This window comes from Homalodisca vitripennis, chromosome 8, assembly GCF_021130785.1.
Source record: "Homalodisca vitripennis isolate AUS2020 chromosome 8, UT_GWSS_2.1, whole genome shotgun sequence".
NCBI lineage: Eukaryota > Metazoa > Arthropoda > Insecta > Hemiptera > Cicadellidae > Homalodisca > Homalodisca vitripennis.
Window position 1 is genome coordinate 109,951,834 of NC_060214.1, and position 62,431 is coordinate 110,014,264.

The 62,431-nt window shown below is 33.2% G+C and overlaps 4 protein-coding genes across 6 annotated transcripts in view; 2 read left to right on the top strand and 2 right to left on the bottom strand.

Moving 5' to 3' along the window:
• Positions 1–7,957, top strand: part of LOC124367879 (39S ribosomal protein L16, mitochondrial) — a 17,755-nt gene extending 9,798 nt beyond the window's left edge. Inside the window, exons 5-6 of the mRNA XM_046825059.1 lie at positions 3,078–3,188; positions 7,686–7,957. Of these exons, the coding sequence (XP_046681015.1) occupies positions 3,078–3,188; positions 7,686–7,901 (327 nt within the window). The 3' untranslated portion in view covers positions 7,902–7,957. The remainder of the gene's footprint in view (positions 1–3,077; positions 3,189–7,685) is intronic.
• A 2,425-nt stretch (positions 7,958–10,382) lies between these two features.
• LOC124367880 (C-factor-like) lies at positions 10,383–39,544 on the bottom strand. 3 transcript variants are annotated; one of them, XM_046825063.1, is made up of 6 exons: positions 39,366–39,544; positions 22,681–22,812; positions 18,878–18,929; positions 17,579–17,772; positions 15,049–15,210; positions 10,383–10,738 (listed from the first exon to the last, which is right to left on the bottom strand). In XM_046825063.1, exons 2-6 carry the CDS (start codon positions 22,807–22,809, stop codon positions 10,514–10,516), a joined length of 762 nt encoding a protein of 253 aa, XP_046681019.1. In that variant the 5' UTR covers positions 22,810–22,812; positions 39,366–39,544; the 3' UTR covers positions 10,383–10,513. The 3 variants fall into 3 exon arrangements, with proteins under 3 accessions (XP_046681019.1, XP_046681018.1, XP_046681017.1); XM_046825062.1 differs by lacking the exon at positions 39,366–39,544 and adding an exon at positions 39,174–39,322; XM_046825061.1 differs by lacking the exon at positions 39,366–39,544 and adding an exon at positions 26,497–26,625.
• Positions 29,257–36,469, top strand: LOC124368317. The gene is made up of 4 exons (XM_046825590.1): positions 29,257–29,716; positions 30,041–31,147; positions 32,422–32,546; positions 36,320–36,469. Exons 1-4 carry the CDS (start codon positions 29,257–29,259, stop codon positions 36,467–36,469), a joined length of 1,842 nt encoding a protein of 613 aa, XP_046681546.1.
• Positions 39,545–45,144: 5,600 nt separating the features above from the next.
• Positions 45,145–55,088, bottom strand: LOC124367881 (protein FAM136A-like). The gene is made up of 3 exons (XM_046825064.1): positions 54,935–55,088; positions 51,382–51,739; positions 45,145–45,829 (listed from the first exon to the last, which is right to left on the bottom strand). The coding sequence occupies exon 3, from the start codon at positions 45,718–45,720 to the stop codon at positions 45,238–45,240; it is 483 nt and encodes a 160-aa protein (XP_046681020.1). The 5' UTR covers positions 45,721–45,829; positions 51,382–51,739; positions 54,935–55,088; the 3' UTR covers positions 45,145–45,237.
• Positions 55,089–62,431: the final 7,343 nt, after the last annotated feature.

Here is a 62,431-nt window from a genome sequence, read left to right on the forward strand (position 1 = left end):
AGATCATCCCGTTTTTTATTTTCTGTATTTTGTATTTGAAAATGTTGGAGATGATTTGAGACAAGTCATGTATTAATGTTGAAGATGGAGCTTATATTGGTTTCTTATGCTGTAATCAGATAAATAGTAGAGACAAATCCTTTTAAATAAATGTTATGAAAAATGTATGTTTATTTTTTTACACATTAATAGATAATTCAAGATATTTTTAGTTTAAATAAATCAAAATGTGAATTTATTTATAACTATTATAATGCAGGTTAAGTGTAAGAAAGGGCCATGTGGCATTTTGCCTGTTAAAATAAAGAATTTTTCATAAATGAACTTATAAAAGATTTTAAAATATTTTTAGTTGTCTGAGTTTGTAACATCTTGAGTAGTCTTGAGAATTGTATTAAATATTACAAAATTTTAGATGTGTGTTATAAATGAACAAGCAAAATTGTCTGTATAAACGAACTTGGCAAACACCTTAGACTTTTTTAACAAGAGATTGCTATATGTAAACTAAAACAATTATGTTATGTATACTTGCATGTCCAAGCCATTTGTCAGATCACATATAAACAATTATAAAACTACTTCTGACATATTATTTGTAATTTTGACATCATGGTGTCTTTGGATATTTGTTCTTCTTAATAATTGCAGTTTCTTAATTATTTGAATTTTCAAGTATCAGATATGGAAAAAGTGATTAAGTCATAAAATTTACTTTGCGTTAAGTGTAACTAAATTGCAGTTATTTCATATAAATGAGGATATTTTCACATAATCAAAATACTTTTTAGCTAGTAAAAATTAAAATATTTTGTTGACAAACATGAAAAAAATTATTCTTTCGGCTTTGTATGATTCAATTTAATTTCTGATGACATAAACTATGTCCAATTCCTTTTGAAAGGTTAAGAGTTACCTTAAACTCTCGATGATCTAAGTAGGGAAATCCTATCTGGAGAGAGTAAACTACAATCTGATATCGCTTTGTTGTCAAAAGCCACCTGATCAAATTCGGATGGGCAAGTTATCCCCTTCGTCTAGCACAGTCCATTCACAGATCTTCGGTGTGGCCCACCAGCAGTCAGTCTGCCCAGAGGGTACAAAGTCGATGTTCTCGGAGAACGGAGGATTGGTATACTTCTGCCTCTTGGGTGGACAATAGAAACCCACCATAGTTTCACAGTCGGGTGGGTAGCGTGCGGCTTTCTGGTCGGGGAGGCAGGGCGGACGTATCAGGTGTCCGGGGAATGTAGGTGGCGGAGGATGCGGAATGGGAGGTTTCGAGGGGATAGGTGGTATCCCGCACTCTCCTGTCTGGAACCGTTGTGCTACCTTCGTGACGTTGTACCTTTCCGCTCTAAAAATTTGGGATACTAACGGAATTATTTTTTTCATTTTTGTGATCTAGGCGGGGGAATGTTACGAAAGTATTTCATTGGTCATTCATTAATTTAATTTCATTAAATTATTGAGTCAACTGGAGTATTCAAGATTTGTTTTTGAAGAGGTTTCCTAGGAGATAAATCAGATAAAATTAGTTTGTTACTAATTTTTGTGTTATTCATTTAGTTTGGTGAGCAGCTTAACTAAATGAAAAACTAAAGAGCAGTAAGTTTTGTCAACCAGTTGTGTACTGAATCCAATATGCACAATTTATGGGAACAACAAGATTTTTGTATTATATTTTGACTCTGAAGAATTAAAAGAAACAAACCAATGTTAGGTTACATTGAGTTAAACCTGACACCTGCTATTTAGTAGTGATGATTTGAGGATCACATTATCTTTGGAGTGGTAGAGTTACTCAGTTTAGAATGATGTAGTGGCATTAATTTAATATTAATGTTATGATACTATTGAATGAGTTGTTTCTTATAGTAATGGAAAAGCCCCCAATGGCTCACAAAGAGGGGCCCTGAAGGTACAGAATACAGTTAAGAAGGTTTAATGGAAGTTGTCCTTGATTGGACACTGGGTCATAAGGACATTTCTTGGAAATGAAACAACGGACGCTCTGGCCAAGATAGGCTCAGAAAGCTTTTTCATAGGGCCAGAGCCCGGTTTTGGAGTAACCTTTTTCTACAGTACAGCTCTAGTAAATGCCTAGGAAGAGGATCAGATCCGAGACCTAGAGAAAGGTCTCAAGTCTTGAGCAATAAATAATGTTTATCTCTCCATATGATGGAATGGTCCAGACTAGATCTAAGCAAGTAGGGTATACAATTAGTACTTGGGTTGCTAACAGGATGATAACATCTGCTCAAACTTATTCAAGCCAAACTGATGAATGCAGACTCTGCGGAGAGGCAGAAGAATTATCGGAGCACATATGTTTTAACTGTCCTACTGTTCGTAAAACTGTAGGAACCAGAGAATAGGAGGCCACAAGTGTAATTAGTTTTTGCAGAAGCCTCTGATTTGAGTGTTAAATATACGTAAGGGAGGCACAAGGGTTCTTGTAGGATTATTGCAGGGCCTTAAGACTTTCCCTCATTTACAAACAAAACAAAAAACTCCTAGTTAAAATAATTAATGTTACAATGTCATAAAAGCAATACTTCTCCACTTGGCTCTTCACACTCAACTAAACTCTCCTGCGGTCCCTAGTTTAAAAAAAATTCACTACTGATTGTATTCAGTTTTCAAACTAATATGGTCAGAGCTTAGTGCTTTATGCGACTTAAAAGAAAATAAGTTATAGACTTTTAAAACAAAATAGATAGTTCAATATTTATTGGTTTGTTTTGAATTCATTATAATAAATTCAATCAATTTATTCTATTAGCAAACTATCTTTTATGTTTATTTTGAGTATATTATTTCATAGTGTTGAATATGTTCTGAAGTATGTACATAGTTCACATTTTGTTGATTTAGGCAGGAGGTTAGATCAAAACTTTCAGTCATAATTTAATTTGGCACAAGAGGTGTCCTGTTCAAGCTGAATAGTGCTTTACAATCATAGCCAACTATTTATTTTTTCTTTGTTGTTAAAATGCATTTTTCATTGTTATGAAAAAGTTTCACTTACAAATTCTGTATATAATTATGATTATGAATGAAGATGGTTTTTGCAGGGCCAAGGCAAGAGGATGGGAGGGGGCAAAGGTCCCATTGACCACTATGTGACCCCTATCAAGCCCAACAGAGTGATTGTGGAGTTAGCCGGCCATTGTGAGTTCGATGAGGTATGTCTTTCACTTTCTTGTACATAATACATACTTAAGTGGTATACATGTAACATAAAAATGTGACAATTATTATCACTGAGAAGCAGGGGCGGCGGCATACAGGCTTGTCCATATAGGTTACCTAGGCGCCCGCCAGGGCACAATATTTTTTTTGGGGGGGGAGCAAAATTGAGGATATTTGAGTTTAGTATTTAAAAACTTGAATTGAATAAAATTTAGTACTTCTGTATACTATTATCTTAAAAAGATTAATTACTAAACGATGAAAGATAAAAGGAATTTAATTTAGTTTAATTTGTCTTACAAAATAGGAATTTGTGCTCTAACGCTAACACTACTTAGATTGGCACCCTTGTTGTGTGTAGTGTAGTGCAGTGCAAATTGATAACTCTGTACTTTATCCTGATATGGCATCACTGGATTTATAGAGAAAAAATATAGCTTCAGGAAATTTTCACAGAAAGCTAAAAAATCTACTTTTGAACTTTTGTATAAAAATTTCTTTATATAACGGAAAGATTTTGTTTAAATTGTCTTTGAGAACGAGAAGTATTAAATGTTTGTAACTAACTTTATGACATCATGTAATGATTTTCAAATCTAAACCCACCCTCCTTTTAGATTTAGTCTATTATTAGAACTATGTGACTGTTTCGGCGGGAAAATTCATTAGCTTTTAGCAATAGTAAGATGTGTTATCTATCACTGAGGGTATGAAAATGTTGGGCTGAAGCGACATAATTGAATTAAATCGAATAGAATACCAAAGGAGCCAAACCGAGATGAGCTGTTTTGCTATCTGTTCTGTTATTTATATTGTATAGATGTAGTAATTTAGCTAATGTTTGTAGCATTTAACGTTTAGTATGAATTAATCGTGACAGTGATATGGGACAAACATTTCCCAATTTCCATGTGTGGAAGGAGTTATATCTTGCCTGGTAATAAACTCATGTTCTTTATTATAACAAATTTTAACAAAAATTTCCATATCTGACAGACCCCATCGAAGGCATAGATAGCCGAAAAAGACATTGTAATGAGTGCCCAAAAATGATTTTCGCCTAGTGCTCTAGAAACTCTAGGGCTGGCTCTGCTGCGAGAAAAGCTATCACCTTTAATTGCATTAGGATTGTAAGCCACATGCCATGTACTGCATTAAAATGATGGATTTTGCCAAACAAGCCCACACATTGATATGGTGCTGTGCATTTTTTAACCCTTCCCACGTGGCAAACGGATATATCCATTAGGCCTAATTTTGACTGAAACGCGGTAAACGGATATATCCTTCAAAGTCTATTTTGTGTTATATAATAAATTGTAGTTGCCGTGGAATCCGCTAGAATTCAAGGGAGTGTTGAATACTTGTTCCGAAAAGCAGATGTTACAGTTTGAACCTTATTGGCGCGTCACAGTGGTGGGAGGGCGTGGCTTTGTCCCTTGTGGCGTGATTTAGCCTCAGTCTGCGGTGAACCATTACACGGTAAACGGATATATCCCGGCATATTTTGGTGTTTAACGCTGTTTTGCCATATTTCCTTATTTACTCTTCGTGTTCCTGTTGTATTTAGCATTATATTATCTTTTTATTTTGTTATTACTTTATTTGTTGTGTCGTTATAGGCCTATATTGTTCTATGCAATGGCAAACCCTGACAATTTTTTGTACAGTTTGAAAATTTGTTAAAAAATATAGGGGTCTGATTATTTTGTGGTACTGTATTATTTTTTATTCCTAATAGCCACCATTAACTAAAAAAAAAATTGGTAAAATTTTTGGAGTTGGTAAAATGTAAAAAAAACGTTTAAGTTAATTACGCGTTATGAGTCAAAATTTAAAGATAAATTCCGCGTGGGAAGGGTTAAATTACAGTGGTTCTTGTGACACCAACCAATCAGCTTTCTCTGCTGTTTAGCTTTGTTTTAACATGAGTAACAATCCAAGAATCTACCAAACCTCAATACTCAGATCAAGGTATCTTTGTATTTGATAAATCTTGTTCATTTGACTCCAGGCTGTGAAAGCAAGCAAAATCCTATGTTTATCAAGTGATTTAATTAAGGGGACCTTGTAGTCCCTATACTGTGCATGTTAAAAATGTAATGTTTAGGTACCCTTAGAACAAGAACTACTTGGTGTACACATGTAAAACTTTGTGCATTGCTTATTTGTATCTTTCTGAATAATGTTTACTTATCCATAAGTTAATATAACGTTAAAACAAAAAAATTACTTAAAAATAAAAAAACCACTAAAATTTTCTATTTTTTGCTTATAAATATTTATTTCTAATTTTTTTCTGACAGTTTTAACAATTTAATTATAGTTAACATTGTAGGACACACAGATATCCATAACATAAAAAAAATTCAGGCTGATAACCAAAGAGGTTAATGAAAAAAGTGTACCTGATTGTCAGGAAAAGTGATTTTCCGGTAGGTGCCAAAAACTGCAAACTTGTCCTTTTGTCACACTAAAAGAGTCCAGCACCATACACAACAGTTTTTTCTTCTTCCATATCTTCCCTTTTTCTTTTGGCATTTCGTTTTAGTTTTCTTTTATTTTTAAAGCATTCTAAGGCTGCTTTGTTGGCATTTAAAACCCTATTTTGATCTATTTGTTTTAGGCCGACTACACAATTTTCTCTAGCATTACCACATACTTTCTGAATAACTTGCACCTTACCCAGAGCACCACAGTTACATGCAATTATGGCATCTAACACTCCAACTTTTAATGTTTTTATTCAAACAAAGTTGTTTTTGGGAATTCTCCTCCAGATGACGTTATTTAATGACTCATTTGGATTTTGTGTGCGGCCATAAAGACATTTTTGAAGTAAATTTGTATTTGAAACGTCCTTAAAATATGTTTTATTTCCAGCATAATAGGCTCAGGCACTGCATTTTTATGGGTATATTCATCACCTGAAAACAGGCACTTTTGGTATTTGCACCATGACGATTCACCCTTTGGGCAAAGTTCGTGCTGGAGAGAGTTGTCAGTCGAAAGCAGATGAAAATATATCGCCCACACCGCCTTTCTCATTTTATCAACATTTTCAAGGTTGTCTCGGATTGCTTTACCATAATATGTTTGAATACTGTCAATAATTGCATCAGTAAGCCTACCACATCCTGAAATAGGTTTCCCATCATTTAACTTTTGGCCTAGTAGTTTTCAATCTACGTAAACGACTACCCATCCTTTTTGGACGTGTCCTTATACACTCCAATTTACTGATTTGGATACTATCACCATATAGCTTGGCCTGCTCAACAGATGAAAAAGCAGAGCTGTCACCACCACCTAGATATATATATATATATATTGTTCTGACACGATGGCTAAATGAGATTTTAGAGGTAAGGAAAATCTAGGTCGGTATGGCATTCTTTAAATATTTTTTTAAAGTATAAATACACATTAGATATCAAAGTGTTATATATCAAAATGCTCGGAAATATATGTAGAATCTAAAAAAATATAAAACTAAAATTTAATTTTTTTTTTTTAATTTTTTGACTACAAGGTTCCCTTAATACTGTACAACATTAGATTCAGGTTTTCCATATGTCAGTAACGAATACTCATATCACTAGGTCACATGGACATGATCGTTTCCTGTTTTTCTATTTGGGCTGTGATAACACAATCTGCTGGCCCCTTCCCCTCATCTCATACTTCAAGTACTAGAAAATAAATATCTTTGTCCCACCTGCCCTCCATCTCTCTCTCAATCCTCCTCAACCCTAGATCTGGTAATAAGAAATTTGTTTAATGGCAAGACACTTACACGTTTTGTAAGCATACTTTAAGGAATTCGTAATAAATGTCTTTATGAACAAATCAATCGAGTATTTTGTGTAATTGTCTTCATAAAATTTTGAAATTTATTTATATACCAATTGTCATACGACACATTACTTTTACGGGGTTGAATGTTTCAGCTGTAACATAAGTTGACAAAAACTTCAAGTTTGGTGTATGAGGAAAATTTAAAAAAGTTTATGCAAATTTGTAATTAGCAAAGGTTTCTAAAAATGTGTTTCTATTCTACTAATGATGTGTCTGAATTGGTAAATAGTTAAGTTAAAACAATGTAGTTTGGAATAATATACAGTAATATTGCGGAAATAGTGGTGAACTGCCATAATTTTTAGGATTGAAATTGGTCGTTAGTTTTCTATTTGAGCCCGCTTTCCTTATTTGAAGGTAAGTGTTGTCACAGAATATTTGTCTGGCCGAAAATTTGTTTCTCAGAGTACAGACATTGATCAAAGTACTTAATTGAGTGCTAATGGAGAGATTCATGTATTTTTATCTTAAACTTAGGATCATCCTGTGGAAATTGAGTTCATTTAACACCTTCAGTACTGATCTATACCGAGAGTTTTTCTCCTCTGGTTGGAGGCTACTGCACACTAGTGTGTCTGCAGCAGTCAACGGTTTAATATCATATTATACCTTTACTGTGTTTTCTAATGCAGGTAAAGGGGTTCCTACATCAGGTAGCTCACATTCTACCGTTCAAGGCGATGGCTGTCAGTCACGAGATGCTGGAGGAGAAGGAAGCGAGGGAGAAACTTGACGAGGATCGTAACCTCAATGAATACACCATGAAGTATCTCATCCAGAACAATATGGGATTTATCAAAAGATGGTGTAGAAAAGGAGACTATAAACATTTTGGAAAATACATTTAATTATTAGTCAGTTTGTATTTTTTATCGTTAAAATAAACATCAGTGATTTGTTACAATGAAGACTTGTAATTTTTAAATACCTATACACTGTGCTGATTTAGTGAAGGTTTTTATCAAATATAACCAAGTTTTATATTTTACCTTACAGATAAAAAATCGAATAATTTTCAATATGGATTAGTTGATTCTGATACTTAATTCTCAGTGATGTCTATTTATCGAGGATTCTTTATACCGCGGCTTTGTTCACTTGATTTCAAAACCAATGTTTTATTAAAAATTGTGAATAAAATCAATAGAAGTGTGCTTAAAATAAACTTGGTAAATCATGGTTTCACAACCAGTGATGTTGTATCTAAATCGATAGAATTTTCCAATAACCAATCGTGAATAATAGCTGATCGAATAAAACGTTATTGGCGAATTTTCTGTTTGAAAAATTGTAAATTAATAATTATCTTATTAACAAAATTGTATTTTGCTCATAATTTGTATTTTATTCATGATCAGCATGATCGTGAGTTTGCTGCATCTATTCGCAACAGCTGATTGTCAGTACACAAATTACCAATTGCTGAAATGTGTTTCTCTTGATTTCTGACTTAGGCATGTTACAACACTTAGGATGATTTGTTTACTCTAAAGTAGATTATAGTTATGTTAGGTCCAATATCCACTTTGAGATCACCAAAAGATCAGATTGCAGATATCGAATTGTCATAGTGATCATTCCTCCTTTATTTTATTAGAGCTCTTTCTTATCTTCTTTCATAACTGGAAATAAGAATAAAATCACATGAAGCTAGTTCAGGTGGGTGTGCCAGTATTACTAGTAACATGCCATTTCTTGCCAAAAACAGACTTTTTGTGTTTGCATCTGCATGGTGAAGATAAAAATACTATCTGTGCCACGGATTGCGGCTCTTTTGGACAAGCCTTATTGTGCAATTCCCTAAACACTTCGAAATAAAAAGCTTGATCAAATAATCCCTGGCCAGATGTTACAATTTTCAACATTGTCAGTTTGTACAGTTGATAGTCATCCAGAAGAGATTTGTCATCAATATATTACCATCTAAAAAACGAAAAAACCACCCTTACATTTGAGTTTTAGCATCATCTTTGTAAGTGTTTTCTACATTAAAACTGTTAAATTTCACAGTTGCATCTTATTCACTTTACGTGCAATCATAAAAAACGAAATGAGAACTAAACACCTTTGGCAAAATAAAACATTACAGGAAAAGGAAACATGCCAGGTCGACAACATGGGCTACATTAAACTGCCAATGTGTTGTGGTATACCTGCTTAGTGTGAGTCACTGCTCCGTCAGTTATTCTGGCTCTCTGGGGTACCCTTTTGTAATTCTTGAAAGGATCTAAAAGCAGTCCTTTGAATAGTCAAAGATGGTCAAGGTCCAGAAATTGAATCTTACAGGTTGTTTTAAAGATTGAGTGGTAGGGGCTTGACAGTCCTAACAAAACCTCTTTACTATAGATGTGGTTCACTGCAACTGTAACTGCCTCGCCACAACGCTCTGAAACTGAAACCTACAATGAAAAAGTAGATTCCACAGGAGTTTTAACAACGCAACATTGCAAAGGATTCTGGACTGTAACGATGAGATAACTACGACACTCTATACTACGAGTCCAGGAGGCTGTATTTTTATTCCCGCCTTTTCTCTTCTCCTATACTATTTGTTATTGATTGGGAATTTATTTCTATTCAGCACTTATTTATAGCTTATATTTATCAACCATTTCAATCTGTAATTAAAGAAATGTTTTAATATTTTCCACTCTATATCCGATACACTTATGTAACGACAAATATGGTGTTTGTTAGCCAGAACTGCCTCACAGTTCAATCTCATTACAATGGTTCCACGTCCAATGTTTTGGCACACCTCTACTTTAAAGGCATTTTTCATTTTTAAGCCTTAATAGTGAAGGACCTCCAATCAGCTTGATGAGTGACCCCTGTCATGGAAATATCTACCGAGATTGTTTCAAACATGTTACTTGCCACTATGAATATTGTATACACGGCTTTGACTAGTTTTAGACACATTGTCCATGCCCTTGCTTGAAATTACGCCATCTCAGTGGCCTAATTCCCCTGCAAGTCAATTGTAGGAAATAATACCTCTTGCATAATTTTATAAATCTGTTTCGTGGGTTTCTTGTATTGAAAGTAAAATATTATATTATTCAAAAGGACTTTGACTTTGCAGGGGAATTAAAATTCTCTAGCATTTTAACATTATTGGACTTATTTGTATCCTTATTTTTTTAGCCCTGATAAGTGATTAGATTCCTTCAGTAATAGTGGCCTGTCACGTTCTAAAATAACAATAACTAAAAACTAGTTACATGTTTTACTTCCATCCTATTTAGGCTAAAACTTTATCACATAGAGTTTTATTCTTGGTGTAGACTCTTAGGAGTGGAGAGGATTTTTTATGTAGGAAATCAGAATAACTGTACAATAGGAGAAGATTATAATTATCTTTTTATCTTTAAAACATTGTAAATATATTGTTGTTTATCATAATACTTTTAGAATTATAAATTTGTGATGTTTGTGGTTGTGTGCATTAATTGCATGATCACCACGGTAGCTCTGCTCCGTCGTGCTGTATAAAGGCACCGTTGTTCTTGTCACTGAGGCTCAGGATGACTTTGATGAGACCCTGTACACTTTGGGTAGGGGTGACGAGAGCGTTGGGCCCTCCCATGTCAGTTTGTACCCAGCCGGGGTGTAATACCAGCACCCCCACCCCTGCAGGTGCCACCTCCTTCTGTATTGTGCGGGCTGACATGTCCAGAGCTGCCTGGTTTACAAACAGAATACATACAGATCAGAGTATTATCTATTATATTACAATACATGTAGTGAAACCTAAGATAAGGTAAGTAGTTGCTGTGTTAGGATTGGCTTATCCAAAAAATGTCAGACTAACTGTTGTTAATGCAACACAAAACAATGAACTGTCCGTAATCAGTGTCCTAATTCATTAAACCAAGCTGCACCTAATAATAACTTAAACAAATCCACACAAATTTTGGTAATCCAGTCTCAATGCATAATGTATTACTGTGAAGATCCAAGTGTAACATGGTTTACAAAAAAACGGACTCGGCAGTATGTGAAGGTTCGATGTTAATGTATTAACTGACCTTGACAGATAGTTTATTGAAAATACTAACATTTTTATGATTTTTAATGGTATTAAACTGCTGTTATAAATAAGAAAATTCTTAAATACAGGGTTCCCACTCAATCTAAATACTCAAATTCACGGCTAAATTCACGGTTTTCACGGTTAAAAAAATTAAAATTCAAGGTCGGAAAGTTTTCATGAACAACGTTACCGGTACAAACAAAATCGTGTTGGAGAGGGGCGAAGTTGAGGACGTAAACACTACAGATGCGGCAGAGCGGTAAAATACAATATAAAACTTCTTCCCATTTGGGACTAACGATGTCATTGGTCGTGCAGGAATTGAAGGAAACGTCTAAAAGAACGAAATAACAATAGGCTTCGGTTACGACGCAAGCAATGAGCGGCGAGCCCCGATTTTATGTGCGATTTGCTACATAATGAATATAACAAGGCATATTATTTTTACAAAACATCATCATAAACAGTCATCAAAGCAATGACAAAGACAAATTTCAATTATAATTAGCATGCACATAGCTCATAATTTTCTTTAACTTACAAGTTTGTTGAAATCTGAAGAGAACTTTGTTGACACAGGTTAGACAAGATGCAGGGTGACAGGATTCGTTACGTTGGCTAAGGCTAACTCGTTTGAGTCCATGAAGTACACTTGCGTGATTATTAAATTATTTTCTTGTTTAACGCATTATTATTATTATTTCGATCAATTTCTTCCACAGGAAAATTTTCACATAATCACAGGTTCACATTTTAATTAGTACATAAGAAAAGGCAATTTTATTGAAATTAAAATAACATATAAACGTTAAATGTATAAAAATTATATACAACTTGTTATAAGAAAAGTTATTTGGTACCAGTTTATAAAAAAAAAATTATATTTGTACACATAAATAAAGATATTGATAAAAATGTCTAGAATAAAAAGTGAATTACGATTTGCACTTTTTGCTAAGTTCCTGTATCTTATCGTCTAACTCAGCTGCCCTTTTCCTGACGTCGGACAAAACCTGGAATTTTTGTGCTTCCAATTCTTTTTTTCTATTGCAGCTTGCTTCCTCTCTTTCTCAGAATTAATTTTGTCTTTCATTTCTTCTCGTTCGTTGTTTTGCCAAGTGCTCCGAGTAGTGGGCGTGGGAATTTTTGGCAGCATGAACTAATTCATTAGTGATTTCCATTGCCTCCAATCCTCCTGCTGCTGATACGCCGTCACAAACTTTTCTCAACGCGACTAAACTCTCCTCCTTCAAGTTTTCAACTATACACTGTTTGTTGACAGAGAAGGCCTCTTTCAACAGAAGAATTTCCGTGAGAAAGTGTCAGAATGAGTTGAATGAAAAGCTTTAAATCTTTATATCAATTCTCACAATAAGAATAAGATTGGAGTGTCGAGCTGGGGAAACAAATCTTTCATGTTGAGGACATGAACCAGCTGTTGTCCGAGGATGGGGGAGTGGAGTACACGATATACCCCTCCCCTTCCACTCTCATTGACAGTAGACAACAAAGGTTATTTTTACCATAACATCGCTGCACCACATTACAATAAATGAACCTTGTACTACGATATGTTTTTCATCTGCATGAAATGATTAATAGCGTTAACGTAGTCGTATGGAACCCGACAAAATTATACTTGGACGACTTCCTCGATTTGTAGTTTTGTAGTAATAAAGCTTAACACTACAAAGTTACTTGACGTTTGTTGTTTCCTGGTTAGAAAAATTGCAATGGTTTTTTTCTAACGTTTTTATAACATGACGTTTCATTTGCAATATTTTACTAATACATTTATAGAATTTAAACACACATTCACCATAAAAGATTTAAAACCGTGTACACTCGTAATATCCCATGCAGCTTAGGAATCATAAAAAAATATTATTGATAAGGAAAACGCATATCACTACCGTTTAATTATCTAAAGAGATGAAAAATAAAAATTGTTTTCTCAAACGACCTTACTGGTAATTAAAAACAGTTATATAGGCCTATAAAGTTATGGTCTCGCTGCGTTAATTGATATGTGTCGTGTAGGTTCTGCTCCGTCACATTATTATACTATTTATTTACGCAAGACCCTAAATTAATTCAATTTATTGTCCACCATAAATTAAAATTTTTTATAATTATTACATTGTGTTAACAGTCATTACACACACAACGATATAGATATCGTACTGAATAGCATTTTTCTCATTAATATTTAAATAAAATAAGGGATTTAATAGAATGAAATTAAGTTAAAATGTAATTTAAAATTCCTTACATTAGATTAAGGATTTGTATACTTTTTTTATTTTATGAAAACAATAATAGACTATATCTGATACAATAAAACTCCAATACGAAAAGTGTTTACATTAAACGACAATCTATCAAGTAATTAAATTGTGTTATTAATCCTCGCGTTCAATCAGAGAATGCCTTGTTTACAGCCGCGTAGCGTAGCCAAGGCCCGGAACCTGGCGACAGACAAAGACCAGGCCTCACGTTTGATTTGAGCCGGAAGCGTCATCTCCCACCGGCCCTTCCTTTTCCTCATTTGTTTATAAACCATATTATCAGTACAATCGCTCAGATAGCAGCAGCACCTGTCAAACTTCGTGGTCTATCCCCTACATTGCGTGCTACTTTTTACTTTGCAATAGCGAAGGTCAACTTTCCCATATGATCGTCTGACGACGACCCGGTGTTGATTTTATTTATTCAAAAGTTGTAGAGATTTTTCACGGTATGTAAACAAAATTCACGGCTTATTTAAGGTTTTTTCACGGGTGAACGAGAAATTCACGGCTTATTCCCGGTTTCACGGTTTTCACGGTCGGGTGGGGACCCTGTAAATAGATCCTGAAAACCCAATGTCCAAAAATATCTTGGTCGTTACTAACCACAATTTATTTTATCTAATTGGATACAGAAAGGAAGAACTTTATTTATCACAATATTATTACCAATTCATCATAAAATAATAATACTAGATTCATGATATAGCATTAAGTATAATGGTCCAAAAGTTTGACAAATTACATCATTTCATAATCCTTTTTATCTTCAATTCATTGTAAAATAAATACTAGATTCATGATATAACATTAACTATAATGGTGCAAAAGTTTGACAAATTACATCATTTCATAATCCTTTTTATCTTCAATTCATTGTAAAATAAATACTAGATTCATGATATAACATTAACTATAATGGTGCAAAAGTTTGACAAATTACATCATTTCATAATCCTTTTTATCTTCAAAGACTTAAGCATTCTTTTACACCAACTCACACAGCACCTATACATTTATATAACGGATAAGAAGATAAATAAAGATTTAACCCCCGGGCTTAGCCTGTTTGGAGGAACATTTATTTATATATATATATATATATATATATATATATATATATATATATATATATATATATAGTTTTCTTATTACTAATAAGAATATACATTATTCTTATTAGTAACATAGCTACTACAATGCAAATATTCAATAAGTTTGCAATAAATATTAAAGAGTTAACCCTAAATGAATTCATGTATCCTAATATTTCTTTTTTTATTCCTAAAAATCACAGATAATATTCTCTTTTAGAGCATGTATTCCAAGTAAGCCACCCGTTCCCTTAGACCTCTTCTAAATTTCTACTAATATCAACCGAAGCATACGTATGAATTTGTATTATTATGAAATTAACATTAATAAATATTTGTATAGAATAACAATATGAACTGCTGATAACAATCTTTCTTGTTGTTGTGACAACTCTCACAATGTTTTATGTGAACCATTTATGCACAACATATTAACAATAACCAATCAATTTCACAACTTTTGACTTCAGAGAACTTTGACTTTGACTTCAGAGATATCAACGGATAAAATTATTTAAAATATCCAAATATAATAATAGATGGAGCACATATTTTCTGATAGTTGCATTATCCTCACCTTGCTCTCTCTGTAGCCCCAGTAACCTCCACCCCACTGACCCTCATTAGACTTGACGGAACCCAGAACCGAGGACATGTAGACAAGAGCAGCTTTGTTCACGCTGATACCTTGCACAGAACTCTGGGCTGCTGCAGCCTTCTTCACCAGTGGAAGCAACTCCTGTGAACATCATATATGGATAAATCATATTGTAAATTATAAGATCATATCGTAATTACTCGCTATTTCTTTTGTAACTACCAAGGCACTGTTTTCATAAAAGTTCTTATGATCATATTTTCACAATTGATTGATTTTTATTGACAATTTGAGGTGTCACAAGGCTTTAGTTGCCATTTGAAAATTTTGACTTTGGGTACGGGGGGCATGGGGGTGAGCACCCCCATTTTGACAATTTGTTTGTTCGTTCCCCCAATTAGTACTACACACTCCCATTTACAGATTTTTGATACTTTGGCTATTAGTCTTTTAATATGAGTTTGAAGTTTTCAAACTAACACCTGTATGTAGTCAGTTATAGCATAAATAACATGTATTTCTTTTATAAAAAAGGAGACGTATTTTGGCTTTTTCAAAAACCAAAATTGGAGGATTAAAAAATTCCATTCAATTGTCATAAGATATATAAAATTAAAGAGCGTTCACATGGAACAGAATGCCACAAATTTAATTTGAGCTCTTTAGCTTTAATAGTTTTTTAGCTACAGTATTTTAGAAAATACTGAGACATGACCAAAAACTGCCTTTTTGTGAACTTTTAAAAGCCAGTCACTCAAAAACCAAAAGGCAGAACAATTTAAAATTTTTCAATGTAGTAGTCTTGGTAGGTACAAGTTCCATACAAAATATCATCAAAATCCGAGAGGTCAAGGTCCAGACCATTAGTTGATTTGATATGGAATGACCCTATTATATTCTAGCCATTAAGTCTCCTGCTTCACTACAACAAACTTAACCCTTTGAGTGCCGGAGCATCACTATTTGCGACTTCTGCAGTTACGCTTATATTTTATATAGTATTTATCTAAATTGGCTCAATGACTATACAAACGCATTCCAAAGGCTTCAAACGTAACTTTTGATGAAGTTTTTTTGAATTTTGGGTAGATTCTGATTTTTACGGCGGTTATAAAGAGAGCGCGTCCTAGCCGAATTTAGAATTGAGAGCGACACGGTCGAGCCGTCACACGTTTTGTTTGCGCTGGTGTTTATTTCACAAATTATTGTAAATATTGAAAGTTTTTTAAGTGTAAATGGGTTTGTAGTGTTAGTATCTTCATATTATTTTGTTTGTTTATGTTGTTCTAGTCTGTGTATAAGTAGAACAATGACTTGGCCGTGAGTTACGGTCAAATAACAGCAAGTACTTACTAAATAAGCAGCTAGTACTTTACTAAATACATTTGTATAGTTTTTATGTTTTTTTGTGTTTGTTCAGTGATATTTATAAACAATGAGTCGTAAAAACATTGCTGACAATGAAGACCTAGTATTGCAGGCATTAGATTCAAGTATTAGCAGTGTAGACAAGGCATAGAGTGTCAGGTTAGGTTAGAAACTTTCTAGTTTTGTAGCGGTTCATATTTTCACATTTATTTTCCAAACTTTAATTATAAGTATAAAAAAAGTTTTTGTCTTTTTGTAAAGAATTAAATGGAGTATAAGATAGCATAACTGAAAATGAAAAAATAAAATATTTCAATAACACTACGTTGTGTCAAAATAAAAAACAAAATGTTTTTTGCTCATAAAGTTTTTGTTAATATTTTTTTTATTGGTATAAAAACGTTAAATTACTAATGAATGTATTATATTTATAAAAAAAAATATATTTATCTATAAAACAAACAAAAAACCCAGGACATTATACCAATAAATAATTTTTTTATTAATTTTTTAACCAGACCCTTGCAAAATCAGGCATTTTGGCTCGGCATTTCATGCATACCATATAGCAAAACGCTGCGGCACTCAAAGGGTTAAAGATGATAGTGGTTGTATTTCCTAACAATAACAATAAGACGCAACATATTACAAATATAATTTAAGATTAGATGTTAATAAACTGAACATAAGCTGATGTCAGAATTCGGTGCTACTGCCTTTTATTCTACATATGACAAAGACGTGGTGTACGAATTCTCTGTTTTTGAATTGACAGTAGTTACAAGACGCTCAATATAACAACTATGTGCTGCTCTCCTATTGGATATTCTTAACTGACTTCCTTGTATCGCTGAATTATGATGCTTGTATAGAAGAGTACTTATAGTGGTTGGAATTGACTCACTTACTAATCAAGAAATATTAGAAACTATTTGAACTGAACAGCATTGAAGTTTGCACTAGCACTTCCCCAGGGTTGTTCATTAAGAGATGATTTTGCAAATTCAAGGCACCTCTTCACTCAATGGTTTCTAAAGTTTCTGGTCCAAAAGTTTTTGGTCCTACATCCTGCACTATCTCTGTCTTAAACTCATGTCTGATGTATTGTAGGCACGTATAATAATATAATTGTTAAAAATACCTTGGTGAGCATAACTGGGGCCACAGCGTTAGAGACAAACTGTGCTGTCATGCTGTCTGGAGTGATTGTCTCTAGTTTGGACTCTCTGTCCAACAGGATACCAGCATTGTTAAGGAGCACGTTGAGCCCTTTGTCCCCTACAATCTTGCTCACCTTCTCCCCAAACTCCTTGAAGGTGTCAAACTTTGTTACATCTGCACAAGAAACAATGTTTGGTATTAACTGTTAGAAAAAAAACTATTAAATCTGATAATTCTGCTCTACGTGAGGAAGTTAAAGTGAATAAATAGATCATATACTATGGTTACCAACATCCTTTACTACATTCATATATCCTCCATTTCTGTTTGGTGTAATGGCATTTTTTTCTGTTTAGTTGTATTTTTAACTACTTTTAAAAAAACACTCTTTGACTTTGTATATTCCAACCAGAAACTAAACATGATACTGGACTTCCTTAAAACTAGATAAGGGAGGTCGACCCTACAGCAGATAATAACTGTAAAACAGGTTTGAGTTTGTAAGGAAAGTAATTGTCTATTTAAGTTATTTACCTTCTGAATGTGTATGTTCATGTATTGCCTCATTTAATTTTTAAATTGCTGACATAATTTCAATAAGGTGACATTTTGTACTGGGTGAGATAGAAAGCTCTAGTTTCCACTGTTATTAAGACCTTTTAAATGAGGTGTCACTTGAGGGGTCTTTACATTTAAAAGTTTTGAGCCGCCTCCCCAAAATCCCATTTTGGAAAAATGGGTAAAGTTGCAACAGTGACTAAAAACTTCATTTTTATTTCCTAGAAGGATGCCCCGAGTTCCATCCCTCCATCTTTATCCATCAAAAAACTTAACAGAGTGTATCCTTACTTTTAACTTCCCCTGTAGTAGGGATAGGATTATTGAAAATGGGGTTATTAAAGTTCCAGTTTATAAGAGGTAAATTATAAGAAGAATGCATTGTTTTTCACACTTAAGTCGTTTTAAAACAAAGTTACAAAACTAAAACTTTGTATGGAGTTTTTTTGATCATAACTACACCATAAAAACGATACTGTCTCACTACAAAATGTCTTTTAAGATAAGTATAACAAAAGTAAATTTGTAATGGCAATTTACTAATCCAAAAATTGATTATATGACAAAGGCTTGGTACCATCAACTTCAGATGATTGTGTCTCTCGTGTATATATATATGCATTATTAACAATAATGTAGCTATATTCATGTGCATACAAATATATTCTGTAACAACATTTAGACTACCAAAGTACAAAGCACCATGTAAAACAGATCTTACCTAAAGGCAGAATGTGGAGACTTTTATCTTTGGCAGCCAAGTTATGCAGTTCCTGTAATAATAGAGAACGTTTCAGTTGGTTTTCAAAAATACATAATTATTTTATTATTTTAATAATAAATAATAATACATTTTCAGACAATTTTTAACGGCCCCTGAATGGGATTATACGATTTACTCTAATGTGAGTTAGACCAAGATACCCGAAACCTACTATGTACTACAAAATTTAGTATTGTTTTGGGTTGAGTTGATGAAAATGGGGATTCCCCATGTTTACAACTATCATTATATGAGTGCTTGGAGACAGGAGCTTATAGTGTAAAGTCTTGCAGTATTATGAGGATGTCAATATTAGAGGTGCTTCTTTCCAATGTCTCTACAATGTTCAGGTGGTGCGTAGCTGTGCACGCGATGGAGCCGGCCAAAGTCGTACTATCACACATAAAAACATTGGTCTGTCTTTCCGCAAGTGGACAAGAGTAAGAGGTAATGAGATATTAGTCTATGTTTGCAGAACTGCACATAGTTCTACCAGCATCATCCCTACTAGACTCCATGTACTTGCAGAAGAAATTATGGTTTTATGGGATAGAAATTATTCCAGCCTCCATAACTGACCTAAAGGAAGTTTGGATACTCTCGAGTGTGTTCAGTGATGCCCCTATTGTGGTCCCAAGGATTATAGGTCTATATAATAAGATTGGTTGGAATGTGGAGATGGTGAATTTTCCCCACAACAATTACTGATAAATAATTTAATGTGTCTTGAAAAGGAAATTTTTCCAAAAAACGTCTTGCTACCCAGACAAAGCGGTTCTGCTATATCCTTGTTTGAGCCCACGGATAACAGAGCCTGTTAATGGATAAATGTCTGACACACTATACAATGTCCAGAAAAGTTTTTACGGTTTCGATATCACAAGGAGTTTTGTTTTTATTCAATTAATGTTCCATACTAAGACATTTTATTAATTTTTGAAGCAGATTCCTTAAGTAGGCCATTTATGACACAACTCTACTGTAAAAGATTTATTGTGCAAAGGCAAAGCTTTTATCGTTGCTTGCTGTTCTACCCCACTACTCACATCAAACGGGAGTGAATTCTCTGATAAAGATACTGATTAGATTATTAAATACAACTCACGATGATTCAGATATTTTGTATATTCTTTTATTGTTTTTCATCTTAGAGCATTATAGTGTTATGGAACTAACCTTAAACTTTAATAATTTACAATGTATTTTTCTATAAATCAAATTATTAAAAAAAATTATTCACTCCTAGTTGTATTGCACGTTTTTTTTTTTTTTTAATTTGATTAATTTATCGATCATTACTGTTGTACATGGGCTATTACTATTGTCAAATTTCCACATTTTACATTATTATTAATTTTATACTATGTTATGGAATTCTAATATTATCAGATCATGTTTATGAAAATGGACACTGTATTAACCATTTATATTTCATACTAGCAGTTATCAGCAGCTCTCACACAATTTTCAAAATAGAACTTACACACAATGTCAAGGCGAAACATTGAAAGACGGGATAAAAACTAAGGGAGCTTAAAATATGTGGTAGTGATGAATCGTCACCAAATTTCTCACGTACTGCTAGCCACAAAATTTTCTGAACCACCGTAGCTTCGTGGCATTTCCTGCAAATACAGCTGGTGACGATAAACTTTCACCATTGAACTCGGTTCAAGGGCTAAATATAGTATTATAGTTGTTTATATTTGGTTTGAAAATGGACTAGAGAATAAAACATTTTTAACCAAGAATTTCAAAAGAAGTTCTGAGTGGCCAGCCAGGTAGGTCTTGGAAACCTACTTCGATAGAGGCATCTACTCCTGGTCTAAGATATTTCCAGAGGTATAGTTGAATTTCCCTTGTGGTGCCAACACAGAAAATATACAAAACTATGGGCATATTTGAATTAGTAGTACCAATTATTCAAAACCTGGTCATCCTGAATCATTAGTTAACTACAAAATAAGTAACTACAGCAAATAGTTCTAGTTAAACGAAGTACTTTTATTGCTTTTTTATTCACCAAATCATTTTTACAGCGATATACTTTATACACAGGTTGTTTCTTAACCTGTGTGAAACTTCCCAATTTTATATTATGGAGTCCAAACAAGATATTTATTTAAATGAAAATGGGAGTTTGCATGGATGGCCCAAAGTTAGCTTTCTAGAATCAATTTTACCGCTACTTTCAATAAAGAGTGGCGGAGGGACTTCTGAATAAATTTTTAAAATTCTTATCAAAACAATTACTTTTTTATAGAAAACTTTTTGGACAAAATTTTTTTAAAGTCTGCTTAAAGTGCTTAAATCCAATCAAAGCTAAGGTTTTACATTGTCCAATTTTGTCTTCTGTTCTAGACAATGTGTTAGACTTATCCCATACCCCATCACCTCAGTTGTGCATTACAAATATTGCGTTTAGAAAATTAAGACTGTATCAACGTTACTGACATAATAGAATAATTATTAGAAGGTTACAGTTACGAGGCCCTAAACTAACTCTATTTTGAATGGAGGAACCTTAGAAACTTCTAAATTTCACTCCTATTCTTATTATATCAAGACCTTCAACTTAAGATGTCACACGATGAACAGCAGGTGTCACACGATGTATGGCCATATAACAAAGCATCTAACTGAAGAGAAGTTTTAACCCATATTCAAGCAGTACCCATTTTGTATAGAAGAGCTATAATGAGTTTTCTTGGTGGCCTTGCTTTTGTCTCATAACAACCTCTAATGTTTAGGTATTTCTTGATGGGTCGCACATTTAAAATTATTGAGTTGCCTCCACCCACAATTTTAGAGAGAGGAGGGTAATTTTGAAATCACTCAATCCTCCTCAAGTGATGTCATTACATATCCTCGATGAAAGTTTGAACATTTTCATTGATTAAAAGTTTTAGGTGGGAAGGTGGAACTTTTGTGACACCCGGTATATTTGATATACAAGCGCAATGTTACAACAACATTTATTTCCAACTCATCATTTTACTAGCATTTTACTAGCATTTCCAACTAGCATTTCAGGCAGTAGTATAAATTCCAAATTCCTGCCATACTGACATTATACGAGTGGTCCGACCGTGAATTTAAAACACAAGCAACCGGCAGAAGCACGTGGCACAGCTGTCTGGTTGTTTCACTGTTCTAGGTCCATCTGTACATCTAACCTTACCTTGGACTGCTCACAACAGTGTTAACTCTCTGTGCTGCGTTACATCTAAGCAAAGTCAGCGAAACGTAAACATGCTGTGCCTAGTCTTTCTGACAAACTTAAAATTACTGAAACGTTATAAAAAGGTGCAAGTGGATCAAGCATAGCTACTGTCTAACACCTACAAGACTTGGCGACAATAAAGTGAGTACAGAGCTTTAGAAAACAAAACTAGCTCTTTCAGGTTAATTTGGTGCTGTTTTTTATCACATTGAGGTCACTGTACCAAATAATATATGCGCAATTCTATATGTAATACTGTACTCAATAAAAAGTGTCATTAAAAAGTGTAAGTGTGATATGTATTTGTAGTCCAATAACATGTTTATTTGCATCCTATCCATCCCACTAACCTTCAAGAAAACTAGACTTTTTTCAGAAACTTTCAATTAGCGAACACTCCCTGCACTAATTAATTGTTTCATATAATCAGCGCTCTACTACAATAAGAAATGTCGTACAATCTGTGATGTCAATACAGAATAACAATGAGATTGGTTCCTGCACACAACTTTTCCTTGTGTGTGCTGTTGAAACTTACCTTGGCCTCGGCAGGTTTCCTGGCTGTAGCGATGAGAATCTCTGGCTTAGCAGTGGGATGGCTTAGGAACTGTCTGACCAGTTCCAGACCAATCCCTCGGTTGGCTCCAGTTATCAATAGAGATCTCATTCTCTGGAAAAGACAACAGTACTAATATTATGTGTACTTGTACACTTGACAATTACAAGAATATAGAGGGTCAGAAGATAAAACAGAATGAGAACATTTATTTTCTCTTCCTAAAAAAAAAAAAAAAAAACATTTATTTCAAACAAACCGATGGAAACATAATGTATCCACTCAATATTTAAAATAATCATACTAGTTCCTTCCTATGGATTCCTTCACAATTAGTGAGATTGGCCACGGTCAGACAATTAAAAAAAGAAAACATACCAATGCATAAATAAAATCAAGACTCTTATGACTCAACATTAATATACCATTCATGTTAATTAACTTAGGTGAAATTAAATAGAACAACACAAACATGGACAGTTTTCATGAAATAACAAGGAAAGATCTTATTGCTTGAATGTGCACAAGATTTTCTAAAGATAGTAACCATTTTGTGTGTTAAAAAAATCTTAATGTTTGAATTTTTTATATAATCAGTAGTTTTGTTATAGAATCAAGGTGCAAGAAAATTTTAGGTTTTCATAAAAAAATGTATTGCATGTTTTGGATTATGAGTTCAGGATTTCTAAGTCTATTTCTGTATGATTTACAGTGTTGAAGAGCTTTCTCACTTTATTGTAAAAAATCACAATATTTTATAAATACAAATATTTTTCAGAAGGAATTTTTAACCTTTTGTATAAGGGCAATGAAGGTTTTCTTTTTGACGTTCTCACAATTGATCTCATGAAACGTTTTTGATACATTAGTATTTGTGTTATAAGTATGAGCCCAAATTTACTAATCCGTATTCTATTCTGCTTTCAATTAATGAGAATTATAACATACTGAAAATATTTTTAATAGATATATCTTGCAAAAAAATAAAAACATCTTAATGAACAAATTAATCACAGTTCACTAATAGACAAATCGTAATCAATGTGTAAATTTGATAGGAATTTACACTTATGGCATACAGTTCCATCATTATATGGAAAGTGTTTTAATAACAAGTGGTTTCGACACTTTTGAATACTCTAAGGCAAAGGCAGGAGAACACAACGGTGTAATAAATGCAACAAAACTTTTAAAAAATTAGCATTTTTGGCATCTTTTCTAAACCATCCGAGATAAAGCAAACATTAAATACATTTTAGTTTATTAGAAGTATTTTTTTTTTTTTTAATTGGAAATATGCTGAAAGTTACAATTGCATTATATTTTTACAAAGAGTACTTCTTTGGTAACCTTGGATAAAAATTTTGATTTATTAAGAATTGTTATTGAGATAATAGTAAGAATAAAACTAATTCAGTACAACATTGACATCTTTAATCACCCTATATGTACGAGAAGCGAAATAAATTAACTTTTTTTCAAAAGTATCAATAATTAGGGACCTTAAAAATGAGGTTTGGGTAGACCTATCTTTACATATGAAAATCATTAAAAAAGTGTCCCCTAACACTCCCCCCCAAAGCTACATTCTGGGGTATTTAGAGTGTTAAAAATTATTTTCACAAACTCCTATGGGAATGAAATATGGGGGTTTATGTAAAAACGAAGAAGTTAAGATTTTCGGTTCAGCCGCTATACATTGCAGACAAGTGGTCTGCTTCAGATAGTTTATTCATTGTTATATTTAACATTAAAGTGTAATTCTTGATTTCATAAAAATGAACCTAATTTTTATTTATCAAAATTTCTAAAAACACAACAATCTCAGTCAAATTACATAATGTTTGTAGCTCTACAAAAAACAAATTATAATTCTCTTACCTCATGTTTGTTAAACAATTACAATTTCTTCTATTAAAATCTAAGTAACTTCTTTCAAGCATCTCAAACTATATACTATTTTACTAGTAAATAGAATCATAAATTTCACTTTGCAATGAAATAATAACAAAAAACTAATCATGTATTATAGGTTGCCTTTTCAAAAACAAGTAAAACGTTAAATAATACTTCTTTAAATTATTGAAGCTCTTTTCTTATTGTAAATTCTATATTAATTTAAAACATATAATACTTTTTTGTAAAAATAAAACTTAATGAACCTCCCCTTAATCTTAAACTAATTTGCTTAAGTTCTCACATGGATGACTGGATCATCATCCTGTTTTGTGTAAAAAGATTTTACTGTTGCCCAAAATTCCAGGAATTAGTATTTTCTTCATTTTCCTGGCCGCCACAAATAGTCTTCTCCTTGTGTGTGTATATATATATATATATATATATATATATATATATATATATATATATATATATATATGTGTGTGTGTGTGTATGTATGTATAGGTGAGTTCATGATCAAATTCATGTATCTTGTGGAAAATCTCTTTTTGAACTTCTTTTCCAAACAGGAAAATTTATATACATTTACGGAGATTAATCATTTAATTTTGGATGCATTTATTTTAAATAATGTAAGTGTATAAGAGTACAAATTACTCCTGTACTCAAGAGAGGTTATTTTATGAAGACTGCATGACCAGTAAAATCTTGGCTGATAACTTTAATACATTTTTAGCAAAGGTGTTCCTTATCTTGTGTATTACATCATATTGACACATTAATCTTTCTAAATCATTTCTGATTCTTATTTGGTTATTCTGGAAACTATTAATAATATACACACAATCATACACCAATACCCCATTATCCAAACTAAGTAACAAAAACGGTAAAATTATCTATTATTTGAACTTTGAGGGGGCTGGAGAGAAAAGGGTCTCTTGGCAAAATAATCCTCTAGTAATTGTCTACTGACTGGAGGATTTGAATTAGAAAAATTAGTTATTTAGCCCTTTAATTACAAGAATAAATTTAGTCGATATCCACGTGTATCTGAAGCCCATGGGACACTGCAAAATGTCAAACATCTTATGTAATATATTTTTAATTTTTTGTTTGTTTCTGCAAACAAATTGATCCCAGCAATTTAATATCTTATATGGAAAATATATGAGAAAATTATTTATAGAAAAGGTAACGGTACAGAAAATATTATCTTCTTTCTAATATTCTTTCTTCATCCAAAAAAGGGATGAATTAAAAACTACCTTCTTGCAAAATTTGTAAATTCAGACATGCACTTGGCTTAATTCATCAAGTATTCCATTCATCATTTGACTAACAATGAAACATATGATTGACTCTTTTATACATATATGTCTATATACTGCTAATAAAACATGTTAAAAATGTATATTTTCACTTGTACTGAAGTATAATGACATTATACCTATTATGAAGATGAAAGTTAACATTTTTTATGTTAACCCAACACGGTGAAGTTCAAGAATTTTTAGAAAATGACCACAAGAAGTGGTCCAACATCTACGAGCTTTTTTCACTGTTAACTCATTTTAATAACTAAATTATTATTTGTAATTTCAAATTATTTTTTGATCAAAGATGTACTAACTTAATATTACTCCTACCATCATATAAGCAAAAATTTTTATAAATAACTGATAAAAAAATCCAAAAACTAAAAAGCGTTTTATTCATATTCAGTATATATCTTTAAAATAACACATCTCTTACTTCTATGACCACAAACAAATAAGTGCATTTAAAAATATTTCAACATTTTACATTGTTCTTATTGGCCGAAAATAAAGATGGCCGCCAGTACACGGAACCTAGCACAAAACTAACGAAATCTGTTGACTGATCCTATTTACTAACCTTAGTGGAAGGCATCTTGGTTTGAACTGTCTTTGGTGGAAGATTTGCTGTTAAACTGACTATTCCAGACTCATAACTGCCTAATATAGTAAAAATGAAAGATATCAGGTGTGGTCATGTGAAGAAATTTGCTGAAATTTGCTGTATCTTATCTCATTTTATTAATAGAGAAGAGAAATTGATAAATCATGTCGTCAATTTAAACAAGTACAGAACCTGATAATACATATATACATGAGTAATCTGTGTCTTGCATAATATCAATGAATATTCTTAATCCACGTTCTTGGTAATTAGAAAATGTAAACTTGAACTTTTGGTCTGGAACGGTTAAGTAAAAGGGTTATAACATAAAACATTAAAGTAATATTATTAATTTTATTAATTTATTTACATTATTAATTTAAATATGTAAATAATCAAATTTATTTAATTTTATCATTACTGTAACGGCTTAAAAAATCACTTGAATATTAAATTAACTGCCCTAAAAAGTTGAAGTGTAATCATTTATATTTATGACTACTTACAATTAGATAATAATCTTCTTTTCGTAATAAAACTTGGTATATAATTATTGAGCTTGCAGTCTCAAATTATATTCATGAACAGAATTAGTATTACATTACAATACTATAATCACTGGGTTACGTTTCCGTTCACCGAGATAAATCATTTCAAGATGACGGAAAGTTGAAGTTTAAAGCTTAATATAGTAAAAACTGATATGGTGGTTAAATAGTTGCACACAATTCACTTGTAAAGCACATGTTTTTCACAATGCATATCTAAAGATAAAGAATCATGGATAAAAAGTCGGAAGTTAAGGTATTTGTGAATAAATGACAATAACAATCCTTACTGTCACATTAAAGTCCAACACCAAGCTGTTTACAACAATCAGTTTGTAAATATCGTAATTGCATACACTTATGGCATTTAAATCAGTTACATGTAGTATTTTTTAGCTCTCAAACATTTGTGAGCAGATCCCCTAGAATAGTTTACGCTTATGTATTGCCTTCAGGGATATATTTTGTTAGTCATGTGTGGTGTCATAAGTCATCTTTATTGCACAACATAATTTCATAAATGAACTGATGAATTGTCAATATAACTAAATACTGGTCTAAGAATAAACAAAAATTCAAGATGATAAATACATAAATGGATATATACATAACTATCACAGACTTTAATAAATATATATATATATATACTAGCGGGCCCGGCGCGCTTTGCTGCGCATTTCAATAATTTTTTGCAAAAGTTGCCCGCGGCTTCGCACGCAATTTCCCGTTGAAAACAGTACACTATATTCACTTATTCTTTTTCTATCACATTCTAAACATTGCTGAGATAATTGATAGTCGTTCCATCGTGAGCCTCTTGGGCGTATTATGAAGGTATGTACCATATTCCTGCCTCTATCTAGCTGTTACCCACGGCTTCGCACGCAAATCTTAAGAACCGAAGTCCTTATATTACTTAGTAATTTTTTTTTTTACTATAATAAATTTTAGATTAAATTAGTTATATCTCCGATGCCACGATTGAGCTTGCTTTGTTGTCTCGATCGAGAGAATATGTACACAAGGAGTTTTGAGAACCATACTTCTGTCAAAAAAAACAACTAAGGTTGATTTTATAACATTCTTTATATTTGTAGCCAACGTAAGATAGTACTGTAATTATGATATCTGCATTACTCTTCTGATCAAGCATGAGCATGGTTTATATTAAATAAATATTGCAGTTAAAGGTGAATTTTTACGTCAAATTTGAATTGTATTATCTGGATAGTAAAGTCTATGTTTAACAGTGATTGCAAAAACAGTTTAAACAAAATTTGTCGTTTCTCTTAAGCTTACTCTATGCTTTAAAACTATAAGTGTAATATATGTTTACAAAGAACAGCTGATTAAAAATTTGAAAAGACGTTAACATATGTTTGCTGCAATGCATTTCTTATGGGTATTTTTGTAACCAGTGGGGCGGAATCCTGAATCGGGAAAGGGATGGGCATAGCTTATAAACCTTCTCCGTGGAAAAATACATATACGTACAAATTTTCATCATGATCGGTCCAATAGTTCACGATTCCATAAAGGACAAACATACAAACATTCATTTTTATATATATAGATATGTATAAATATTTTTAATTAAAATAATAAACATTGTTTCCTAGTAACGGAAAGGATTAAATAAAATTTTAGATCTTAAAAATGTAAAGTTAAAAAATTTAAAATTTTGACAGATATAAGAAGTTATAGTTTATAAAAAAAATTAGCCTCAGCTCTATGTCTTGATAATTGTGATGCAGGTGTTAAATATTCTTCAATAATATAAAAACAGTGAGCAAAGAGAAACTGGAGTTTTATTTAACCCTAGATTACAAATCCTTCGTAATATTTACGACACGGCCTATCGAAAACAATAGAATTTGGGTAGTGTGGCTTCGGAGCGCCACCCCCCTCCCCCTACCTTCCTAAAGATGCCAGTCAAGGTCAGTGTCTGTCTGTCAGTCGCCTGCGGCACGTTGTTCTATGCGTTTCTAGCATTGCGTCGTCATTTTTACGAAGGTTTTGTGAATGCGTGACTTTTTTTTTGCTGAGGCAACTTTTAGTTTTTATGTGAATATTTTACTATAGGAGCTCATATACCAGTGAATTATTACCGGAAGTGTATATAATAGTTATATCTGATACTTAGTGTGTGTGTGAAAGTGTAAATTTTAGCAATTATTATTTTGTGAGAATGAATGACGACGAGGGAGCCAGGATTAGACAATTACTGGACGAGACTTTGTCAGAGGATGATATAGTTCACGAAAATAGTGAGGATGAAGAGGACCAGTTAGAAATAGATGTATTTGAGGATACAGACGATACAGATGCTGACCCAAATTTTGAAGTAGACAAGCAGAGTGATGTTTCGGATGATGATGAAGATGATGACTTTTCTCGTAGGAGGCAACGAAAAAAGCAACGACTTGACTACAATATACTACCATGTACATCAACACCACGAACTGTCACACAACTAGCCTCCACACCACGACCTGCCTCAGCACCAGCCGCCACACCACAAGCTTTCACGCCACCAGCCGCCACACCACGAGCTGTTACACCACAAGGCACCACACCACGAGCTGTTACACCACAGGACACTACATCACAAGCTGTCACGCCACCAGCAGCCACACCACCGGCTAGAGGTACAGATGAACCTGACACTTACCTTTACAAACTTAGAACTAATGTAGTTCGAGCAAAAAATGGCCATGTTTGGAGTACTAAACCAAGACAGGGGAGTATTCGAAATCCAGCAAGAAATATTGTTCTTTCCAGGAGAGGAGTAGTTGGTACAGCACGGGATGCTATCACTGCTCGCGAATGTTTCGAACTTATTATAAATGAAGCTATTCTAAATAAGATTATTCTTCACAAAAATAACCAAATAACTCGTGTAAGAGTAAATTATGCAAATCTGACCGCTACACATTCTCTCTTGACAATTGATGAATTGTGGGCGTTTTTAGGAATTTTAGTAAACTCTGCAGCATGCAAAGATAACCACTTAACAACAAGAGAACTCTTTGATAATGAATGGAGTGGTTGTCGATACAAGTGTGTGATGAACAGTGAACGTTTTGAGTTCATTTTGAACTGCCTTCGTTTCGACGATAGAGAAACGCGTTTGGAGCGTCAACGAGGTGATCCGTTTGCACCCATACGAGAGTTATGGGATGATTTTGTTCTAAACTGTAAGACAAAATATAGACCAGGCTCGTACGTAACTGTTGACGAACAGTTATTGGGATTCAGGGGAAAATGTCCCTTTAGAATGTACATCCCAAACAAACCTTCCAAGTATGGAATAAAAATAGTTATGGCGTGTGATACAACCACTAAATACATGATCAATGGAATTCCCTATGTTGGTAAAAAAACTCAAACCGGAGGGCAACCACTTGCAGAATTCTTTGTAAAAGAAATTACGAGACCAATTCATGGTACAAACAGAAGTGTCACTATGGACAATTGGTTCACTAGTGTCAGCCTGGCCGAAGATTTGCTAAGAGACCCATACAACTTGACCTTAGTCGGTACCATACGTGCAAACAGAAAAGGTGTCCCTTCTGAACTGATGAACAAAAAGGAAAGACCTGTGAACACTTCGTTATTTTTGTTTGATAGGGAAAAAACACTTGTGTCGTACAAACCAAAAAAGAACAAAGTCGTTCTCCTCCTCTCAACCATGCATGAAGGTAACCATATCAACGACGAAACACATAAGCCAGATATAATTCATACTTACAATGAAACGAAAGGAGGAGTCGATGCCATGGACCAATTGTGTAACAACATGTCATGCAGTAGGAAGACCCAACGCTGGCCATTAGCTGTGTTCTTTGGCATTATGAATATTAGCTTTGTAAATTCATATGTGATATATTGCACAAACAATCTTGAAAAAGGAAATCAACCTGCCAATAGAAGAACCTTCATGAAAGAACTATTTATGGACCTTAGTAGACCTCACATGCAGAACCGCCTCCAGATACCGAGCCTTAGACGAGGACTGCGCACGATGATTTGTGGCGTTCTAGGAATCCCTGACAATCCCGGCGCTGCCCCACCTCCAGGTACAAGGAAAGTGTGTTTCTATTGTCCCTCTAACCTAAGGCGAATGACAACAACGTATTGTAAGCATTGCCGCCACCCTATCTGTGCCCAACACAAAGCTACAACTTGTATTTCATGTGATGAAGGACAATGAACGATTGTACGGCCTCGTAAAGTACAGTAACTTTGTGGTTCTACCTAATGATGATTTTTTTACCCAATATTGATTGTATTATCTTTTTTTATAAGTATGTATAGTAAACTTTTGTATTTACGTAAGTTTTTGAACAAATAAAATAGTTATCTCACATTTTTAATTTTTTTTCAAAACCCTCATTTTTCTTGTTCAAATTTAACACATATTCAAAATATGTGAATAGGAATACTATATAAGATTTATTAAGCACAAATATTAATCAATTCGTCTCATATAATACACAGAGAATGTAATAAGTACCTTTAAAACTACTTAATTAGTGTAACAGTATGAGAAAAAAAATAACAAAGCTAGTCGTAAATTTTACGAAGGTTTTGTGAACATGTGACTCCAAAACAGGTTATGTAATCTAGGGTTAAGTGATTGTTCATTTTTAATTATAGAAAAACCAGTTGGGAAATGGGTATAGACAATAATGCAACTGTAATAAAGATATTATTCAAAGAAGCTAGTTTTGTGAATTGGATATTGTGATAGAGAGGAATTTCTAGTAAAACGGGAATGCTCATGATTCCGCTGTAAAAATCGTCAAATCATGAAAAATCACACATTGTAGATTAAAAATACACAACAGTGGTAACATTTTTAAATATAGAAAAATTTGTCTGCAAGGTTCCCTAAAACCTGCACCAGCTAGTATTCTGAAAAACCTTTTCTGTAGTAGGAGTACTTATAAAAAAAACTCGCTCGAGTGTCCCCAGAACATCAGACTATATGACATTAGAGAATTGAACAAAGCAAAATAATACATGTCTTAGAACTTGATGGTCACCTACATACGAAAAAGTTATAATTGAGTATAAGAATTTGCTTAATTTTGTGGGTAGGGAAGCAATGTGCTAATGCCATAAAAAAGTATCATTGATAATCAATCCAAGCAAATTCGTAACAGAATTAAAATAAGATCAAATAAATTATGTGTCTATTTTAGGAGTCTTGCAATGGTTTAGACGAAAATTTATGAACTGAGTGTTACATGGGTTGAGTTTTAAGCTGTTTTTGTCAAACAAGGAATTTAGTTCTTGAATACTTTGGAATAATAAATCTTAACAAAAGAGCTCCTTTGTTTTTTTGCAGAAGCCACTAATGGAAGTATTGCCAGCATACATAACGATTTTGACTTTGTATGTGAGTTCTTGGAGATCATAACAGTAAATCAGGAAGAGAAGAGGTCGCAGAATAGATCCCTGCGGCACTCCAGAGTTGGCCCTTCCATAAAATTACTCCACATATTATTGTCCAAGACAACCGAGTAACGGTTCTTCAAAAAGGACTCAGCCATATCAAGGCAACTCTATCAATATCATAAAACCTAAATTTTTCTAACATTCCTTCATAATTTACTCAGTAATAAGTTACATACTAATAATCCTATGAGCGATCTTCAAATACAAGAGAAACATTATATATTTTATTTAAATTATTAAACTTAGCATGAGAACAATATCCACCATACTTGAAGTACACAAATAATTGTAACTCCCTTTACGTATTTAAAAACAGGCTATCTTATTGTTTGGGAGTAATTTTAATTAGCATTTTAAAGGTTAAAATTCTTTTTTTACTCCTTATGAGTTTTAACAGAATTTTTTATTATTCTTAAAAAAAAAAAATTAGCGACTTAACACTAGTTTTCAAAATGTCAACTTAATATTAGTACAATAGATATAAAAGGGAGAAAAGCTTAAATAATAACTGAAATTACGTCAGAAACACCTCTGGCTATCAATGCGGGCTTCGGTGGCGCTTACCCTGCACTTCTGGCAAAATAAAAGAAAACATCCTTGAAATAGTACTTAAATTCCCGTTTAGATCACGTGAGAAAGGCTAAACCGAAATGCCCCTGGCCATCAGTGCAGGCTTCAGTGGTGCCACCCCGCATTTCTAGTAAAACAAGAAAAATATCCTCGACTTAGTACCTAAATTCAAGCTCAGATCACAAGAGCGTACATTTCCTCCCCACCTAAAGTTTGTTAATTGTGATCTGATGTTAGAAAAGCGGCCTACACAGGGGCCAACCAGCCAACACAAGAATTAAAGTAGTAAAATTTCAAACATAATTAAAGCCTGAAATAAAAAAATAATAGAAATGTACAAACCATTTAATATACCCTACCCTCACAAACAGTGTATTCTCAGCTAGAGGAAAATGGCCACCACATTTTATACAATAGGAAAATCTGATTACAACTCCATGTCAAACTGGAAAAAAGGACACAATTTCTGAATTGTTCAGTCTAATGCAATCAAATAACTTCATAGAACATCAACTGCACATATTAATCACAGGTACCTCTTACTACTTGTTGAAGGTAACTCCACTTAAAATCTTCTGAGAACCAAACTTTACTGGAGAGACCACAAGCACAAAATAGCTAATGGAGAAGCCAAAAAATACTGTCTTTATTTTGAAATTTACAACGCACAACAGTCTGACCAATCACGAAATGGGTAAAACTAATTATTTAATAACGAGATAGGCAAATAACATGCGCATTAATAGAAAATGTTGCAAAACAAGACTGAGAGCACAGAGGAAAACCATAGAGGAAGAATCAGAGGAGTAAACATCAATCAATTTTCATCATAGAGGTAGAACCTATTGAAAAATTGTTCGAATCTCTAAAATTCCTTATACTTTGTTGGCCTGAGTGTTAGTATCCCAATTATTCCTTTCCACCAATGGAGTAGGCATTCCTCCAAGTAGCTTGTTATCCCTACCACCTAAAAACTCTGATTCTCCACGGTCCCCTAGATTGATGGACTATTTGAGATACAACTTAAATTACCAACATAGGCTACAGTATAATAAGCGGCCACCAATACAATTGGATAATGATTATTGATTTTAAATATTGACACAATACGACATTTGACCTACTGATATTCATAATTAACATAATTAATCATTGCCATCCTTCTTTATTTAGACCAGTTACGTTATTATCAGCTGTTGTTATTTTCTTTATGTAGAAGGCTAGTGACAACAACAAAATAATGGCGATGAATGTGCAAATATTGGCTCAAAATGTTTTTATAAACCTTTAAAAGCTGCTCTCAGGAGTGCATTGCCGATCATCTTGAAGAATATATGTACTGATGAGAAATTATGATTATTGGTGGTGATCCATTTGATCATTTTATAAATGTCATCAAACGTGTCCACCCCTGTGAAGTAATAGTACTACAGGGCTCAAGAGTACTTTAAATACAATTTAGTTACTTTATACAACTAAAAAAACAAATTCATTACTTTTATAGGGTAGGGTACGATAAGCGGACCCATAACAAAGAAGTAATCATCGATACCTAATATTCGTATCTCAAATCCTAGACTATCAATCGATATAAAGTATCTATAGTTCTCAATAACAATCATATGTTTTAAATTAAGATATGAATCTAATATCTACAGTGATCAAACAAATTATTATAACCAAAATTAGGAAAACTGAAGACGACCATATTTGCTCCTCTCACAGTTACAGTTGTTTCTTTCCCACAAATTTGACATAATGTGTTTTTTCCGCACGAGTCCAACATGTTAAGTCATGAAAAACATGTAATACCATCTTTCCACACAATGTCATGTACATAGTTTTCTAAAATTGACTGCCATTTTTAATAATCAAATGTTACTTATATAAAATTGAAATATTACATTACGAGTATTATTTTTAAGTGTTTACAGCTGTTGATATGGATTATTAAGTTAATTGTTCAAAATAATTAATTGGTATCGAATGATTATATCGATGGTTATGATTAAGTAATATAGTTTGCCAATTTCGATATAAAAAACCAGGTCCGCTTATCGTACCCTACCCCTTTTATATATAAAAATTTAGCTTGTCCATATTAACATTTTTAATGCCTAAAACTTAATCCAATTCGACATCATCATTTAAAATTTATTCAAAGTAAAAACGTGCTTGGATATAAATTTAAACAAATCTTGTATACTATTTTTTTGAAGTAGCCTGATGATGAAATCTTAGATTTTGAAAGGCCTTGCAAAATTAAATTAATTATTGAAATATGTGTTGTAATTCACAAGTGGTTAAAATATTAAATTAAAATATTTTAAACGCTTCAAGAATCTTCATGTAGGCTACTTGATTAAATTTGTTTTACTGAAGGCCAGAAAACTACCCTAAATCAGGAAACCAATTAAGGAAGTTTGCTTGGCCACAGCACTAGTAATAACTGACTACCCATTTTGCAAACAATGTTGCTTTGGCATGTTAAAGTGCTTTTGAATCTTTATTATGTTTTGTATGAATAAACTCAGCTGAAATTCAGATGCACCTATCTAGGTGTCAGTGAAACCTATACATGTTTAATTAAATTTAAAATTATAGGACTTCCAGTCAGAAGATAGTAGCCTAGTAAATTTCAATAGAGTAAATCACCCAGTGTTTGAAAGGCCAAACATATTTTGTCTTCTGCTAAGCTCATATGTTATTTAATCATATGTTTTGAGGTTTGAAAAAAAGTCAAATTCTTTTTTAACCTATCCAGGTGATTAATTCTGTATTTGGAGGGAAGCAGTTTTCGAGGAAATTGTTGGAGTAAGTTCTTGTCACCATCGAGAGCTTCGCTTAACAAAAACGCTAAGAGGTAAGTATTTTTTTAATATATTTTTTTAAATTGCTAATTAATTAAATTTAATAAGATGTATACAGAAAGAATTTACATTTAATTCTCTTCAATTCTGTGTAAAACACAGTTATCTAACCTTAGCCTCAAAAAATAGAGAACTGAATCAATCACTGGATTCTAAAATTGTGTTCGAACCCAGTGTTTGATTACAACTATCAAACACTAGATTACACGATTTCCAATGTTTGATAATTGGTTTGTGAACCTTTTAAAAATTAAATATTTTATGTAGAAGTTAAAGTTTTAATTAATTGTAGTTAACAATGTTACTAGGCCTAATAACAAGAACTTAAACAAATTTTATTTTTCCCAGATGCCGCCAAAAAAGAAACCAAAGTTTGCCTACAAACACGAAGACCTTCTACTTGCATTGGATGATGTTAAAAAGGGTGAAAGCATCAATTCTGCCAGCAAGCGCTTTGGAATCCCACAATCAACTCTATCATTACAAGGTATCTGGTAAAATGCCACTAGATAGGAAAATGGGACCACAGCCTCTTCTTGGGACTCAAGCTGAGGAAATGCTTTCTAATTGGGTAAAAGGTTTAGCTGCTCGAGGATTTCCTGTCAACAAATTGGACCTTCTGACTTCTGTGCAACAGATCACTAAAGATCTTCACTTACAGGATAAATTTCCCAATGGGTCCCCGGGGAATAAATGGCTTAGTCTGTTCCTTCAAAGGCATCCTGAAATCTCTGAAAGAAAACCAGAGAAGTTGAGCTCTGTTAGAGCTTCAGTTACGGAAGAGTTCATAAGAACTTGGTTTTCTCAGATCAGCAAATATCTGAAAGAAAATAACTTATACAATGTGCTTTCAGACCCTGCACGGGTTTTCAATATGGACGAGACTTCTTTTTTCTTGTGTCCAAAAAGCGGGAAGGTAACCTACTTAGTATAAAAGGGCAAAAAAATGTGTACGAGGTACACAAAGGAAGTGACAAGGAGAACTTAACAGTTCTGTGTAACGTAAATGCAAATGGAAATGTTGCAACTATTCTTGTAATATTTCCTGGTCAGAGATTACCAAATGCGGAACGATTGAAATTGCCTGATGATTGGGCTGTATCAAAGTCTGATAATGGCTGGATAACTGGGAAGGTATTTTTTGAATATTTTGTCAATGTTTTCTTTAAGTGGTTGCAAGAACAAAAGTCTGAGTTCCCTATCATTGTTTTTTTGGATGGACACACTTCTCATTTAACATACCACTTGAGTAGTTTCTGTAGAGAGAATAACATTATTCTAATTTAACTCACTCCCAATTGTACTCATGTGATACAACCTCTCGATGTGGCTGTATTTGGGCCTTTGAAAAATGAATGGGCAGCAATAGTGCACAAGTGGCGTTTAACAACAGGTACAGAGCGCTTGACCAAATTTTCTTTTGCACCCGTCTTAAAACGAGTATTACACAAAGTGATGAAACCAGAAACATTGGCTAATGGTTTTAAAAGGTGTGGACTGAGTCCTTTTGATGCCAATGGACTTGACTACTCAAAAGTGGACATGTTAAATGCCACTTCATCTCAAACTGCCATTAAAGAAATTACTTTGGACTCGAGTAATACTGAAAACTTGTCAAGTGATATCCCTTCACATAGGAATGAGGACTGCCTTGCATTTTTCGAAAAATTTATCGATCGTGTCTTATTGGAGGAGTTTAAAGCGACATATAACGGTTTTACTCCAATATGGAAAGGAAGTGCAACTTCACAAGATTTATATGTTGCATGGAAAAAGGCAAAGGATTTTTTATGCCAACTCCGTGTCATTTGTGATAAAAATGTAATGGATGTTACATTTAACGAAAGTGAAATTGCCACTCCTGTAAAAACCACTCCAAGTGCAACATCAACCAGTGATGCAGTTCAACAACCAAACTGTGGATCTGATCTCGACAACCTACTTACGCAGCCTGGACCTAGTAGTGCTGTTGTTTCACACAGACATAAATCTACATCTACAACCCAAGACAAATTAGCCAAAGTCCTGTCACCTACAACAGACGGAGAGAGTGTTCCTTCACCCTTTAAAAAAAACCTATTTTGGCCTGGAACTCCAACTAAAAAAAAGAATGTATCGAAGAGGAAACGAGAGAAGCTGCCAGCAGTCGTCACAAGTAAAGAATGGCTAGAGTTTGAACAAAAGAAAAGGGAAAGAAGAAAGCAAGAATTGAAGAAAGCAGAAAGGAAGAAGGCAAGGGAAGAAAAATAGAACAAAATACCAGACAAACCACAGAAAATTTCCAGAAAAAAGTTAGTTTTTGATGAAGAAGAAGAATGTAAAGTGTGTGACAGAAGGTATTCTGCGGAAATAATTCTTAACATCAGAGCACGTTGGATCGAATGTGATCAGTGTAAAAACACTTTCCACTACAGATGTGTCCCTAAAAAACACAGAGATGCATTTGGTACAGAAGAGAGTGACGAAGATGATGATGAACTAGTCTTTTATTGTCACATCTGTGCTAATGATATTGATTCGGACGTTGATCCCTAGTACTGAGTGAAAGTGATGAATAATAAAATAGGCTATTGACATAAACTTTCCTCAAAATAATTCTGAATATACACATGAAGCTTTAATTATTAAGTTGCCTATTTGTTGAATTACATTTATTCAGTTGGTTTTACAAACTGAAAAAATCATAAATCTTATAAATAATATTACATAAATAGTAATTTTAACTTTAAAAGTAATAATTAAAACTTGTTTAGTGTTGTTAGCAAGTAAAGTTCCTTTACAAATGTGATTTTGAAGACTATCAAACACTGGACATTGGTTACCAAACACTGGGTAAAGTGTTTTTGTTTGAATTTATATGTTTTTTTCATAAAATATATAACTTTTTACTGGTGTACAGACATTTAATAGAAACTAGATTAATTAAGGATCAGAATGCACTAATTTTTATGCCTTTACAATAAAAAGTCATTCAGATATGAATTTTTGTCTCACTTTTTTCCTTAATACTATCAAACACTGGGTGGTTTACCCTATCCTTAAAACGTTAAACTGTTTGTTACATTTTATAGATACACAACATAGATAGTTTTTATATAACATAATTTGTGTCAGCATTTTTGTTTCTATAGTTTAGATAATTATAAAAATTATTCTTTTGTGATAGTGGCCTCTTATTATACTGTAGCCTAAAAATTCCTACCTGTTTCTTCTAAGATAGAAAGGAAGCTATGGAACCTACGAAGGCGTATTACGTAATACTGAACCTCAAACCACAATATCACCCCACACGTTACGAAATCAGTAAGTAATTTAAATTCCTCATTATTTCTTTGACTTGCAGGCTTGTACAAAGAAATGAATATCATATCAGTCATTATTATCGGTAACTCACCTATGTAGTTGGATAAATTATAAAGTTAAAGTAGTATTTACAATTAACAATATCTTAAATGATTAATGATAAAATATATACATAAACAAAACAATCAATACAACAGGTAAAAAAGTTTAATAAAAACAAAACATTAAACACCGGTTCCCATGGTTTCCATTCCACTCCAACCGACAACCAATAGCATGAGTGGATGGATAGGTAGAGATACTATCAGCTGAAATTGACCGAAAGTTAGAGCAATGATTGATATTTGGATTGATTTAAGCCAGAGTGTAAATTTTAATATAAGATACACAAGATACAACAAATACGTTGTTACATTTAGAATAACTATCATGTTAAAATATAATGGAAGCTTACATTTCCCAGTTAGCGTATGATGCATGTTTTAAAGTAAAAGTAAACTTTGAAATTAAATGTGAGATATTATATGTTCCTATTCAATAGGTATATTTTTGTTCAATCACCTTCCCGTAAAGGTGTTAGAGTGCGCCTCTTTAATTGATAGTTCGATTCCGAAGGAGGTTTATACGAACTTTCCAGTAGGTTTGGACCTTATTCCTGTAAAAATGTTTAGTAAGGTCTATTAAAATGTCATTGGAGTAGAAAGATTTTTTTAATCATCATTCCGGTGATTAGTTATATCCTTGTTTATAGATCCTTCTGAGGGATTAAATTTATCTGAGGGAAGGATCTTTAATCAAGAATCCCAGGAATCTTTGGGTTATAAGTACATTAAAATAATAAACTTGTAGGCTGTACCTTATAACCAAACCGTACAAATCAAAAAAACCTCAACCAACATAATTAATGCAAAATTATAAAATTGATTTATTGAAACCACTCTTTGACAATGAATTTGCGTGATGTTGAATAGAAATAGGTCATTAAAACATTAACTTTACGAGCGGGCATTAAAGGCTGCAATAAACGCTTAAAGGGAGCAGCAAACTTTTGCCTTTGATAAGCATAAGCTGTTTTACATAAGTTAATAAAATTGTACAAGGTACCGGTACCTAATATTTTACATTTTTATAATAATTCCAACGGTACTTTTTCAAACGAAATCCCTCAACGTATAAGCGAGCACGACCACTTTAAAGACACGCTCGCAAAAGTCGGGAGCGGCAAACATGTAGTTGAGAGGTATCAGTTGTTTGTTGCTCCTGGCGTGTGCAAACATATTTTGGTACTTTGGGATTATACCGACCACACCAGTATGAAGAACACAAAAATAGAAATTTATAGAAACAAACATGATAGAACGAAAAAACAACTCTTCAATTACAAAATTACAAACTTACAAGCATTTCCAGGTATTGTGATCGGTATTGTTGTCGCTGTTATCTTATCTTTCTCGAGAATCCTGATTACGGCAGGCCGCGCGGCATCACGTGATTTGCACGGTACATAATTGCCTTTCCATTTCAATTCAATTTATATTTCTGATTAGCCCCTCTAGAATTTGATATTTTACTGATAGGTACTATCTCGAGGGATGTTTTTCTTTCGTCGACATCAGCGCGGGGCAGCACCGAAGGTGCTGTCGAAGCCCGCGCTGATGGCCGGAGGCACTCGCATTTTGGGTGGCGGAATGTGATCAAGAATAAAAACAAGTTTTGAGTGTTTTTTTAATAAAGAGTTTAGTTTGGTAAATGTTTGTTTTTGTTAAATTTTTGTGTTTGGAGAAATGTAGAGGTAAAACACGAAAGTACAACAAAGCGATGCACCAGCTGAACGGGCGGCGAGGCTCTGCAATCACGTTATCTACTAGACGCTCGACTTTGACCTCTGTCTGAGGATGGGGAGGGGTTTGCGATAAGACAATTCCTGTTTTTATACTGACGAAATAGTCTTCTACGCTAATCTAGTAATCAGTAGAAGCAAAATGTTAAATAACGATTCATGTCTGGGTGTGGTCGGTATAATCCCAAAGTACCCATATTTTTTTAATGGTCGTGCTCGCTTATGTGTTGACGGATTTCGTTGAAACAAGTACAGTTGAAACTGCAATAAAAATGTTCAAATAGCTGACATCTAGTAAATTTGTTACAACTATACTGGTTTCTTGTTATTTTAGTTTAAACATTTTTTATCAAATGCCGCTTGTTTATATTAAAGAAAATAACACAATTTTGTATTATTTTCCTTTTATCTATTCAAACCTATTTTTCAAATTTGGTTTCCTTAACCTAACGAGATAATAATTTCTTATAAGAAACAAAATGGCAGCTAACGGCTAAACGAGTTATTAGACCACTTATGCTTATATGAAATTTGTTTTAATGATGAACAATGTCACCTACAGAAGTATGTGACACCCTTTTGTGAACATTCTGTATTTTATATTCATTAAAGGTGATGGAAAGTTTGAAATCTCTGAGAGATCTTCGAAGTTATTCCCTTGGAGCGTTCTCCTGTTCCCCAGCAAGACTTGTATTTTACACAGAAGATTTGGTTATCCATGGTGGTTGACTCAATTTTATTCTGGATTGTGATGGTTTACAGTTGGTGGTGATGGTATTTTAGAGGTTTCCAACTGTTGAAAAATTTCATGGACTCAATGTCTTCTGTTGAATTCGGCCTTGCAGTTAATTGAATATTGTAAGCCTCCTCTAGGTGCTAAGTTTCTTAAAGATACGATTGATACATTTTCCTTTACTACGGTACCAACTACGGACTAATAAGTATTTACGATTTACTTCAACCTCATCAATTAGAGGATCAAATTTGCTACATCTAACTTCTTTTTCATTAATGCCTTTCCTGGTGAAGTTTATCAAGTAGGGATATCTTTTCCGTCTTTGGTGTCTGAACAAATACGGGAGTACAGTCAGTTGTCGTGAATAGAAGAGGCCTAAACAATGAAGAGCTTCATCTACGACAGTTTCCCACTGAGTAATTTTCATCTCTCTTGATTACTGTCTCATGAGAGAGTGGGAGAATGTTTAGACAAACGGGCCAAACCCCGATACAAAGGTATAATAGATTAATAGTTTGGTTGGGTCGGTTTTCTTTTTGGTTTGATCCGGCATGCCACTTCCCCCTTTGTCTGAGCGTTAGCCTTATAAGGAGCTGTAGCGACGTAGCGGTGGAGTTAAACTCCAGAAGTGAACTAGTGACATATGTTAGAACTAGTTATAATACATGTGAATCTGGATTTGTGTTAATTATTATTGACTGTGTCAGCGTTAAATAGCCTCATGCGTTAATTTAGTTAATAATGGATTGTGACAGAATAAATTAATGACAGTTACCAAGTTATATAAACAAGTATTTTATTTAAAGCCAACCTAGTTTTAAGTAGATATTATATTTAGATTTATTTATAAGATTAATAAATGTTTAATGGATTCAATATTTGCCGAGTGTTTTATTCAGGCAAACCTGTAACATTACAAAGCTATAGCCGTACAGTAGTAAAGAGGGCTTTACTTACCCATTCCTATGGGGATATTTATTTGCTACTAATACGTTCAGAAGAATGAGTAGTTCTTCTAGCATAATATTGCTACCTTGGTCCGTGCAAGACGGTATACCAAAAATACTGAAAAGCTTATATAGATGCTTGATCAGAGTTCTTGAAGTCATATCAGAGCAAGGGAGTGCAAATAGGTAGCGAGAAAATTAATATCCAATAGTTAAAATACAGGTATTATTTGTTGCTGAAGGAAGTGGCCCTTTTAAGTCAACGTCTAGCCTCTCAAAAGGGGTTATTTATTTTAAAAGATTCCTCCTGAGTTGTTCAAGAAGTTTGGTTTTATTTCAATGCATACCGGGCAGACAGCAGTAATTTTATAAAATCCTCAACTGAGTATGAAAGACTGTTCGGATCCAATGTTCCATATGAGTTACATCTGAATGACAAAGATTTGTGCGAGACAGTTCGAGATTCAATTTTTAAAGTTTCTGATTCTTAAAATGACCAATTAAAAATATTTACATTTTCTAACTGTCAAAGAGCTTCTTTTTCTATTATCGAATGCCTTTATTCGAGTTATGATACAAATTGTGAGACAAATACAACTGGTTGACCCATGTACTCGTAAATGTTGCGGGTTTGCAGCATATGAAATTCAACCACAAAGGGGGCAAAATCCTCAGTATTACTTACAACAGACTGAAAAATCTCATGTTTAGTAGTCTGAAGCAACATCTAAATGTGAAAAAGGCGCCCACATAAAATAATGAGCTAACATCCCGACTTCTTGCCGTAGCAAGTCATAATAACAAGTTAGGCACTAGAAGTTACAGTAATGATTCAAATCTTTCAGGATCTGTTTAATTGGATTGTTTTTATTAAGTTAGATATCCCAACAGTTTTATGGGATCTTTTGGTGCAAAATTATTTTTATTGATTTAGGGTCACATTCAGACTGTACCTGTTAGCTGCTGTGATGAATTTTGAGCTGCATGCCCTTCTTGATGTAAACCACATACTGTCACATCATTGGGATGTACAAAAACACCTTTAATGTTCTCTTTACTGATAGTACTGTTGATAGACGACTCCATCAATAACATTAAACGGAATTCTGTCAAAATTATACAATTCAATCCCAGCTTTGAAACCTGAGCACTTATCGTCATTTTCACGAATAGGGATTATATAACATGCTCTTTGTAGATCAATAGTGCGGAAAATATATTGAGAAACTTTTACAACGAGGTCGTCAAATACTCGACATCGGGTAAGCATCCCGAAGAGTGAATTAGTTTTAGGTTTAAGAGTTATTAATTACTAAACGTCTTTTGTGATTTTCACATTTTAACTAGGATTTGGGCCGTCTATAGCGGGTTACTATCTTCAATGATCTCGTCTGATATTATTTTATTCTTTCACTTTCGATAAATGATGCTTCATCTACAGAAATGTAAGTTAAGTATTATTCTATTAAACTCATGAAAACTACCATAGAGAAAAATATAAAGGTACATATACACATATAGGCTTCTTTGTAAATATACCCAAATCTGAATGTATATTAAATACTGGTAGTAATCCAGAATGTTTTAAACTCAGCAATGATATCAGATTTTAAAACTACAAACTTTTTAGTTCTTACTGTAGCTTTTCATCTTTATACCAAAGGGACCCATTTGTGATTTCCGATTTAGGTACGGAATTATCATACGCTGACAAATACTCATCTAAGGCTAGGCTAAATAATAACATGGTTAACGATTTCGCTGTTTGTACGTCATTCAAAGATCCTTGACAAGGTTTTCAGAGAGGGTACGCATACAGTGGAGTTAAAACCAGTCAAAGGTTACCAAGATGCTATTTTAATTATGTTCACTACAATATTTTCACATCCGAATTATCAACATCCACAGTAACCATCGCTTATGAGAAAACAGAAAAGTTTAATGCACACCGGACTTTCCAAATTTCAGATATGAAAAGACTCAAATACATACTTACGACATTAACAAAATATGGCTTTAAAATTAAGTTCATGTTACATTAGCGAAGTCATATCCTTCACTTTTAGACGATCTTGGAGCATAAGAATGGGCTCATCATATAGAATGCAAAAGTTTACAACTTAACTCCCGACTTATTTTATACAAATATAACAAAACATTAACTAGATCTAATCGTTTATTGTAGACCTCTGAACTTTGTCAGTCTTTGGAGAACCGTTTTTGATACAGTTTTAACGATTTCCTATTGTGCTGTCGGTTGTTGTGCCACAGCACTCTCTTTCTGTAAAATACTTCAGATAGGCTACAAAACTAAAGCTATATTTAATCATAAACTAAAAAAACTTAGTCTTCCCCAAAACAGTGTATTTAAATACAAATATCAGTTACATATACACATATTTTAAATCAGTCTATTAAATTATCGATTTGTATCAATCGATTAGAGAAGGGTGGGTTCTTTGAATGATTTCGGATCATCGTCATCCACATTGAAAGTGAGATAAGACTTCTTCTTGAGCACTTCCTCCATCCGCTTCATGAAGCCTGGGATGAGATCGATATGTTTGTTTGCACACGCGATGACACAGGTCTCGTATTGTCTGTTGTACCTGGCCATGTCCGAGGTGGAAGGACTGAGACCCATCTTGTCCACGATCTCGTCACTACACTGAAGGACGCAACGCTGCAGGCGGCTCTGGAACTGGTTGTACTCGGCCTGCAGGTACCTCTGAACCTTGTCAAAGTCCGAGGAGCACACCTTGATGCAGTTGTAGACGTTCTCTATAGAGTCGCTGGTCCTGTCACAGCACTGTGCTGCGCAGCGGTGCATATCCCCTTGGATTTTCCGGGTGTACAACTTGTCTATTTCATTGAGTGATTTTGTTAGCGCGTTCTCAATTTTTATAATTTGTTCCTGGGCCATGATTTTCTACCACTTGATGGCACCTTATGTAACAGCCGGCTTTTGTCAATAATTTTGTAGCTGTTACAATGCAACCGATTCATTGTGTAGAATTCACCATATCAAAAGTCTGGAATCAAAGATTTCTTTAGAAAAGAGAACACTTACAACACAAAACCTAAAGCTATATTTCAGGTCTATATTTAGTTTCGTAACAAATTTCAAGATAATGTTCAAAACAAGACGAACATTATTGTAATAAATGTTACTACAGTACTTTTATTTATATTAGATTAAATTAAAAAGGAGCATAAGGGCATCATATGTTTTTCTACAACTTAGTGGCACCTTACGTAACAGCAGGCTTTTGTTAGTAATTTTGTAGTTAACACAATGTAAATGTTTCATTGTGTAGAATTCACCACATAAAAAGTCTGGAAGCAAAGATTTCTTTAGAAAAGAGAACACTTACAACACAAAACCTAAAGATATACTTTAGCTCTATATTTAGTTTTGTAATATTTACAAGTCGAGTAACATTATTTTAATTAATATTACTAGAATTTTTATTTAAATTGTACTAAATTAAAATGGAGCATAAGGGCGTCCTTGCCGGGGGGTTTCTTGAGGCATAACCAAGAAACCAAGCAAGATCTACTGAATTACAATTAGCTAAAGTGGATATGTCTTTTAACAATTCCCATACCAATGGGAAAAATGTTTTCCATGAAAAGGGAAAAACACTAGGCTAAAACTGGGTCTAATTTCCATATTCTCGTATGGCTAGGATTTTTATGTATTCCAAGCTTAGGTATTGTCTTCTTTAATTACGTAGGGCAAATAATACTTTTTGGAACTGAAGAAGTTTGTTGTACATTTGGAGCGTATTCTACAAGACTGGTTCTTTACATAATATTTTTGACGTTTGTGTGTCTGCATGTATTCAATACTGCTGTACAAGCATGATATCACCAAGATTGTTCTATATTTTAATATCCAGTAATTATTTCAGGTTTTCCTCATTCATATCTAACGTTTTTATGATATGTACATAATTGTAAATATAACTTAACAAGCGATACAGACTTATCTACTGTAGATACGTCGTATTGCTCTATTATGGAGTTGATATGCTATTTATCCAAGAGTTCGACCACATTCAAATTAAAACGTATTCTATAATGTGACTTTTTATGAGGAAAATTCATTTAGTTCCTACCATTTATATGTACTAAAATATTATAACGATTATGTACAAATCTCTATTGATTGCTCCGTACGATTTATAAACTGACGTTATCCAAATATAATAATAAAAAAAGGTTTTCACATTTATATTTAGCATAATAGTTGTATTAATTGATTCAATAGTTTTCAATATATCTGTTTTCAGAATCTTTCAAGTACGGAATTATCGCTCTAGAAAGTTGCACACATAGCTAAACAGTTTAGTATTTTAACTTTGGGCCTTAACTGTTTAAGGGTAGTTAAAATTTGTTTATAAAAAATATTCTTTAGATGATATTATAGAATATAAATGGTAATTAGTTTACAACCTATTTTTCAATAAATCAATTGCTCACTAACAACACATTTTCACTTTGTAAGTGCATAAGATATTTAGACTATTTTTGATTGTACGAAAGGATAGGCTTTGTTAAAATGCCCTTTTATGAGGTTTCACAGATTACAGATTGTTTTAACGACCTAACCTAAGTCACAAATCCTTATTTACATTTAAAATTACAGCGTAGTTCTTCCAATTAGAAACGTCTATTAGTAAATTTAAATAAATTACAGAGCATACCAGCTTATTATTGGATACTAAGGGAAGCATATTAAGTAACAAGGACTGTGAAGCAGACAATTAGGAACATAATAAGTGCCTTGTGAAAGGGAATAATACCATCATATTACCAGTCAAAACTATTGGTTACTCACCTATGTATTCGGATAAACTTTTATACATATTAATTAATGTTTAAACTATTTTAAATTATACAGATCAATTATAAAATATAAACACAAACAAAACACACAATCAGCATGAGACGTAAATAAATAAAGATCACATGTATAAAAATAGTTGACAAACTTCCAGCCAGAGGATTCATAAGTAAACAAAGTTGAACATCAGCTGAGAGATGAAGCTTTGGCATTTGGATTTAATGAAGAGAGAGTATTAGTATTATCATACTATGATTTTAATATGTATATCTCAAAAACGGCAATGTATAAATATTTTTTTACAAAGCTATCATAAGCAGGCAAGTCAACTAGGACAATGATTTTCTTCTCGGGTACGTAGTTTCTGGGAAGAATTGATTGCAGATCGATTGATGTGCCAATCTAAACATTTTCCGTGTATTATTAACATGTTTTTGTACAGAATCTTTACAATAGACATTAGCTACGTAATCCTTTTAATTTTAATAGCATGTATTAGGTACAAATCGTAACAACATAATAATTATAAACTATTAACACATTATTTATATTAATTCACCGAATTGTCTCTTTCTAGTTTTTCCCAAGGATTATACCAAAGAGTCCGTATGGGACAATATTACCTAATGTGGTTTTTGCTTCACTTTTAAAAGAAAAGCTAGAAAAAATCGGCGAACTTCTAGTGTTTTACAAAAGTAACACAAAATAAAATATATTTGTTGATATTAAATAAATGGGGAGGAAAGGGTTAATATTGATTTGCGTTGACATCATTTAAAATGAAAACTCAAAAAGATTAGTATATCCTACATGTTAATAACGTTAGTATAATTAACAAGAGCTAATTAACATGTTATATGTTTAGTAAATATAACAATATAATCTCTGTGATGGTTCTCACTGAAGACAAGAAAGAATTTGAACCACAGAAAATAATTCTCATCAAATGGGTAGGCCCTACAAATGAGTGACGCAATTTTAGAAATAAAATATTATGAATATCCTTTTAGTAATTAGTATTTTAATTCTATCAATCAATGTAAGCGTTTTAGTACTCTTAAATCAAGAGAAAAATTAACATCAGATTATAATATTAGGTTTCAAGATGGTGAGTGATTGAAATCCTTAAATCTTAATAACGATAACTAATAAGATGATGAAAATTTTTTTTAAATAATACAAGATGCTACATTTAATTAAAACTAATTTTACACTTACAACGTAACAATTTGTTAGAGAATAGTGTGTATGTAAGTTTTTAGCTGTTCTAATGCACGGTTAATAATGTAATAAAAGAAAGTATAAGCCCTGCATTAATACAGATAAAAGCTCCTATCTAAACTATTTATCGGCCGATATTTATATTATAAGTGCCAAAAGTATAGTATTAGTGTATTCTAAGTTATGAAATGTATTTAACTTAAGATATAATTTTATTGGGTTTTAAGTTACTAATCTTTAAGGATTTCAACCGTCCGCCATCTTAAGCGTGAAATTATAATCCAATATTAATTTTTATCTTATTTAGATACTAAAAATAATATTTTTTCTAAATGTGAAATTTTTGTCTGTACAGGTTTGATTAAATTAAGCGGGAAAATTAAGTATTTCTGAAACATGTCAATATTAAACTCTTTCATTGACCAGAAGAGTAGTTTTGGAATTCTCAAAAGTATTCTTCGAAGAGTCCATAAACACCTTTTATTGTATGGAATGTTGCTAAGAGCTTGAAATACTACAAGAATATGTAATAAAAATGTATAAAATCATTTGCATCTGTTGCATTAAAATTAAAACTCTCTTTTTGTCAGAGTATAAAAGCCAAAATGGAACATAAAAACAATGTTAAATGTTACATTTTGTGATGAAGTTATATTCCACTTCTGAGCTGACACAATTTCGGGATCTTGGGAATATACCCTACAACAACAGGCGATTCCCACATGACAAGGATGGTAACTCCTCAGGGAAACCTTGCCCTCAGCAACAGTTTTTCAGAAATGTTATCTAGCAGCAATGTTAGGGGTCATTTTAAATGGATTTACCCTCAACCTATTATATGGAACAGTTTCAGAAACATATATGTCCTTACATCTCTGAATATCTGTTTTTTATTTAAAGAAATATTTCATTTTAATATGTGAGATATATTATATAAATGGATGTTGGATCTGCAATAAACGCATACAAATGGGAATTGCTTATTTTGTATCCGATTGTATGTTGTATATATAAATAAACAGATTTTGTTTTTTGTTGTTCTCTTTTAAGCCTTAGCTACAGCTATGTAGGCTTCGATGTGCAATGGTTTATTTTCAAAGTACACACACTGTTTTTCGTGTCTATACATTATTGGCCCTCCAAGGGATTTGAACCCGTGATATCTCAGTTTGAGAGCCGAGACTATAACCATTAGTCTACGGAGGAGGACATAGATTTTGTTGTTTTGTATTTTAAGAAAATATTTCGTGATGCTTTCTATTTTTGTTAATGGACCAAATTTTTTTTAATTAAAAATAATTTTTGTTAGTGGAGTATAATATAGTTATTACGCCTAAGCTTTTTGTACCCAACCCTAAGCCTAAGCCACGCCTAGCCTAAGCCTAATTGTACTCATAGTGTACCATGAGAGTTCACAATGAATTTTAACATCAACACAATACATGCTACGGATTTAGTTTACAGATTGAAATTGTTTCTGATAAAGAAAACTGTTCTCGAATTTCTGAGTATTTACTTTTTTGTTAACTTAAATGTTGTCATTTTCTATTGATGTGTATAGGACATTAATTTATAAATACTTTATATTTCTCTACTTTATTAATTACCTATTTGTTTTATATTTTATCTGCGGTTTTATGTTGTATCGATAAATGCTATTTAAATTTGGTATTTGGACTCAATAATATTATTTTCATCTCTAAAATTTGTAGACGCCTTATAGTTAGGTGGAAACTCTTTGTTTAACTTAAATGTAAATAAGTACACTTACAAGAAATGAAGGCGTTTTCTGTGATGCACAATAATTATGCAACTGAGTATATTACATTTTAATGACATTATTAAAAATATATTTTAGCTTAATTGGTTTAGTTTCAATTCAACAGTTCCAACAAACAGCATTTAATTTGATAAATTTGTTTTTAATGTAATCATATTTTTGAAACACATATCAGTTAATAAAAAGTTAAATAATTTTTAACAGTATTGGAAACTTACTATAATATCAACACTTTGTCAGGAAGGGTCACACTTAAAGAAATAAACCGTGTTCTTTTTGTGATAAATTAATAAAATTAAGCCAAGGCCACCCTTTTTCAAGAATTCATGTAATTTGTAAAATAACGAGCATTCAAAACTTTCAATTTAAAACATCTTCCGAAAATGGAAATGTTATAAAGTTCCACTTATTCATTGTTAAAACATATAATGTGAAAACGACCGTACCAGGTTTGGAAATGATCTATGTTGATTCAATTTGATCTATCTCGATTGTCCTATTGAGTACCGTAATACATTTGATGGAATAGTATATTATTTAGATTTAAAAATAGTTTACTACTTTCTCATAGTTTGTCAAGCCTTATGCATGTTCTATAAAATGCATACACGAATTTTGCTATACATATTTTTGCGTCGATCCTTATTCGACGATGTCATCTACTTGACAAACATTTTGATGGCATTATGTTTACTTCTCGGCGGTACATCTTTTCAGATTGAGTGAATAATTACCTCAACGACATTCACATTTCAAAGGCCACTCCAAAGGATTTGAAGTAAAAGTTATCTTGATAACGACGGGGGATAAGAAGTGGGGAACTAGAGTGGGGCACAAATAAAATGTTTGTCTCATTTTGATTCTTCTGAAATTGTGTTTTTCATTGGAAATCATTTAACAACGTGATCCTTGCTCTAGTAGTTGAGTTGCCTGTAGGGTTGGTCCAAGGGCAACTGGGTCTCCCAAACATGCATACGGCGTGGGTAGGGCAGTCCCTTTTGCATCAAGAAGATGTTGGAAATATTCAAAAACTGGAGGCAGTCTTTCTCTATTGGAGTCCATTTTATGCTGCTTTCTTGCGGAAAAGGACGACTGGAACAAATTATATTTGATTGATCAAATTGTTCATTGGCAGTCAACAATATATATTGTATAGCAAACATCACATTTTATTGAATCTCAAAGTTTCACATTCATCCCTCATCAAGGCCACATTGAAACATTCACACCCTATTCATTTCCTGCCAATTACAACCACTTAGAGCACTGGAGTTAGTTTCCTCGTTCAGTGTTCTTCCAGTTAAATTCAAGATCATGGTCTTCCACTGATCAATACTGTAAAAAGCATTTTACAGCAGAATTTGAAACGAGATTTTAACACTTTGAGCGTTGAGACATTGTTAATTGAGTTAGGCAATCTTTTCTACAAAACAAACACCTGCGTGTGAAGGCAAATGTTCATAAACCAACCATGTTTGTGCACCTCCGTATAGCAGTTATCGCTGCTTCTTGTCTCATACTCATCTATGTTCGGTCCTTTGGTTAAGGCACATTTACTCAAAAGAGAATAAGGCTGTTTCTTAGATGTAGAGACACAGAAAAGTTAACAGTTACACATTCTTGAATGTATTAATTATTGGTCTGAATTATATTGTTTTAATCTATACCTATACATGCTACCACACACATTATCAAGCTATCATATGCGTGTGTGAACCAGCTCAACGGAAAATTCACGAACCGAATTCAAATAACCGATGAGAAATAATTTTTGTTCTTACGTGTAAAGTCTTTTCGAGTCGTCAGTAATTGATTACATACTCGTATTTACTGGACTTAGTTATCTCAAACTGTAATAATGATTTGTTTGAAAAGTACAGTGATAATGATTTTAAAATTTAATTTAATTTTCCACGTTTTATCCGAAGTTACATTAAAATTTTATCACTACCTAATGTAACCTTATTTTATGCACACATATTGCTTAAGGGCTCATATTTGAAATTAATTCAACCCTAAAATGTTGCAGCTCAAATCAAGTGGGCAACCGACTCGGTGTTTAAACAGTTTTGAAATGTAGAGTAATTATAAGAAGAAAATTTTAAAATGTTTTTTCAACTCATGTTCAAAGGTGAACAGTAATAAAAATCAAAGATTAAAATTACTGTAATTGAAGTATTTCGTGTAATTTTAGTTCACTAATCAGGATATAGTTTTAGAAAATAATCCACTTTAAGACAACTTTAAAGTCAGATTTGAGAATAATCTTTTATAATCTTGTATAATTAAGTTTATTAATTTCTAATTACGTTCATTTCGCTACAGAAGACTTTGAGAACTTAGCCTTCTTTACTGGTTATATATTGTTTAGTGCCACCAATGTCTGCAATATTTACTATTCTGAATTCCAGCTGTGCAGGTGGTAACGAACTTGGGTATTCAGGCCCACAAGATGACGCGTGACATAACGTAATACAACTCTAATGCCACGTAACGAGATTTTGCTTGAACATCAAATACCAATGAAGGTTTGTACGCTTTATTTATATTTACAGCTCCAAATTGAAAACGTACATCAGTGGTTTTGTATTACTTTTTACAAGTGTTTTGCTCTTAACAATAAAGCACGTGAACAGCCACCACTCCTATCCCATCATTATTCATTATCACTACCCCAGTATAATCTGCGGTGACCCTTCTTATTTACCCTTGTTGCTAATACGGTAAATGTTTTTAAAATTAATAATATTCAATTCTTTAAAACAGGTACATATTAAAATTACACGGTTTTTTCCTTTTTAATATATTCATTCCAGATTCACGTGTGTATGTGGTATATAATAGTGTATTATTTTGGTATTATATTTTATATTCATTTTTTTAATGTATATCCAGTCCGTTATTTCTTCAGGCGTGAGCAACTCGAGTCTGCGCACAGGCATCATAGCCCATGCAGGCTCATTTCCCGAGGACAATGTTTTATACATGATGTTATTTTTTATGATGTTTATTTTATGATGATTATTTCTTATGATATTTATTCTTTGTTCTCATTTCAAACTCCGTTCGGTAATGTAATAACAATTTTTTAGAAGTTAATTGTAAAGTTTGGATTGTAATATTGTACATATATTTGGGAAATAAATCAATTCATTCATTCATTCATTCACGTAAATACACGCTTTTGGGAGATAATGATTTCTTCTCGTAATATTATTTACTGTACGTAAACTTATTGTTTATTCTTTCATAAAATAGGTATTTTTACTGTAAAATAAGTGGATAACTAAATAAAACTCTGAAAAATTTACCCAAGGACCTATTGTAAAACATGATTTTGTTACTTAAGTAATACGTATAGTATTATAACAACACACATGGTATTTGGTAAAATATTAAATGGTTTAAAATGAACAAAATATGTAATTTCATTTACTTTTGTTTACTGCTTTTATGTTCGTATAAAAATACAACTCAAAACGGTTACATTTCAGTTACGTATAGTTAAATTTAAAAAATGAAGTTATGTATAGTGAAAAAACAAATACACTAGACATTTGGATCAACACGTGTTTACCCAAAATAGTTCAAATTTATTAACTTTTCCAAACAATTTTCATATCCTATAGACTTTTTAGAGCACATATCGTTTAAATCTCTTTACATATGTTTATGAAGTATAATTAGCAATAACCATAGACAGTTTATTTTAAAACTGAAAATTATAAAAGAAACGGAATGATTTTAAACCATGAGAGTAAGATTCTTACACAAGGTAGAAGTACACCACACATATTCCGCGTAATGCAAAATTCCACTATTCGGTTCAATGTAAAATGTTTATAGCTCAGATAATAATTTACAGATAGACTGACAGGCAATCATACGGAAAGAAAATTTTCAGCTCCTCGAGCGATTGTTTTTGCTAACGCTCAGCAAATTATGTTGCTTTATAACATAGAGTGATATCTAAACTTCTTGAGTAACAAAATAATTTGTTCTCACTTGCAGAAAAAATCTTGTTGTGAGGATCACCGTTCAATTAAGAAAGTGTATAATCCAACGGACTGATAATTTTGATACAGTACGATAAAATTTTAAACCGTGTATTTGACACAGCTTACTTTAGGAGAAGGTTAATTTCTTCAAACCCTCTCCTGGAGTCTTATAGTACATGGGACTATAATGATTAAATTATACAGTACACTAAAAAAACCCAAAGTGATATTCTAAATAAGTTTTCATCAACAATTTCCCTCTAATTCAATCTTAACTCTCATTACTCACCCAGTGGTAGCAAAACGCGCATATAAGGAAGTCATTCTGCGAACAGTGTCTGCTTCCGGATCCGTCTGGTTAAAGAGCGGAAATCTTCCCGAGTTGAATAACAAGTAAATCAAGTCATCATGGTGAGAGACGCCTGTAAAATCAAAGATGTACACTTAAAAAGATCTTCCAAGTAACCACAAAAATTTTCTAAGTATAGTTAAGCATCTGTAAGTGACTGAAATACTCATTACAAGTAAATAGTCATAAGTTGTACTTTATGACTATTTATAACAAGGCATATAAGTATGCCAGACCTCATGTAAGAAGCTTTTCTGAAGTAAGAAGAAAGAATATACCGTAGTACATTTTATTCTCAGATGTCCTGCCGATGACAGACAGACAGACAGACAATTATACAGAAAATATATTTGTATATTTTCCATACAGGCAGACGAGGACAAGGTGCTAGCTACTGAGCTACAGCTTCTGGTTTAAACCAGAAATTCCCCCCCCCCACCCCCCCCCCCCCCCACCCCCCCCCCCCCCCACCCCCCCCCCCCCCCACCCCCCCCCCCCCCCACCCCCCCCCCCCCCCACCCCCCCCATATACGTTATATAGGGACAAGGAATGGCCCCTCTGCGGTGTCATGAAACGTGAGTAACGTCACCCAGAGCTAACGTTCACTTTGCCTCACGTAACGCAACGTACAGGACTTATACCGGATCGCAGAAGGATTTCTTTTTTTTTGTGAGTAGTAACGCTGTCCAACGTTATCCAACAGTAGTATCGCTTCCACGTAACGCGCAGGGCAGATCAATCAATCAATCATATTTATTGTCGTTGGACACATCACATACTAGACAAAGGTCCCATTACAATAATAAACATGCCACAAATGTGCCACAGTGTTAAAATATAAAAATAGTTAAATACACAATTTAACGTAACTTCTTAATATAAAAATAGAACACATCTGGTCTAAGGAAACATAACAAATTAAAAGGTAAATCTGACCAAGTACTCCCCAATTGAGTAGAAACTTCCCTAAACTAAGTGCTCTCTTAATATCTTTTAAAATTCTATTATTATTTTTCAATATTTGTTTAGTTACTATGGAGTTTCCAAAAGAATTTGGACCCTTTAAATTAAAAGGTAAATCAGACCAAGTACTCCGCAATTGAGTAGAAACGTCCCTAAACTAAGTGCTCTCTTAATATCTTTTAAAAATTTTATTATTATTTTGACGTGACAACGTCTTAAATTAGGTTGCGGCTCGGAGTCACTCATGAAAAAGTGTAACGCCCGGTAACGTTACGATGCCCGTCCAGTGGGTCCGCCGCACGGGATCCGCACGGGATAAAGCAGATAACTGTTGGTCCGCCGCACGGGATAAAAAGCAGATAACTATGTTTATTCGTGAAAATGTGGAGTGCTTAGATTCGTCATTTACAACAACTACAACAATAAAAGTAAATAATTGTACACTGATATTTCATTATCGTAAACTATGATTGATTGATTAATTGTTAGATTGACACAAAAGTTGAGAAACTGAGTTTATAGGTTATGTCATACTATTGACAAATGTTGATAGTGTTAAGTAAATTATTAGTTTAAATCACTCTGCAATCAATCGTAATTCAGTCGATTGAGAAGAAACAGCGCGTATTGCTAGTCAAACATTTAAAATAACAAATTATAACCTCTAACCTGTCATAACAGTGCGACCAAACAAACGAACTAAACCGACCAATCACCACGCGCGGAGTTAGAATTTAAACTGTGTTTAGCAAGAATTTCAAATTCCAATTTTAGTAAATGTTTTATTCAACTTTACCATTTACAATAACAAATTTTAATTAATTTCAAATTATGTACAATGTTTTAGTAAACAAAATATATTTCTATAGTTAAAATTTGTGCAATTCTTATTTTCATTCAATTCCTTGTTCCTATTGTGCAATTTAATAATATTCATATCAATAAATATTCTACCGAGGAAAAAAGACGTTGTCACGTAAAGTCTTCGCCCGTAAAAACCGACTTTACAGGCAACCATAATTTTTTTTAATATTTGTTTAGTTACTATGGAGTTTCCAAAAGGATTTGGACCCTTTAAATTAAAAGGTAAATCAGGCCAAGTACTCCGCAATTGAGTAGAAACGTCCCTAAACTAAGTGCTCTTTTAACTTCTTTTAAACTTTTATTTTTTTTTTAAAATATTTCTTTAGTTTTTATGGAGTTTCTAAAACATTTGGATCCTTTAAATTAAAAATTAAATCGGGCCAAGTACTCCCCAATTGAGTAGAAACGTCCCTAAACTAAGCGCTCTCGTAAACTCTTTTCAAACAGGATGATTTCAGTTTTTTTTATTAATATGGAGTTTCCAAAAGAATTTTGACTCTTAATTTAACAGCAGAGCCGACTGATGATGGTGGTGGTATACAGCAGCATTTATACAATTAAATTTAACATAGATTATTGTGTCTTGTAAACGTATAATGATGGGAAGCCTGAAATGCTTAACTCATTAAAGGCATTTTTAGATGAGCTTCTTCGAGATACACTAGCCACTAGATGTTAACTACGAAGGGTACTAATTTTCTGTCGCACCTCATATGTAACGTTACCTGTCCACGTCTCCCAGGATTAACGTTGACACCAACCTTATATCACCCACCGAGTAGTATACGGTGTTGTGTGGGTGCGGACACCGGTTTGTGGCCTTGACGTAACCGGTGAGTCGTGACAGACCGTACAGAGCGTAACGGAGTCACGGATTACGTAGTGTGAGTATGTAGGCATGGATCATGCCATACCTACACCTGTTACCTGTCAATCACGTGTACACCTGTGGTTATCACACTGTACAGGTTGTGCTAAATAGAGAGGCCGTTGTGGCGACGACTGGTTTTTAGAGAGAACCCTAGTTTTCCGAATTCCCATCCTTTTTTTATCATTCATTCATTACGTATTATCAATGAAAATTATTTTCAGTGCTTCAAACGTGAAACTTTATAGAGTGATTCTGCACTTTTAATCCCAAAAATTTATTTTTTGCTATTATTGTCTATTTCTCTCTTAAAACATCCATGAGGATTTCGGGGTAGTTTTAGGTAAATCTGTAAATTATAAAGGAAACAGGATTTTCCGGACATTTTCCATCGTTTAGTGAAACAAAAAATTGTCTTTGTCATTGTCAAAAATAAACTTCAAAACAAAAATAAACTGTAAATTGTCCTTAAAATTACATAGAAACCCATATGAACACATAACCTAGACAATTAGGAACTATAGATACATATAAGTTAATTTATTGATAGAAAGACTAAATACCTTGTAGAAAGACTAAATATGTATATTTACTCGTACTTCCAAAAATAGCGTCAATTTAAATATTTGAGTGGTTAATAAGTTATATAATATTTTTAGGAAGAAAGTGATACTAAAATTCTATTTTATCAGACTCCTAAAAATATATATATATATTGCAAGAAGGTATGAGGTATATTTACGCTACGATATAACGAAACATTAAATATAGGTTATTTTGGTTCAGTACATAATAGAATTTATGTAACTATTTATTTGCACAGCAGATGAAAATTGATTCGTCGGTAAATTCCTAACCAGTATTGTTAAATTACGCTAAATATAGATAAGATATATTTACACATAATATATTATATAAATATAATTTGTAGTGTCAGATTATTCTTCGGACGTGAATACTCTTGCAAATGACGTACTCCTACAGCTACTTGTATATAAGTGAACGCCCGTATTTATGTTACGCCAAAACAACACACTGCACAATTTATAACACAAATGAGCCGCCTGCAAAATGATGGAATGCCATTCTACACGCACTTCTGTGTGAAAAACTGCTTTCATCAATCTCAGGCGCCTTAGCGTGAAATGTTATTGTTTGCCAAAATGTTATTTAAACCCTTTAAGTGCTGATCGATGTTTTATGTTGTGTCTAAAAGTGGTAAGTCGTGTGAGGACTTATCACATGTTGGGTTTCATAAGTGGTAAGCTGTACTTGTAATTGTCATTGTTTGGAGTTTGAGAAACTAAGTCAAATTATAGAATAATGTCTAGTTATTATTTAATTTAATTGTATAATACAATGTATTACATCAAATTAATTATTAAATAATCCAAGCTCAGCTGAACCTGTTCGAGCACAACCGATGACACATTCGATCAGAAATTGGACGTGACGTAACGTGACGTACGTGATTTGACGTTCCGCCGCCCTTACACCTTGCGGAACGTCACGTCACGTTACGTAATCTTTCAGGAGGTTGCGCACAAGTTAACTGCGCTTCCAACTGAACTGAAACAATAAGTGTTTATATACCGGGTGTCCCACGAAGAGGTTTAAACGTTTCATTTTATATTACTTGCCCACTTATGCACCGAACATTTTCAAACTCTACAGAATTTTAAAATATTCTGTGAAAATTTCAGCTCTCTAGCAATTATTGAAACAAAATAGTGGAATTTTTTAAATCTATACTTTAAAAAATAGCAAAACAACAGTATTTTTGGTTTTGTAAGATCATTATTGTCATATTCTAGAGGAATATCCGCGCATATCTAAAGCACACACCTTGCCTCATTTTACGGAGGTGCTCCTCCTCATTTCGCAAATCCTGTCAAGCGATTACTAAATGACAACCTTCATGGCCGTTCGCTTGCTCGTGGAAGTAATTTTTTTAATTGGCCATCCTGATCACCAGATTTAACTGTGTGTGATTTCTTTCTATGGGGTTACTTAAAGGAATAAGTCTATATTCGTAGCTTCAATAATGATGAGGAATTACAACAATCAGTTGAAGAAGAACTTCTCCGGATACCGCAGAGTTTCTTTGTAAGAGCTTACGGTTCATTTGTTATGCGCTGTTATCAGTGCGTCGCTGTGGATGGATTTCAGTTTCGAATAATTGTGGACAGTAATTAGAGGTCTTTTAATAGGCTATGTTCTAATTTTCTGATTGAAATGCCTTATTTCTCTAGGATGTGACAATAAATCATTTTGCAAAACCATAAAAACACTGTTTATTACTGTTTTTAAAGTATAGTTTTTCAAAATGCTACCATTTTGTTTCAACAACTGCTAGAGAGCTGAATAAATTAAATTTTCACATAATATTTGTACAATCTATTTAATTAATTGCGTAGAGTTTGGAAATGTTCGGTGAATAAATGGGCAAGTAATATAAAATGAAACATTTAATCCTCTTCGTGGGACTCCCGTTATATTACAGAATCTTTACTCACTTTGTAGGGTGTATACATTTTGAAATAAATATTTAAAGAAAAGTAACGTAGGCTGTATGTTTTTATATAGTGTATACTCAGAAAATAATATGTGGGGGGGTTTATGTCATAAAACCCCGTTAACTGCTCCTGATACTATTTATTTTAACAGAATCAGGGAGCCGTTCTGTGTGATTCAAGCCAATCACACATCTAACATTTAAAGACCACGACTACGTTGATATATTGGCCTTGTACTCAGGACCCAGATCTCGGCTCGAGGCGCCAGGATTCCGCCAATAGTTCCGTCGCTGGTTGTACGAATAAATTGTGCTAAAATTATTTCTGTTCTCCACATATATATTAATGCAAGTGTTCCAGTTCTAAAAAATGTCCATGTAGTCCAGTCCAAGGGCAGGGCCACCTCTCTGTGGCATTTCACAAATGCCAGATGCTGAGGGAGACCGGTAAATATCTCAGAAAGGTCGGTTTTGATCTATTTTTGATGTTATGTAAGCAAGAGCTAAATAAAAGCAGAGTCGGTGAAACGGTTCAGCAACAAGATAATACTATTGGAAAACGTCGTTTTTGAACAGGTCGTATAACTGTTATTGTTGTTTTTTACCCAATTAAATTCGTAAACATATATTTCCGAGTTTATGTTGAAAACAGTATTACTGCCTAAAGAAAAAGTTCTGTGTCCAGATTTTAAATTTAATTCCATCCTCTGTTTCTCTCACTTTAGATGATAAATATGCAGTGAAGTCTTAAAATAACTTTCCCAAAAACACCTCTTGACTTTAGGTTTTGTGGTTTTATTCGTAGCAGTACACAGGAAAGGTTAAATCTATTGCTATTTGGACTAGTAAATTGCGTTCAGTGGATGCCCTTTCCAACGTGTCTACCAATAATACTCATACATCAATATTTTTGTTACAAATACGTACAGCTCCCGTGTAATAGGACGGAAATGTAATGGATTTGTTCTAGTAATCTTACAAAAAAATAGTACTCCATAAACTATATTTCATCTTCAAAATATCTCATGATATTGTGCCAGAACTATGACACCAGCTTAGACGTTTAACCTAAAATGTCTCAATTTAAGTGTTCAAACAAATGTTTCAGTTGGCTGGCTTAACTCACAGAAATTCCTGTAAGAGTCTTCCATGAAGAAATTTTACTTTAGACAGGTGGAAAATAGTGCACTATTATCTATTAATTATATTATCAGACATATGAAGCTTTAATGTTAGCCTTAAAACCCCTAGAAACGAGTATTTCAAAAGGTTACAATACGGAATCTTTACGAAAGAATATACTTATTTCAAATGCATATATGTATTAAATTTTGAGACATACTAGTATGAAAATGTACAAAATTCTCTCAAAATGAGTATTTACAAAACTCTCAAGTTCAGATCACAGATGTTCAATATGTGCTCTATCAGCAACACGAACAATATCACATTGATACTGAAATTCCTCCAATACTCGGGCAAGCATGTCCTTTGTCACTCATTTATTGGTAGTACAAATCAGGTTCTTCAACTCTTTCAGGTTACGTGGGAGTGGTACATAAACGTTGTCTTTAACGAAATTCACAGTAAGAAGTCACAGATGTACAATCCGGTGACCGTGGAGCCCAGGTGAGACATGCTAAGTCACCAGCTCCTTGAAAATCAATCCAAACAAAAACACATATTCTGGGAGTGCTAGGTAGAGTTTCATTCAGATGTTCACACAGTTGGCACCTCCAGTGAGGGGATGCCCCTTCTAGTTGAAAAATGAAGTTATCTTCTTGCAGCCTTGGAAATAACCAGTTTGTTAACATACCGAGATACTGCTCACCGTAAACCGTGTTTCCATCAAAGAAGGATGGCCTGTGAACAGATTTTTAGGTCGGGATATCGCAAAATTCATTGACTTTGGGCGAATCTCGTGCATGTTTAATGGCTGCATGTGGGTTCTGTGGGTGCCAAATTCAAACATTGTGTTTGTGCACCTGACAACTAACATGGGACGTCGCTTCATCACTGAACACGTTGCGTTGTCGAAAGTGATATCTTTGTCAATACCATCAAGGATGTCGTTACAAAATTTCACGTGTTTGCGTTTGTCATCAGGACGCAGAGCTTGAAGCAGCTGTAACTTGTATGGCTTCATGACGTCATAAAACACGCCAAATTGTTGTTGTAGATAGTTGTAACTCCCGACTGGCATGACGAGTCGCTTGTGAAGGACTG

Bases quoted from the DNA above. Each gene is read 5' to 3' on its own strand.
- LOC124367880 (XM_046825061.1), bottom strand. The intron at 18,930-22,680 runs GTAAGTTTCAAC...CTATTATTACAG, and splicing joins GGAAACCTGCCGAGGCCAAG to GAACTGCATAACTTGGCTGC. The intron at 17,773-18,877 runs GTAAGATCTGTT...TTTCTTGTGCAG, and splicing joins TCTCCACATTCTGCCTTTAG to ATGTAACAAAGTTTGACACC.
- LOC124368317 (XM_046825590.1), top strand. From the start codon at position 29,257: ATGAATGACGACGAGGGAGCCAGGATTAGACAATTACTGGACGAGACT. The intron at 31,148-32,421 runs GTACAAGGAAAG...GTTTTTTTGCAG, and splicing joins CGGCGCTGCCCCACCTCCAG to AAGCCACTAATGGAAGTATT. The intron at 32,547-36,319 runs GTTGGCCCTTCC...TATTTTTCCCAG, and splicing joins GATCCCTGCGGCACTCCAGA to ATGCCGCCAAAAAAGAAACC.
- LOC124367881 (XM_046825064.1), bottom strand. From the start codon at position 45,720: ATGGCCCAGGAACAAATTATAAAAATTGAGAACGCGCTAACAAAATCA.